This window comes from Choloepus didactylus, chromosome 12 (assembly GCF_015220235.1).
Source record: "Choloepus didactylus isolate mChoDid1 chromosome 12, mChoDid1.pri, whole genome shotgun sequence".
Lineage (NCBI taxonomy): Eukaryota > Metazoa > Chordata > Mammalia > Pilosa > Megalonychidae > Choloepus > Choloepus didactylus.
In genome coordinates this window covers 3,682,167-3,753,635 of record NC_051318.1, presented here as the reverse complement: position 1 = coordinate 3,753,635, position 71,469 = coordinate 3,682,167, and the positions used below count along the sequence as shown (strand labels likewise).

At 46.9% G+C, this 71,469-nt stretch overlaps 1 protein-coding gene across 4 annotated transcripts; it reads left to right on the top strand.

Moving 5' to 3' along the window:
• The first annotated feature begins 29,693 nt into the window (after window positions 1-29,693).
• Window positions 29,694-41,248, top strand: CCNA1 (cyclin A1). 4 transcript variants are annotated; one of them, XM_037800164.1, is made up of 9 exons: window positions 29,694-30,002; window positions 30,945-31,127; window positions 36,421-36,667; window positions 36,826-36,950; window positions 37,378-37,601; window positions 38,569-38,773; window positions 39,655-39,768; window positions 40,602-40,735; window positions 41,006-41,248. In XM_037800164.1, exons 2-9 carry the CDS (start codon window positions 30,954-30,956, stop codon window positions 41,055-41,057), a joined length of 1,275 nt encoding a protein of 424 aa, XP_037656092.1. In that variant the 5' UTR covers window positions 29,694-30,002; window positions 30,945-30,953; the 3' UTR covers window positions 41,058-41,248. The 4 variants fall into 4 exon arrangements, with proteins under 4 accessions (XP_037656092.1, XP_037656093.1, XP_037656094.1 ...); XM_037800165.1 differs by lacking the exon at window positions 29,694-30,002 and adding an exon at window positions 30,431-30,559; XM_037800166.1 differs by lacking the exon at window positions 29,694-30,002 and adding an exon at window positions 30,461-30,559 and having other exon boundaries at window positions 30,942-31,127.
• Window positions 41,249-71,469: the final 30,221 nt, after the last annotated feature.

Sequence of the window (71,469 nt, the reverse complement as noted above, 5' to 3'; positions counted from 1 at the left end):
AATCAACACTGATAGGTCTGCCCACACAAGATTACATCAAAGATAATGGTGTTTTGGGGGACATAATATATTCAAATTGGCACAGCAGGTGAGAGGACTGGGCTCCTGATTATTACTAAGGTGCATCCTTACCTGCAGCAAAACAGAAATGCAAATATGGGTCAACAATTCTATTTCCCTGTAATAGCATTTCCTTTGAAGACATAAAAAGGAAATAAAGTGACACGTTCTATGCAGTCCCCACAGATATCTGTCACATGGTGCCACCCAGAGGAAGCCACCCTCGATCGCTCTCATCGCTAAAACACTGCAACCCCATTTTGTGCACCACTCACTCAGGCTGCTTTTGCTGTCTGAGTCATTTTCCAGATCACACTGCTGCGTTGGGCACAGAAACACCTCACTACCTTAAAATTGCGTTGCATTCTTGTGTGAAATAATTTTTCCCAAAGTTTGATAAAATCCTTCAGACATGAGTAGAACGTAGCAAATGTGTTCGACTGTTACAGCCCTGAAGTTAGTGCAAATGTTCAAATTCAAGATGCTGTTTCTAAAATGCTCCCAGGTTCTGATGGTCAAGGTCAAGTATTTAGTTTTCAATCTGGCCAAGTTATTCTCCTCTTTCTTATGCCCAATGGTGGGGACCTGCTCTTCAAAGAAAACCACATTCGAGAGCATCCGATGCAATCTTTAAGAAAAAAATGACTCTTTTTTTCACCTTTAGGTATACTTAGAGCAAAAGCTTTCCCTTCAGTGTCTGCATGTCAAATCCTATAGTAGCATTGGGATATATGAGTAAGGAAGACAAAAAATAAGGCAGGACTATATTAAATGTACAAACAGTATCTTTAAGAACATAAAGGTGCTTTTTCTTCCTGGAATTATCTTTACTTTTTTCCACTTAGAAGCAGTCTGGTCCAAAGGGGAATGATTACTTTAAGATTTAGACATCGTTCGCATAGCAGGATTTTCCCTCCTGACTCGAGTTTTCAGCTAGAGATGGGCTTATGCCTCTAGGGTGTCACACCCACGTCCCTTTGTACCCAATGTCCACAATGTTCAGGTGCCTTTGTTGACCCTCAGGTTTCTCCAGAGGTTTTTTGAAGGGTGACACTAGTTAAAACCAAAAAAACGAAGGAAGATTAGCCACATGCAGAAACAATTCACTCCATCATTAGGTGCTTTGGTTGTCAGAGATGGAAACTGACTTTAACTCACAGTAGAATGAGATCAGGGAACATCCACATCAATCAGAAACTAGAACTGGCTTAGGGATGGGAGGGATCAAGACTGTTCCAGAGCCGAGAAGCCAGACAAGGCTGGCCAGGATGGGATGGCATGGAGTGTTTTTCAGTGTTCCTCTGCTCAGGGTTTGGACCTCGTAAAAGAACATCTGCTTGGTGACTCCCTGGCTGGCACCAGGGGCTCCGAGTACCTCTCAAGCGAGAAAGGGGCCATTGACCCTAAAACATTGTAAATTCTGATTATGAAGCCTGGGAAAATGTCCAGGGCCAATAGAGGTGACTTGATCGACTACTGCGATTGAAACACTCAGTAAATAAATGAGTGACAGTTTTGTCTGCATCACCACCAATGGACAGCAGTCTGCAGGGCACCTGGAAATGGACTGGAGGGAGGACGTGGTAAAAGGCAAGAGGGGCCATGCCTCTATAACTCCACATGAGCACATACTCAACGGAAAACCATTATGGTTAGGTCCTGCAACCTCATTATGGGGTATGCCATTGGAAGATCTGAGAGCAGAGACATGAACGGACATTTGCACACTGGTGTTCATGGAGGCAGTATTCATGATTTGCAATGGGTGGAGGTGGCCTAAGGGTACACGAACTGAGGAACAGAATGGTGAACTGTGGTGTGTGCATACAATGGAATATTGAGCAACTATGAGAAGGAGTGAAGCTGTGAGACATGCAACGAGGTGAATGGAACCTGTAGACAGCACTTTGAGTGAAGTACACCAGAAACAAAGGCAAACACTATAATGCCTCACCAATATGGACTAACTACAATGTGTAAACTCAGAATTGAATCTTAGAGCACAGTCTAAGTGGGGAGCAATTATCATAATGGTCCCTAGACTGTAAGCTCTTACAGCAGTCAAACCTATTCCTGAATTGTAATGGCTGTCTCCAAACTCTGAGATGCTGATCCCTTTGTATATAACCTGATTGGTCTCTGGAACACTGGGTATCTCTGTGTGACACCTGAAACTCAGAGCTAGAGCTCAGCAGATATGAATGTCAGTATTAGCGCTTAACAGCAACTGTTAAAAAAAAAAGCTTAAAAAGAGCCCAGACTTCAATTAGTGATACGAATGAAGCAGATCTGGTTAAGACTAGGGCAAACTGGGCCAAAGGGTAAAGTTCGAAACTGACTGTGTTTTAAAACTTCAACTTTCATGTGAGACCAAGGGAAGAGATGTCTATTTGGTGCAGGATCTGTATTTTCTAGACAGTATAACTCTACAGTCGGTTCGTTCAAGCACCACAATTACATGGAACTTTGAATAGGAAGTGAGATATGGTAGGTTAGTATAGGTTAGAGAGAAATAATGACTCATCTCAAAAGTAATTTGGCAGAGAATAAAAATATATTTACAGGGCTCCCCTGAGGAGCTGGGGGAAAGTGCAGAAGTGTTGGACATCCTCACCTGGACTGATGCTGATGTTGTCACAAACATTGGGACTGGTGGTTGATGTGCCGAGCTCTCTATCATGGGACTTGCCCTTATGAAGCTCGTTACTGCAAAGGAGAGGCTAAACTTGCATATAACTGTGCCTAAGAGTCTCCCCCGAGTACCTCTTTGTTGCTCAGATGTGGCCCTCTCTCTCTCTCTCTAACTGAGCCATCTCGACAGGTGAACTCACTGCCCTCCCCCCTACGTGGGACCCGACACCCAGGGGAGTAAATCTCCCCGGCAATGCAGGATATGACCCGGGGATGAATCTGGACCCAGCATTGTGGGATTGAGAATATCTTCTTGACCAAAAGGGGGATGCAAAATGAGATGAAGTAGTTTCAGTAGCTGAGAAATTTCAAATGGAGTCGAGAGGGCACTCTGGTGGACATTCTTATGCACTATATAGATAACACCTCTGAGGTTTTAATGTATTGGAATAGCTAGAAGTAAATACCTGAAACTACCAAACTCCAACCCAGTAGTCTGGACTCCTGAAGATGACTGTATAACAATGTAGATTACAAGGGGTGACAGTGTGATTGTGAAAACCTTGTGGATAGCACTCCTTTATCTAGTGTATGGATGGATGAGTAGAAAAATGGGGCCAAAGACTATACGAAAAATAGGGTGGGATGGGGGGGGATGATTTGGGTGTTCTTTTGTACTTTTCTTTTTTACTCTCATTCTGATTCTTTCTGATACAAGGAAAATGTTCAGAAATAGGTTGTGGTGATGATGCATAACTATATGATGGTACTGTGAACAGTTGATTGTATACCATGGATGACTGTATGGTATGTGAATGTATTTCAATCAAACTGAATTTAATAATAAAAAAAAAGAAACCCCTATGGTTGGTGTCACTGAGCTATGAAGTGCCCCGTGGGGTTGCACCTGGCATAGCTGTGGGTACAGCACACACTGCCAGCCTAGTCGATGCTTCCAATTCATTCAACATTTTCAACAACTTTTACATTTTACATTTGTTAGTGATGTGAACATTTTTTTAATAATTTATAATATTCCCTGAAAATACTCAAAGTAGAAATGCTTAGATTTAGTCTTAAATGAGTTCGCTAATTGTGAAGCATGTCCTGATGTCCCCGCAAACTCCAGGGGGACTGAACAACCGAGTTTTTGAGCCTGTGAAGCCAAGGGGCAAATAAAGAGTTGCCGTGACCCCAAGTCCTTCCTGAGAACCTCATACCTCCCTCTGTGTTATCTCTTCTTTAAAAATTCAACATATCTCAGGAAATACATACCAAGCACATAAAAATCAGAATCATGAAGAGCTTCAAAAAAAGTTTCCGAGTATATGCAGACATGGGGCAGACAGGTTAGCACGAAGACGTGAGGTGTTAGCTTCTTTGTCCCCACAATAACTGAAAAACTGCGTTATAGAAGCCAAAGCACATGCTGGTCTTTGAAGTAGATGACAGTTAAGGGTAATTAAGAGTAGATTGCCTGTTGGAGAGGGAAACGCTGTAAATGGAAGTAAATTTACAGCTCTAATTAAAAGGTGGCTGGTTAAACAGTGGTATTCATGGCCGGAGAGAATTCTTTGGGATATCTCTATAATGTAGGAACTCAGGAAGATTTGAGTCCCTTTTTATTAGTAGTTTTGCCTTTGATTTACAGACTACACTTCCAGCACTTGGATGCTTTCATCCATCTGTCTTCTGTGCTGTGTATTATGACATAAAGACTTCAGGAGTCTTTTTTTTTTTTTAAACTTTCTTGCAGAGTAAGTTATTGTCAGGATGCAGGAGTGAATTTCCATTTTGTCCATAAATGAAAGATAGTTTGTTTTTTCTGTAATTGGCACTTAGAACTGATATCATAGATTTTCATGCCCATATAAAATTGACTAAGAGTCGGCAGTGCATTAAATCTTATGAAAATATACGAAGCCCTCCTGAAAGCAGGGGATGGGCTGCTGTCTAGTGACCTCTCAGAAGGTCGGCTTATATCTTACAGGGTGTAACTCATGCTAACTAGTCTAACTGACAATTACCAAATGTGACACAGAGACACAAAGTGGGCACCTGCTGTTGGAAAAATGTTGCCGATAGACTTGCTCGATGCAGGGTTGCCACAAACCTTCAATTTGTAGAACATGCAATATCTGCAAAGTGCAATAAAGTGAAGCACAGTAAAACGAGGTCTGCCTGTCTCTGGACCTAGAGCTACTATTATAAAAATAATAAGAATTACAACAACAACAATAACAATTGTTACCGAGTGCCCCAGACCTTGGCGTGTGCTGTCTTACTGGGTTCTTGAAGCAATCTGAAGAGGTGGTTCTTACTACCCCCTGTGGAGGGTAAGGAAGCAGAGGCTCAGCGATTAGTTACCTTCCCACATTTGGGAAGTGGCAGCACTGGGATTGAACCCTGCGTCTGTCTCTGGAGAACGCAGTCCACCCCTGCAGCACCCAAGGCCAGTGCCGTGATTGGATTAACTTTCGTTGTTTTTCACCAGACTGTAAGCTCCCTGAGAGTAAGAACTGGATTTTATTTGTCCTTTGTGCTTGGAAAATAAATAGGAAATGCTCAATAAATATTGAAACGGTCAATGTTTAAGCTGCAGTTTCTATTTTGTGGTCCTTGACATGTCTTTTATTTAAAAAATGATTTACCAAATATCAAGTGTTAGCATCTGCAAGGTAGATCAAAGTAATAATATTCATTTCACATATGAAAACAGTTAAGCTTTCATTTGTAATACGGTGCAAGGTATACCTAAAAGAATAAACTTTGAATTTACATATTTGTTTATGTGATGATGTATGTATATATATGTATAGATTTCTATTTTTGTGGGGAACTTTTAAAACAGTGGTTTTCGGAGCATGCCCTTAAGCTTTGGTTCTATGTTTTAGCTCACATGGAAAAATTTGCCCACTGACACGTGGGCATCTTACCTTTGAATGTTCACGTGGAAACTGCTCAATGCAAAGAACGTCTGAAGCTCTTCACCACCAATAGAAACAGAAATGCTTAATAAAAAAGGCACTAGCATATCATGGGTTTTTTGGCTTGTGAAGAGCAGAACACACCAACTAATGAACTGCTAATAAGGTACATTCTTAATTTTGAGTAGGTGAAGTTAAGAAAAAAAACCGTGTAATATCAACTCTGTATGTGTAGGGCTGGTTTTGCTGATTGTTTGTAGACTTACAAGCATGGGTTGGAAATATTCTTTCAGTCACAGGTAGAATGAATCTCCGTCCTTCGGAAACCGAGGGAGCACAGCCCCAGGCCCGCCCTCTGCCTGCCCTCCACAGCGACGTGCATGAACTTGTCACTGTTGTCTCCTCCTCTTCTCTTCCTGTGATCGGGAATGTTAACTTCCAAGACAGAGGACTGGAGTAAAAGTTAGTAATCTGTCATAATAAAAATATATTTTATTTTAATAATCCTTTATGCTTTTTCAAAGTGCTTTTAACAATGTTATTTTCATAAAAATGGATAAAATAGGTAGTGCATGGAATTATTCACTCTCTGAAAAAAGACATGGGAAAATTGTGAATTTTTGGTAGGTTTGGGGCTCTCTGTGGAGAGTGTGGGAATCTTCCCAAATCTCAGATCTGAGACTTCTCTTAAGTTGAAGCTAGAAGTGAAGGAGAGAACTTCAGTATTTACTTGGAGACTGAAAGTTGGTAGATGATGGCTGCTTATTTTTGCTATTAAAGATTTACTTTCTAGATGGATAGAGTCACACTCATTTCTGGAAGATACCTGCACTAGATTGTATCCAGGAAACTCCTAAATTAAATCTCTTCTAGTCCTGGAGGAAATTAAAATTTCCATTCATGTGATGAAAATTTAACTGAGGTACCTAAAGAATCAGGACTCAAGCCAAGATTGGATAGCACAATAAAAAAAGCTGTTCTTAAATCTGTCCACACAAATCATTCCTATAAATGACTATGCCAGAAACTTCATTTAAACTTCAAAGCACCATTAAGAAACATTCACAATTTTGATGGGGTAGGTATGAAAAATTCTATTTAATGTGTTATATTAAGCACATTATTTCCTTATAAAAAGAATTAAGGACAGATATGTCCCATTTAAATGCACAAATAATTATTTGTAGAAAGGAGATCACATTCAAAAGGGAAAAATGATTTTTTGAAGTCGGAAAACCAAGATGACAAAATAAGATGGATTTATAAATTTTAATGTTTTGTATAGATGTCTATGGTTGGTACACCATATGATTTCTGAATTTGTTCTTACTGGTAGGGATTGTGATTTTATAATCTGGTTGTCTTTTTGAATTTTAAAAATAACAGGCAAGGAAATTGTATGAGTCAGGGTTCTCTAGGGAAACAGAACCAACAGAGATATCTGTAAATATTATGAGATTTTATAAAAAGTGTCTCACGCAACAGTAGGAATGCATGAGTCCTAATTCCACAGGGCAGGCTGCAAGCTGGCAACTCGGATGAAGGTTTTCGATGAATTCCCCAGGAGAAGCTAGCTGAAGTAGGGATGAAAGTTCTCTCTTCTGACTGATGAAGTCATCACTTCTCCTTTTAAAGCCTTCGGCTGATTGGATTAAACGTCTCTCATAGCTGAAGACACTCTCCTTAGGAGTGTAGGTGTCATCAGCCGAAGATGCACTCAACTTACTGATGATTTAATTCCCGAAATGTCCTCACAGTCACAGGCCAGGGCTTGCTTGACCAGACACCTGGGCACCGTCACCTGGCCAAGTTGTCACATGAACCCAGCCATCACAGAAATATACACAAGTCAGATGCATGGCTTGAAGAAATATTATTGGGGGGCACCACCGAGGTCAAGAAATGGAACTTTGTCAGCCATCCCAGAAGCCCTTCCATGTTCCCCATGTCAACCAGAGCTCTCCCCTGTCCCCGCGATGTAACCGCTGCCCTGAACTTTGGAATGGCCACTTCTTTGCATCTTTAACAGTGTTATCGCCCAGAGGTGGTGATAGCACATAGACGCTATACTTTTCTCTTGCTCATGTTTATTGCTTGATGTATCTTTTAAGTATCTTATTTTTAAAATCAATTTTATGGAGTTATAATAATTTATATCTAATTATCTGCACCTATTTAAAGTATACAGTTGGATGAGTTTGACAAACGTTTACACCCTTGTAACAAGCACTCAAGAAGCAGAATGTTTCCACTGTCCCCCAAATTTCCTCATGCCTGGTTACAGCCATCTCATTCTCAACCCAGGCCCAGCAACCACAGATCCATGCTTTCTAATGCTTCATTTAAATGGAATGATACAACATGCTCTCTTCTTTCACTCAGTATAATGTTTTTGAGATTTTTCCATGCCATTTGTGTGTATCAATAGGTTATTCCTTTTTATTGCTGGGTAGAATTTCATTGTATTGATATCCTTTCACTTCAGGGACCTCTGGATTTTTTCTTGTTTTAGGCTATTATGACTAAAGATACTACGAACATTTGTGAATAGATAATTCATTTCTCTTGAGTAAATACCTAGGAGTGGAATAGTTTTGTTGTATAGTAGATATATGTTTAACTTTAAAAGCAGCTGCTAAGCTTTTCAGCAAAGTGGCTGCATCCTTTTACACTCCCATCTGCAATGTTTGAGAGCCCTAGTAGTTCCATATCCTCACCAACACCTGATGTGGTGAGTCTTTCAAATTTTAGCCATACTAAAGGGTGCACAGTACTATTTCATTGTGAATTCCTTTTTCATTTTCCTGAGGACTACGGACGTTAAGCATTTACATGTGCCTGTTGCCCATATGTCTCTCTTCTTTGGTGAAGTGTCTGCTCAAACATTTTACCCAATTTTGTTTGAGATTTTTATTTGTGCTCTTACTACTGAGTTGTAAGAGTTCTTTACTCTTGATACACGTCTTTACAAGATACGTGGTTTGCAAATATTTTTCCTTATTCTGTTATTTGCTCTTTCATTTTCTTAATGGTGTCTTTCCAAAAGCAAAAGTTTTTAATTTTGATAAAGTCCAATTTATAATATTTTTCTTTTATGTCTTGCTTTTTCTATCCTGTCAAAGATATCTTTGACTACCTCAAGTTTGTAAAGATGGTCTCCTATATAATCTTCTAAAATGTTTACAGATTTAACTTTTTCTTTTAGGTCCATGATCCATCTTGGCATAAAGTAAGGACTGATGTTCATATTTTTCCATGTTTTTTTCCAGCACCGTTTGTTTAAAAAGCTTTCCTTTCCAAATTGAGTCGTCTTAGCACCCCCTCCCTTTTTTTTGGAAAATCAATTGACCATGTATGTGTGGGTCAATTTCTGGACTGTCAGTTCTGCTCCATTGATCTATTTATTGATTGGTCAGAATTATTGTAGCTTTATAGTAAAACTTGAAAACAGGTATGTTCTCCAATTTTGTTCATTTCTTAAAAAAATTACTTTGTCTATCCTAGATTGCTTTCATTTCCATGCTAATTTTAGAATCAGTTTGTCAATCCTTAAAACAAAAACTTGCAGGGGTTAACATGGGTACTACACTGAATCTATAGACCCATTAGAGAGAACTGACATGTTAACAAAATTGAATCTTCCAATCTGTGAATTCTCCACTATTCATGTCTTCATCAATTTCCTTTAGCAATGTTTTGTAGTTTTTAGTGAACAGGGCTTGAACATGTATTATTAAATTTATCCCTAAATAGTTCATGCTTTTGTTTGCTATAGTAAACAGAATTGTATTTTTTATTTGATTTACCAATCATTTGTTGGTTAGTGTATAGAAATACAACTGAGTTTTGCATATTGATCTTGTATCCTGTGATCTTGCAAAACTCACGTATCAGTTGTAGTAGATTTTTAAGAGTAGTCGTGAATTTTTATACACATGGTCATGATGTTTGCAAAGACAGCTTTGTTTTTTCCTTTCCCTTCTACATTCCTTTTATGTCTTTTTCCTTTGTCTTGTTTTTTTTTTTCTGCACTCTACAGGATCACCAAGACAATGCTAAATAAAAGGGATGAGAAAGCACTCAGTCTTTCACAGTAAGTGTGATGCTGGCTTTGAGTTTTCCATAGATGCCCCTTATCCATTTGACAATGTTCTCTTCTATTTCTATTCTGCTGAGAGTTTTTTTTTTTAATCACCAATTGGTATAGAATAACAACAAATCCTTCTTCTGCAGCTATTGAGATAATTATATAATTTTTTTCTTTCCTTGTCTGTTAATATGGTAAATTACACTGATTGGCATTTGAATATTAAACCAAAATTACAATCCTGAGATAATAGTCACTTGGTCATAATGTATTAACCTTTTCATATATTGTTAAATTTGATTTGCTGATATTTTGTTAAGAATTTTTGCATCTCTGTTCAAGAGGAACATTGGTCTGTAGATTTCCTTTTTGGTAATGTCTTTGGTTTTGTTATCCGTATAGTACTGGCCTCTTAAAATGGCTGAGAGATATTCTCTCCTCTTCTTTTTTCTGAAAGAGTTCATGTAGGATCAATTCTGTTATGTCAAAATTCTTTTATACATTAGATTTTTTCTAATGCTGCATTTAAATGGGATGATACATATGTACTCTATTGTCCCTTAAGAAACAAATTATCTAATTATCTAATTATCTCAATAGATGCAGAAGAAGGATTTGTTGATGGTGTGTTTAGCTGCCCAGGATCCGTATTTCCCCATAATGGCTATGTAAAAGGCTCACGTCAATTCCTCATTTTCAGGAACCCCTGAGCTCTGTGTATTGGAATTTCTAGGGGAAAAAACCAGGGTTTTGTGGCGTCAGCTTACACTTTTACTTTAATACCCATTTCCCTACATTTGCAAAGCAGAACTAGCATTAGTCCCCTGGCCCTAGGAACGTGGTTATTCTGAGGTCCTGCCGGTCGTGTGCGTTTCCTTTGGTGCTGGAACCAGTTAGCACCAACTGGGTGGCTTGAGCTCTGCGCAGTCCTCTCCTCTCACAGTCCTGGAGGCCGGAGCGCCGAGACCCCTTTCCCTGGCGGCCGAGACCATTTTCCTTTCTCTAGACCACACTGCCGGCCCTGCCCCGTGCTCCCCCTGCCCGCTCCCTCCTCAGCCCCGGGGGCCTTGTGGGACTGAGGGAAAAAGAGCCCAGACTGCAGGAGTTAGAAGAGGAGAAATGACAAGTCCAGACACCGGCGGTTCCGAGTCACCACCTCGGCCCTCTCACGGCCCCCACAGGCTCTGGCAGCCCACGGACCCCAAAGGGAAACTTGCCACGCTCGGTGGCCCTGAAGCGATGGCTGTCCTTGGTCTCCGCTGGCTGATGCTGCTTTCTCTCCCCAACCATAGAGTCACCCTTGCCCGCTCACACTGTCTGGTGCACAGTTCTCCTGACACCGGGCTGACCTCATGGTGCCAGCGGGCAGTGCTCCCTCCGAGGCTCCGGGGAGGACCTCCTCCTGCCCCCTCCAGTGTCTGGTGCTTGCACCCCCACTGCGTCCACATCACTCCAGCCTCTGCCCCGTGGGTGCATCCCCTCTCCTCGGTCTCAAATCCCTGCCTTCCACCTCCCGTAAGCAAACAAGTGGGTGCGTTTAGGGCTCTCCATGGTAATCCAGGAAAATCTCCCCAACTCAAGATCCTAAACGTAATCACAGCCACGAAGTCTTTTTATTTTCCATATGAGTTAACACTCACAGGTCCCAGGGATGGAAGGATCTTTTGGGGCCGCTGTTCAGTGTGCCACGGGGATGACCCTGCATCTCCCTCCTGGTGAGCACCTCTACAACAGGGATGAAATCTGGTAGACCAGATGCCGTGTCCCCTCCACCCCAGACTCCCAGACTAAGGCATCAACAAGAGGATCCCTTCACTGAAGAAAGGCCGATGGCATCCAGAACACCTCTGTCAGCTGGGAAGGCACATGGCTGGTGTCTGCTGGTCCCGGGTAATGTTTCAGCTCCTCTCTTAGCTCCTGTGCATTGTTCCTTCTTTCTCCTGGGGCATTTCTCTCTAAGCATCCGGAGTCCTCTCTTGGCGTCTCCGGGGCAAGCTCTGGGCTTCATCTCCTAGCTTAGCATCTCCGAATGTCCTTCTGTTTGCATCTCCAAGCATCTCCAAGCATCTGGGTCTGCATCGGCTCCTGAGATCTAAGGACTCCACTGAACCAATCAAGACCCACCCTGTGTGGATGGGATCCACTCCTCCATGGACACAACTTAATCAGAAGGTCTCACCCACAGTTGGGTAAGGCACATCTCCATGGACACACTCAATCAAAAGGTTCTACCCAACAAGATTGGGTTAAAAGATTCTGGCTCTTCTGGGGTCCATGACAGTTTCAAACTGGCACAGGTACCATGTCTCAAGTACCTGCTAGGTTACAGCACTAAACAAATAAGGGAATCTTTGGTTTCCTTTTTCCTTTTCTATTCCTGGAGCACATGTTTGGTTTTCTGCTGAAGTTTTCTTGACCCTAAAGCTCTAAGTTTATGGAAGTTGTTCAAGGCTGGACAAGATCAAATACAAGGTACCCTCCTCTTGCCCTCAACCCAAAGTGTCTTATTTTTCTTCCTTAGGCAGTTCTCTGACTTCTGATGTGATTTCCCACATCTGCACCAAAGTCCATGTGTGGGTTCTGGTGGAAAAAATCACCTTATTTACACTGTAATACAACCTGTTTAGAAATACTATGGAGCCAGCTTCTTTTCTCTTTCTGAAACTCAATTAGAAAGCCTAAGTAATTGCCATAGTTCTGAAATTTGAATACATATAATCTGTTACATTTGGCTTATATGACTCATAGGGCATTAGGAAAATTAGCTAAAGAATACAGACTGCCGGTGACCCCTGGCTTGCACCACCCGAGCCCTTGCTTCCATTGCCACGCTCCTGACCACTCCATCTCACACTCCTTACGCCACTTGTGATGACACTGGGCCCACCCAGGTAATCCGGAAATCTCCCCTTCTCGAGGTCCCGCCATCATCACATCTGCTCAGCCCCTCTCACAGTCTGAGGTGACATATCCATCGCTTCCAAAGATTAGGACCTGAACGTGTTTGGGTGCCTTTACTCAGCCGACTGCACTGGGCAACCTCAGGCCAGTCTGCTAACTCTGAGTGGAGAGAAATGAAATGAGGCAGGATGACACAGTCAGCATCTCATCATTAGTGCCAGGGCGAGCCCTGTGGATCCGCGACGATCTCACCCCTTCAGTAGGGTCCATGTCACTCTCTCTCTATCCAATTCCTCCTTTGTGTCAACTTGGGAAGGCAAGCGCTGTGCGCACACCATGCATGTTTAGTAAATGTTTGTTGAATAAATGAATGAATGAATTCCATCAGAAAAAGCAACAGTTTTATGATAAACTTTTAAATTACATTTTATAGTTAAATTTAGTATTTTTAATCATTATATAGTGCTGCTTTCTAGCCTCTCATTCAGCTAGTTTGAGAATATCTCTCTGCTCTATACTTTGGCACAACATTCCATTAGCATGCAATTATAGTTTTTTTCATAGCAATCATTTAGGGCCACACATTTGACCTTCCAAATCAAACACTGTTACATAATTCTTCTTAAATACCCTGGCATCCCTCCATAGTCAATAAACCATGAAGCATGGTTGTAGTTTTTTAAGTGTTTTACTGGCTTGCTTTTTGCTTTGACCTCTGCTTATTTGGATCTTCCGTGAACCCACACCAGGCTTGAGAAGAGTTGAGAGACAAGATTCGTGGGCCGTCTAGCTCCCCACCCTGTTCCTGCCCCTAAGTTTTCACCTGTTTTCTTCTAGAAGTTTTACAATTTTAGCTCTTACATTTAGGTCTACAATCCATTTTGAGATGACTTTTGTTTATGGCGTGAGGTAAGGGTCTAAATTTATTCTTTTCCATGTAAGTATCCAATTGTTCTCAGAACCAACTGTTGAAAAGACCGTCTTTCCCTATTGAACTGTGTTGGCGCTTTTGTTGAAATTAATTGTCCATAGACGTTAGGGTTTATTTCTGAACTCTCACTTCTGGTCCATTGATCTATATGTCTGTCTTTATTTCAAAACACTATCTTGATTATTTTAGCACTTTAGTAGGTTTTGTTATTCCTTCTGTTTGCTTTAGGTTTAGTTTGCTTTTCCTTTTCTAGTTTCTTAAAGTGGAAGTGGAGATTATTGATTTGAGACCTTTCTTCTTTTGTGATATAGGTATAATTAAGCTATACATTTTCTTTTAAACACAGCTTTAGCTGCATCCCACTCATTTTGACATTTTGTGGGTTTTTAAAAATTCTGTTCAAAATATTTTTTCTATTCTCCTTTTTGATTTCTTCTTTGACCCATGGTTTATTCAGAAGCGTGTTGTTTAATTTCCAAACATTCAGGGATTTCTTGATTTTCTTTCTGTTGTTGATTTCTTACTTTAAGTCTCTTCTGGTTGGAGAACATATTCAGTGTGATTTCATTCCTTTAAATTTATCGAGACTTGTTTTATATCCTGGAGCAAGGTCTGCCTTGTGACTCTTTTGTGTGCCTTGGAAAGAATCCCTATTCTGCTCCTCTGTGGGGAGACGGCTCCATCCAGATGCCACGTGGACCACGCAGGCTGGGGCTCGGGCAGCTGCTGAGCGGAGTCTTGGCCGAACGCTTGTGATCCTTCCAGAACAGGAGAGGATGGGCCGGAGGCAGCTGCCCAGAGGCCACCCCCACTCACCTTCCCTTCTGCTCTGGGGGCCGTCACGGCCGGGGCCTTGGTCTGCCAGGTGCCGGCACAAAGGCCGCAGCTGGTCGGCTTCAAGAATGGGAAATTACTGTCTCGTGTCAGCAGGAGATGCTTTCTCCCAAGTCCGTAGAGTTCTGGGGTGGCTTGCTGGCAGCCCCTAGCTCAATCTCTGCCTTGTCACATGCTGCCCCCTCCTCCTGCCTCCTGCCTCCCCCGTGCCCAGTTTCCTGTTACAAGTTCTCCCATCAGATGGGACCATGGCCCACCCACCCACTGGGCCTCATCTTAATGGATCTTCGAAGAGCCTGTTTACGGGTGGGCTTACACACACGGGCTCACACACCTGGGACCGGGGTTAGGATGGGCACAAGTCTTTGTGGGGGACTTGGTTCAACCCCCAGCACAGTTTTCAATTGCCCCTGAGCTCTGACAAGGTGGGACCCTCTGCCCTCTCCCCTGAAGGGGGCTGTAGACCACAGTCCAGAATCAGCGTCTCTCAGCAGGCCCTCCTGCAGCGGCTCCTCGGTCCCTGTTGTTTCTTGCTGTTCTGGGTGGGTGGGCGAGAACCCGGGTCCCTGGCTGTGTGGGCTGCTCTTCCCTTCGCCCCATCAGTGATGAACCGGGTGGATCGCAGGCAGCCTGCGGCGTCTTCACAGGCACAGCAGCCGGGCACTCGGGGGCTGCTCTGAGCGGGCCCGCATCCTTGCCCCCGTGTCCAGCCCTCCAGGCCACCAGGGATGGGGGGAGCTCGCCAAGGCCCCGGTGCCTCCCTCTCCAGTCCCTGCTCACCTTCTGGCTGGTCTGTCTGTCTGTCTGCTCCTGGCAGCTGTGACGTGAGCCTCCCCGCTCCGGGCTGCAGGGTCGCCAGCCTCTAGCAGCGCTCGGGGTGGGGGTGTCCTGTGCTCTGAGTCAGTTCCCTGAAAGGGAAGCCCCCGTTTCCACAGCTTGCTCCCCGCTGGTAGAAAGGCCGATGGGGCTGCGGTGGGGGGACAGACAGCCCCAGGCTAAGACACCACTGGCTCCCACTGCCCTTATTTGAGGCTCTGGAGTTTTCTAAATAAATGCCTCTCAATTTCTGCATGCCCTCAGCCAATTTCCAGACTCCTGAAATGGCTCTTTTGAAAATTTCATCCAGTTTATTGTTGCTTTTTGGGGAGAGGATCTTCTCCCTCTTCCATTCTGAAAGCCTCACCTCTTTAAAACCATTTATTTTATCCAATAATTATTTATACACTGTCTGGTTGGCATATGTATAACATGTAAAACATTTTCAAAGGCAGAACTCTGTTTTCTGTATCTCTCAAAGCCTAACATATCATTCATTATGGTTTCCAAAGACTACTTCTGAAAAAGTTAGCAATTTTAATAAGCATTACTAAATAATGCTAAAAAATAAAATCCATGGTTGAACATGTTTGGGAAAGCAAGTTTCTTTGCTGCAAGAATTATTAGAGCTTTTGGCAGGCTTGTGTGTAATCTGAGAGCTCAGGAAAGGAGCTACAGCGGTGATTTCCTGTGGGTCCCTCTTTTCCAGTGACCATCTCTGGAAACACCTCTGGGAAGCAGGGAGGGCAATAGCTCTCTGTTGTCCTCTCGGGATGTGCGGCTTCACTCCGGGCTCCCTTTACTGCTCTGCAGGGCTGTGTTAATAGTTTCCTCGCAGCCATCCCGACCTCAGGCTCTGCCCGATCCACCCTGCCTGGTGACCTTATTTGCCTTCCTCAAACAGATCTGATTACGTTTTTCTCCAATCAGAGGATTTTTATAGTCCCATCATAATGAACAATGCAGTTGCCTCAAGAAGACAAACATCAGCAATTCCTTCTACCCGGAGAGTCTGGCAAAACCATGTCAGTTATAACCTGGGACGAGGTTGGCATCTGCACCCAATCCCAGAGAGCCTGTGCTCTCCATGTCACAGAGCAGCAGGGAGACAGGGCGGGCGACTAGCTGGCGGTGATCCGAGACGCCTGCCCTCACCCGTGCCATCTCCTGTGCCATCCCCCGTGGGGGAGACAAGGCCTCAGGGCACAGGGAGGAATAACTGGGAAAACAAGATGTGCTCGGGGCAGCAAAATTATCCTTCAGCTTCCACTTACGCCAACATGTGCGGATGTCCCAGAGCACACGATTGTTCTCAGCATCGCAATAGGCCGACATTCCCAGATGGGTGGTGGTGGCCCGGGTGTGGGAGTCTGGGTGGGTGCGATGCAGTGGAGCGAAGGGTTAAGGTGGGTGCTGAGAAGTGTGGGTGGGTGTGGGGAGGGGGAAGGCAGGGAGGGACGCACCAACCATGCAGCGGATAATCGCCAGTTAACATCGGGGCTGTGGAGGAAGGAAAGGGAATGAGACGGTAGGCCGGCCAGTGAGGATTTTAGGAAGAAAAGTGGTTACTAGTAAGATTAATTATTTGCTTTACGCTTTTATAGAACATCATGTTCATTAACAGCTTTGAAAAGTGACAAGATTCACAGACAGTCTGAAGCTGGCAATTAATTGGCACTGTATAGTAATATAACTGGAAAAAAGTGAGGATTTAACTATCGAAATTCAATTACAAAGGGCTTAACTTCTTTCGGAAGATTCGCTGATAGGATTTGAAATGCTTCCCACTATTTTAAAAAATCTGCTTTCTGGTACAACATGACAAATTGCATAAAATTTGCAAGAATGGGTCCTTGGAAATGTAAAAACTACTTCATGAACATTTTATTAAAATCTGTGGAATGCTAAGGTATTCTAGACAATGGCTACTGAATAGAAATTATCAAGACAAACCTGGTTCTAATTCATTTTAAAAACCATCAGATCCCAAATAGGCATCTATAAGATCCTCCCGGTGAGTTATAGGATGTGGGCACTGGTTGGTGGGGTCAAGGGCAGTTAGCTGTTCAACGTCAGAATCAGAGCGCAGTTCAGAGATGTACCACTTACCACGCTTTCTTTATGCTGCGTAGTTGGACAGAGCCGGGAGGTCTCACGTTGGAAGACTGTTTCTTGGGACACCAGGTGCTCCTGCCTGCCGTCAGAAGCCAGGCCAAGGAGAAAAGTGCCGGCAGGGATGCCTGACCCCGGATGAGGCCACGGTGTGGGGTGTGGGGTGTGGGTCCTCAGCCTCGGGAGCTCAGGGGGAGATATTTTATATCTAACCAGCTGGTCTGAAGTGGATGAAATTCTGGGTGGTTTATTTATTCAAATCAAATGGGAGGTTAATTAACCTGCAAACCGAGTCATTAGTTTGTGATGGGAGCAATAACTGGCAGGATAATTTGGATCTGCCGTTGGCTCGGTGCGCTCCGTCCTAGAATCCACCGGAAGACGGACTTGGCGAGGATAAAGGCGGGGAGGGGGGCTGCCCAGCGCTGGCTGCTCCCCACCACCTCGAGCTGCACGCGTCCAAGTGTTGGGGGGCCACTTCCTTAACTACTGTCACCTCCAAAAGTTCAAGGGACCCCCCGGTCTCCTTGCTGTATGCACACTCAATCTCTTTATTAAGTTTGTTTAGCTGATGAAATGTTAATGTCAAATTATTTTGAGGTCGGCTAAACTCATCAGCATTTTGTCAATCCTGTAAGGTTTCCATTTTAGACAGTCGTGTTTCTGACCCTGGCCCTAAATTCTGAGATGTTTTCTTGTACTACTCTACACACTGGCTCCATCTCTCAGTTTTCAATAGGAAATCCAGCCTGTGGTCCACCTGCCACACCGAGGGCACGGTGACACATCTAAAAGGCAAATCTGATCCTATAACTCCCCAGCCGAAAAACCCTGTCTGTGTCCTAAAGCCTGAACTTAGCGTGGGAGATCAAGTGCCCATGTGCCGAGCGGACCTCTGCCTTCCTCTCCAGCCCAGCCCCCTTTCTCACGCTGAAGCCAAGGGAAACCTTTCTGAGGTTCCTCTAATGTGCCACATGAGTTTATACCCTTCATCTCTGCACACGTGCATGCACACACACACACATATACACACATGTACACACACACGTACACACATGCACACACACACGCACACATGTATACACACATGCACACACGGACACACACGCACACACGTATACACACATGCACACACGCACACATGTATACACACATGCACACACACACACCCTTCTGCCTGGAGTGCCCTCGCTTTCCCCAGATGCCTAGAAAATGCCTTTTCTAGGAAGACTTTCTAGCCCCTCAGTTTTCAGAATTAGTCACTCCTCCTTTTCTCCAGGTGTCTGGGATATGATATTCTCTCACAGCATCTCCAGCACTGTATTTATCTGTATATCCCTCTAGGTGCAAACTGCTTTCCACTCAGGGCCTGGCACAATACCTGGCACCCAACAAGCCCTCAAAACATGTTTGTTGAGAGCATAAAGGTCCTAAATTTGTGAATTTTCAGTCCACAGCCCTGAAGGATGGGGCGAAGGCTGCCCAGGGATTGGAAAACTCCCACGCCTGGAAAAGGGAACAGGAGAGAGGAGAAATTTTGCAGGAAAGCAAATGCTTTGGTAACCTGGCAATTCTCCCCCATATTATATAATTATATTGTAATATTTGTGTAGATTTACCCATATTTTCAATTTCCTTTGTTTACTTTTCCTTCTTTTACCACAATTTGTCCTTCTGGAATACTTTTACTTCTTTCTGAAGTTTTTCCTTGTGAAAATGTCTTCCTTTGGCCCATTTTCTTGAGTGACGGTTTAGCTGGGCAAACTGCTCTGCGTAGATGTCCTGTCTCAGCACTCTAAGGATACGTCTCCTTTCATGTCCTTCTGACTTCCGTTGTCACTGCACGAGTATGTGGATCATTGTTTTCCTCTGATCCTTCTTGGGATCTGCTCTGCTCCCTGCATCGGAGGAGCCTGTCTTTAACCAGTCCTGGAAACTCCTTAAAACATACATTCTTGAATGTTTTCTCTGCCTTTTTCTATTTGTTCTCTGTTTCAGGAGCTCCAATTACAGTAGATCTTATTCTATCCTCTGTGGCTCTGACTCCCTCTTGTATTTTCCATCTCCCTTCCTCCTTGTGCTATACTATTTGTAATTTCTTCAGTTCTGTCTTTGACTGTAATATATCTTCTTCATTCTGTTTATTCTGTTGTTTAATACACCCCACTGAATTGATTTCATTGATAATATTTTTAATTTTTAGAAGTTATATTTCATTATTTTCCAAAACCCTCTGGTCATTTATGATACTCTCTTGCTCCTTACTCATGTTTTTGAAACCTTTGGAGGAACACAATGAAACGACAGCTGCTCCTATAAACATTTATTCTATATGTTCTCTTTGATACTTTCAATATCTGATATCCTTTGGTGTATTATTTAGCCATTTTTAGTTTCTGATGACTTTTTTCACAGTGGCTTACTTCCTAATATGTTTTGCCATTTTAAATTAGGAGCCCATCCTGGGCTGGTTTGGGGACTCCTGGGTTCTGGGTTGAGGGCCTATTTCACCACTGAGGACTTGTGTTTGCTTCTGCCAGGAACTCCAGGGCTCCACCCACCTGGTAGCCCTTTACATGTGGGGGGTTTCCTGGATGCTGTGGGCAGAATAATTTGAAACACAAATCCAAGTGACATGGTCTTACGGTTACAGATTCTCAGGTGAGGGTCCCCAACTTTTATTTTACTTTTCTCCCTTTGCCCAGGAGCACAGCTTCTCTTCGGGCTCGCCCTTTTCGTGAGGGTGCTGTCTGTTGCGTATGCCAACATTTACTGGGGCCTGGTTTCTAACTCTCCACTTTGCTGGAGCCTAAAACCTTTGCTTCTTACTCTTGTACAGCCATTAAAACTCGAAACTCTTCTTACTGTATTTGAGGGTTTTTCATATGGGACTAGTTGATTTTGCACTACATTCCTTATCACCAAAAGGAACTAGTGTCTGGACCATTTCATATTAAATTTGCAAAGACATCAGGATGTATGATTTAAAAGCCATATAAAGTATGGTTATAATTTTCTCAGCATGTTTTTGGTTAAAGAATGAAAACATGAACTAGAAGACGTATGATAAAAGTAATAAACTCCTGAGAAGGGTTGTATCATAGCATAATGCAGAGATGCAGTGTCAACTCCAACGTGGTATTCACAAGTCTGATAGTGCGATTTGATCCTACAGATATCCTTACCTAAATTGAAGTGTTCATTGAGCACCCTAAAAAATGTGATTTTAAATATTGTGGGAGGAAATTGGTTTCAGATGCCTGAATACGTACATGTACACCGAAAGCAGAACACAGTGAAAACATTAGTTTAAGACACATGGACAACACATCTCTCCCCTGAAAAAGAATTCAGCCAGAAAGGAGGTGGCAGTTCCTTACAGGCCGTGTAGCATAAGCTCCATTTAACATCTAATTTTTGATGTTTTGTGCAAAATTAGTTCTCACCGATAGACTGGTAAAGGGTATACTGCTTTTTATATGGCAGCAGTTATATTTTGCAGATTGCTATTATATGGAAGAAAATTGGCCATGAAATTAAGAGAAATAACATCAAAACAGCTCCACATTCCCTTTTCATTTTTCTTTCTGAAGCAAATTTAGATGAGATATTGAGTTTGTTAGTCTGTGCCATTTCTAGAATGCTTTGGGTTGCCTTAGAAAACAAACAACAACAAAATCTCTGAAGTCTCCAAACACTCTAAACAATTTCTTCTGTAGTGTTTCCTTAGTATAAGCAGATCTGAAAGCTTTTGCAGATAGGCATTCAAAATTGAATTGTATGTCACTTCTAAATTCTGGCAAGGAAACTTATCCCTAAAGAGATCAATCTCCTTGACTTGGCAGTTTTATTAAGCCTTATTCATCTTTTCAGCATTTTCATCTGTGAGGAGTCTATGTTCCCATAAGTTAAAGATTCAGCCACCTAGAGCTTAAAGTATAAACACATAATTTCACAAAGGTCTTGGAGTCCGTAGGCACTGGTTGAGTAATAACCAGAATTATCCATCCCTGGGACTGAGAAGAGTCATAGCTTGTGGCATATTTCAACAAACCACACCTGCTGAATCTCATAAAAAGACTGAGATGGAAAATATTCATGTCTAATTAATCCTGAAATATTATTTGATTACTAAAAACAACTCTCATAACTCATGTTTCTTGAATCATGGTAAAAGGAGATCAGTCTTTAAGAGTCCTTAATCCGGTCACTCCGGCCTGGATCTAGCAACAGTGCCGGGCACCAAGTACCGGCTCAGCCAGTAATTGCAGAATGAGTGAGCCAGCGCACAAGAGGAGGGCGTGACTGTAGATTGATGAAGAAAAAGGACGTGCTTTCAAAAATAACATTCCCATAACATTAAAGTGAAAAAACACCACACCATATTTTGTGATTGTTACGGGTTAAAGCCCTTGTCCAGGTACCTGTAACCAGGATCTCCCTCGGAAATGGGGCCTTTGCAGATGCAATGAAATTACGATACCAGAGTAGAGAGGGCCCCACAGGACGGGGAGAGGCCACGCTGGGACACCAGGGGAGACCATGGGAAGAGGAGGCCACGGGATGATGAGGCCACATGACGAGGTCTCAGGAAGAGAAGGCCACGTGACAATGAGGCCATGTGATGGGGCCATGGGAAGAGGAGGCCACGTAAAGATGAAGCACACGGAGCCTGGAGTGACTCTTGACTCTCCCACAAGCCTGGGAATGCCTGGCCTACCAGGATCCAGAAGAGGCAAGAAGAGGTTTTTCCCTAGAATCTCCAGAGGGAGCCTACTGACACCTCAGTCCAGGACTTCCAGCCTCCAGAACTGTGAGAATAAATTTATTTGAAGCCTCCCAGTGATGTCGCCCCAGAAGGCCGGTTTTCACCTCAGAAGCACTTAAGCACCGGGGAAGATGAGGGGCCGGGCAGCGGGAGCCAGGGCCTGCAGCTGCGGGGAGGCCAGCTGAGGAGAAGGGCAGTGAGCACTGAGGGGGTGCACTGTGGGGGCCCTGTGTTCCCCGGGGGGACAGCGCTGGCCAGGGCTGCTCTGCCGCCTCTACCTGTCCCTGCTCATTTTAACTGGAGAGACCCCATCTCTGACAGGAGGTGGAGTCCTGGGCAGTGGGCAGGTGTGCAGAGGCCCTGGAGGAGTGGACTCATCCTGGGTCTTTGCCAGCCCCACCCCTGCCAGGCCCCACGGGGTCAGGGGACAGGAAGGGTGGCAGAGAGCTCGGCACTCAAAATTTGGATTTCCAAAGGATTTTCTCGATATGCTTCTATGGTACCCCAAATCTGACCCCTTTAAAATGACAAATCCAGAGTATTGTAGAGAACTTCAAACAATTGGTAGGATTGATTTGCAACCAGTATCGAGAAAGTAGGGATTGGGTAGTAAATTCTGTGAGAACAGGAACTAGGCCTCTCGCTTACTGTTCTATTCCAGTACCAACGTGTCTGCCTCAAAACGGCAGAGGGACGCAAGCAGAAGGGAAACAAAAAGGTACACGTTACGCAGCTCTGATGCCCAGCTAGAGCCTTCCCCTGGGTCCAGACTTAGAGTGTAACAGCAGAAGGGGTCGAGAGCTTGTTAGAAAATAATCACATTCGTTTAAAATATGTTTTAAAAATATTTATACAGATACCCAAACAGGGTCATTTTAAAAAATCAGAAACAAAAAATGTAAATCAAAGGGCTTGGTGACATCAATTGTTTTGGGGAACATCCTAGCAACTACAACAAAATAATCAATTTATAAATTGTATCTCGGCTTTGTCACAATAGGGTATTATACGAAAGAATATGTCCAGGCAAGCCTTTTAAAAAGTTCTACAAATGAGTTAAACAAATCAAAGACAGTATTAGGGGTCAGATTTGGGATAACTTAGAAGCATACCTAGAAAATCATTTGGGAAATCAAAATTTTGAGGGGCTTTATGCATATTTCTGTTTTGAACAACAATGTTTAATCAGAGCAAAAATCCCGTTTAATATATATCTATAATATAATGAGTTTTATACTTGAATTAAAAGTTTTTTTTTCCCCAAAGATAACATGCATTTTTCCCCCCAAAGAAACATAGCAGTGTTAAAACAAAAAACAAAAAACAAAACAAAACAAAAAAGCATCTCCCCCAAAGTGGAGAGTTTTGACGAGGAAAATGAAGAGAGGGCTGATGACTTGTAGGAAAAAACGATTAAGCAGAGTCTTTTTGATTAATGATTTAAATCAAAACTTAAATGGATATGTTTTAAATCAGTGCCACCTTGGAACACCCTTGGAATGCACTGGCGCAGATTATTTTTCATTCGCTCAGATGGGTCAGAGTTTGCGTTTTACTTACAGAGATTGTGGCTATTGTTAAACCGACAGGGCTGAGCCCTGGGCAGGTTGCAGGTTACTGATGTGGGGTGGGGGCAGAGCGCCCCTCCCAGCCTGTGGTGAGGACCCGTTCCAGGGGGCTTTGTCCTGCACCTGGGGGTCTCCAGGCTTCTGGGGGGTCCAGGCTTCTGGGGGCTTCTCCCTCACGGTCCTCCTGCCCCAGGTTGAAACGGATGGAGCAGGATTCACTGGGATTTCAGAAGCTTCTATATTGGCCATTCCTCTTGGCTTTGTAATGAAACAAATTTCTACTGTGCTTTTTTCCACATTTCTTCAGTAAAGGGATCAAAGACTGACTTTCCACAAAACAAAGACAACTCAAACACGGTTCAATGTCTGCTTCTAGTGGATAAAATATTGACTGATTCAAAGCAAGCAAACAGAAACAAAGAAAATATCTATTTTTTTGATAACCTCTGCTATCACTCAGACTACAGTATTCCCTTATTTCCAAATCCCATTTATAAATACATATTGCTTCATCACTGTTCATCTGAACTTGTTTTCATTGACTGGGTAAATGAATATCCTGATTATTTTCCCAAAGGATTGGTGCAGCAACAAGCTGTCACCTGGTCTCTGTCTCCAGCTCCAGATGGAATCACCAACTCCCTACTTCTCTTCCTCTTTTTGGCAGCTGTTTTTGCCAGCTTCAGAAAAAATTTGTAATTTGCGGTAAATGAATTCTCTTGTATTTGAAAGCCAAAAAAAAAAAAGTCGTTATCACCATTATTTCCCTCCTTCCCCCTGCCCACCTCCCCCAAACAGCGCTCTCCCTAAATGGAACACAAATTGCTTCAGGTAGACACGACACTTTTGACTGAGAGTTGATCAGGCAGAAGGTTCAGGAACGATAAGAAACAATTGTGGTCATATGGATGGAACCAGCAAGCTGCCTTCTTCATCAGGAGACAGAGTAAATGCCAAAACGATGACTACGTATCCGTGCCGACAACTTGGTGAGTTACTGCCTGTCTGTGTAACAGATACCACAGGCCGGTCGGCTTCAACAACGGGAACTTACTTTCTCATGTTTTTGGGGGCTGATGTCCAGAATCCAGGGCTCGGCAGGAGCATGTTTTCTCCAAGGTCCGTGGTGTCTTGGTGCCAGCAAGCCGGCTGTCCGTCACTCAGCCACTGCCTCCGTCTCGGGGCTGTCCGTCTCCCGTCCGTCTCCCACCACTGACGGCGTCCAGACGGTCTTGGCTCTGAGGACTCCAGGCTTACTGGACCAAGGCGCACCCTGATCCGTCTGGCCTCACCTTACCTGTAACGTCCTCCGAGGGCCTCTTTACAAACAGGTATGCACCCATGGGGCCAGGGGCAGGGATCGAGCATGTCTTTGTGGGGAACACAGTTCAATCCCCAGCATTGTTCTAGGAACAAGTTGATGCATGTGCTTGGGATTCTTTTCTAGCCAGATAGAATTTCCACAAGAGAGGACTCTATCAATTCTTTAGGTAGATAACCGTGAGAGTAATCAAAAAAGCATAGTAAGTCTGGTCCAGGCTATGGGTTAGGAATGTTTTTTTATCTTTAGGTTTGTATTTTGAAAATCTCAGTTTCGGAATGGGAACTGTCATTTCTTGTGACCGCTGTTGTTTCCGTTCATTTCCAGCTGAGCAATACAAGGATTGAGGCAACTTTTCAAAGTACAAATTTAAAAATAGCCTATGATTTACTGGCAACAGGATTTAATTAATGAAAATTTTAACAGGCAGAAAATATTACTTAATAAATAGTTGCTGGAGGTAAGAGGTTATAAGTCTGTAATTGGATGTGGTATTAATCCAGATAGTCAAAAACATAAGCAGGTGACATGGCAATTTCAAAACATTTTCAATTAGAGACAGATAATTAGAGAAAAATGTAAAACACAGGAAGTTTATTTTATGTAATCAGTTGTGTCATAGAACGGATAGTACAATAATTGCTTTGCACAGAAAAAGCTGGTTTGAACAGGATTATTCATTTAAAGTACATAATTATTAAGTTGAAACTGCTTTAATGATGAGATGATCTCATATCAATATATGATTCATCAGACTGGTTTTAGACCCATGAAAGACAGTGTAAAATTCAAATTGGATTGATTTTCAGCAGTGGTCTGACAACTTAAAACTTTTCATTGGAAACATTTCAGCACTAGTGAACCACGCGGGCGCCAGTGGCTCGCTGCAACTCACCCTTCCCTTGGTGTGGGCTCGGGCACTGGCTCCTGTCACAGCCCCCGACGCTGCAATCACATGTGCTGACAGCATCAGTGCCCCTCTAGCTAAGCACGTTTCTAGGGACTGACTCGTGGGAACCCAGGGCCCCAGGACCTCCTTTCTCTCACGTAATTGCCCGGGAGGTTGGCTTCTCCGTGAGGCAGTTGCTTGTGGGTGCCCTAGAGCAGCAGGTAGAAAGAGACAGTCTTGGGGGGGGATTTCTGGGCATCATGACTTATTGTGCTGCCTCAGCAGGTGCAGGGCAAACCCAGCTGGAAGCTCTTGTTCTTGGAGCTCCTCCTTTTCAGAACACATGTAGACTATACCATCTGCCTCTTTGTTAATTTTAATTTTTAGACTCTAATCTTCATCATCAGATGCGGACACTGCTTCCAAATCTCTACAGCAACATTCTCTAAGCTCCAGTTGCTCCCATTTATATATCTGCACCCCCTGGTGAAATAAGTACTCATTAGGCTGCCCCGTGGCTACCTGGTCACCGCTCGGTGTCTCTTGGCTCCAGCAAAGGGCAGAGCCCACCCATAATTGTTCCACTTCTACTCAGCTGCTTCTCGGCATATGACAGGTGCTCAAAAATATTTGTAAAATGCATAAGTGAATATCAGATTTTGGCTAATCTCATGTAGGTACTCAACCTATTTCTCTCTGAAAAGGTGACTTTTTTGCAAGTTTTGATAAAAATTTACTTCACCGTCAAGCACTTTTCATGAGGCCATGAAAGCTCCTGCAGCGTGTGGACTTGTGGCTGCTTCTCGTCAGTCAGCTGGGCCTGCTCCAGCAGCGTCTCCTTCTGGGGTCCTGGGCTGGTTGCCAGGAGCTTCCCGCCACCCCTGTGTCTGGGCCTTCAGCTTTCCAAGTAGCTGTGCTCTTAGGTGAAATGTACATCTAAGATTGAGAGGCAGGAACAAGCAAAAAATGCCTCTAGATGGATCTCTGCCCTGAAATAAAATGGGCTCTTCTATTTTGTCATCTCTGTTCAGTCCTATGCTGAAAATCAGCCTGATTTCATGCAAATCAATGAAAACTGAAATGCTGGAAAAGGAGGTTAATTACTAGGTACAATGAGCAAATGTAATCAAAGTAATAACTGCTTCCGAAATGTCAGGTAAATTGCTGGCAAACAGAAAAGCTTGTCTTTGAATTGTGATTTGGGGGATGGGTGGGGAGGAGGAGCTGATTTTAATGGGACTATTGGGTTTTAAAAACCCCAGGAAAGATTTCAGCTGTCATCTCTGGTATGGAAATTAACACCAGCATCAAAACCAGCTGAGCAGTATCATGTAGGAAGTGCTGACCAAGTATTAATTTAAGTTAAAAAGGAGTTATAATCTTCTTGACCAAAAGGGGGATGTGAAAGGAAATGAAATAAGCTGCAGTGGCAGAGAGATTCCAAAAGGAGCCGAGAGGTCACTCTGGTGGGCACTCTTATGCACACTTTAGACAACCCTTTTAGGTTCTAGTGAATTGGAACAGCTAGCAGTAAATACCTGAAACTACCAAACTACAACCCAGAACCCATGAATCTTGAAGACCATCGTATAAAAATGTAGCTTATGAGGGGTGACAATGGGATTGGGAAAGCCATAAGGACCACACTCCTCTTTGTCCAGTGTATGGATGGATGAGTAGAAAAATGGGGGCCAAAAAAAAAAAAAAAAAAAAAAGGCATCCAGTGTTCTTTTTTACTTTAATTGTTCTTTTTCACTTTAATTTTTATTCGTATTATTTTTGTGTGTGTGGTAATTAAAATGTTCAGAAATTAATTTTGGGGATGAATGCACAACTATATAATGGTACTGTGAACAACTGAACATACACTTTGTATGACTGCATGGTATGTGCATATATCTCAATAAAAATGAATTAAAAAAAGGAGTTATATATTTAACCTCATTAAGCCAAATATTTTAGATATTAAAGAAAGTTGTATTTACAATTAAATGTTTCATTCACTTCTCAATATAATTTATAACTAATACATAATTTACATAAAACAAATAAAAATCTGTTAATCCTGATTTTTCTGTAATAGCAAAATTATAATTATGCATCAAATTACAACTGCGTAATTCATAAAAAAGTCCTCTCTGCTCTTGTTTTTCTTAATTCCAAGACCAAGTTTTTAGCTTAGACTTTTATAAAACTTGTGCACATATTCATCAAAGTTCATAGCAAAATAAATAAAAATCAAAATACAATGAAATTTTTTAGTAGCTAAAGCCAAGAAAGCCACAGTTTTGCACAAGCTATACAAGTTACAGAAACATCTGAATTTATATGTACATACACATATATATGAATATATACAAATATCAGTTCATCTGCAATCACTCTCCATTTTAAGATCTGACTGTAGAACTCATGATTTAATATGGAATTATGAGGCAGGACAATGAGAAAACAATCATAAGTCATTACTTGTTTCCCTTTGCCCAGTGTGAACGGAGAGAAGAAGAAGGTGGTGTTGACATGTAGTAATAGTAATAATTTTCTTTTATTTCTATCTTATTATTTTAACAATAATAATAGTTATTATTCTTTCAGGTGTATAAAGATGAATTAGTCTGCAGCTAATCTGATGTGAGGATGTACAAGGAAAGGAGAAAGAAATAACCTGCAGTCCCATCTGGTTGACAGTTACTTTACTTTTTTAAGGGCATTTTTCTGACCAAGAGAGAGGACACTTCCTGCCATGATTTGAGTCAGGGACACCCTACTTTAAGGGGGCTGCCCCAGCAGGAACCTTCCTGCAGCTACCCCTTCCCATCAGGAAAAGGATCAAAACCACAGGCTTCAGGCACAGACTGCGCTTCGGAGGAAGGGCAGAGGGTGGGAGGGTTCGGCCCTGTTTGCAGGAGGAAATCAGATCAACAGGCAGGTCAGGAGGGGTCGGGGAGCATGACCCTGTCCGCCGAGGCCACCCGGCTCTTGCCTTGACTTGCTCCTGAGTCCCAGACCAGGTAACGTGGAGGCCTGAGCGCCCCGGAAATCACGAGAGCGTCGCGGGTGGGGGTTGGGGTGGGGTGGGGTGGGGGTAGGGGTGGGGAGGGGGTCCCCAGGAGGCGCGGGGCGAGGGGAGGCCGGAAATGCCCCTTCACCCCCGCCCCAGAGAGGCTGCCTCGCCAAGCGCCACACTGGGGTCTCTCGGCATCAGACGCCAACATGTTCCCGGGCTCCTGGTGGCCTTCCCATCCAAAGGCACGGGAGTGCGGGGTGCGAGGGGATCGCTGTTTCCCAGACGAGCAGAAGTTGTAGACTCATGGAACAGGATCCGTGCGCCCCTCCCGCACCCAGCGCCGCCCCGCCGCCCCAGACGCGCTCCAGCTGCTCTCATCTGACGCTCCCAGCGGCTTCACCCACGCTCTGCGGACCGCCTGTATTCCCCCCCGAGAATGCACACCCAGTTCACCGGGTGAAAACATTCATGGAGAACGCTTAGAGACTTGGGGGGTAAGACGGACCAGAACGTCCATTCAAAACAGGGTAGAGACAGCCAGCTTTGGAGGGTCCTCTGGACTTTGGGCCTGCTTTCGAGATTTGGGGATGGGAGCTTCCGACTGTAAGAACAGACCACTCCTGCACAGACACGGCAGTGACGCTTTATTAGGTGTGTACATGCGGGTGCGCGCGCGCACACTCAGATACAGCATACACCACCTATGCGTGTGCGTGAACGTGTACAATCTTTTGTCCAACTAGGAGAGTCCGCGGTTTTTCCACCTGCCCGGCGCGCCCTCCCCGCCCGCCCCACGAGGCCGCCCGCCGTTCCGGGCCTCGCCACTGCCCCCCTCGCCGTCCCAGGCCTCATCGCTGCCACCGCGTTCCTTCCTCTTCCTGGGCCACCGTCTCGGCGCGCCCGGACCCTGCCCGCCGTGGCGGCCGGCACCCGTCGGGGAAGGCCTCCTCGTGGGGGTCCCCGGGCACTCCGTGCGCCTGGAAACGCCAGATCCCCTCTCCGCGCCCCGCCGCGCCCCATGCCATGCGCAGCCTCGGGGGCGCAACAGGCCGGGGCCGACCGAGGGCCCGCCGCCGCCATGAGCAGGGGGCCGCGGCTCCCCTCGGGGCCCAGCCCTCCGCCCCCGGGCGCCGCCGGCGAGGACGCGTAGGTGCGTGGCGGGCGGAGGGGAGCGAGCGGCGCCCTCGGGCCGGCGCGGTCGGGGGGCCCGTGTCGCTCTCCCGAGCCCGAGTTTCCGCAGGAGCGGTGCCGCGGGGAGACGTTGGCGGCAGGAGTTCGCGGCTGTTTGGGGAAAGGGGTCCCCGGAGCCACCGCGGGGCCGGGCCTCCTGCCTGCCTCCCGGGCCGGACGCGCTGGCGAGACGGGGCGGCGGGTGCCAACAGCCTCGGCCCTGCGCTCGCCCCGTCCCCGGGCAGGAGCTGGCGCGCCCGTTGGCCCTGCCGGACCTGCCTGTGGTCGCGTCGGGTGACGGGTGGCCATGGCGACGCGGGGCCGGCCGCGCGCCCGCTGCGGTTGGCATGGAGCCCCCGGGCCGGCGCGGGTGGGCGCAGAGTAAGTGGCGCTGAGCGCCCCCGCCGCGGCTGGAGCCGGCGCCCCTGGATCCTGCCCACCGCCCCGCCCCCCCCCACGTGTGCGCCCGCAGACCCCCCAGACCCGCATCTCCGTCCCAGGCCGCGGCGAGCGGGGCCCGCCGGGGCTGCCCAGCAGGTTTGGGGGGTGTCAGTCCCGCGGGAGGAGGGCCGTGGAGCAGCACCTGCGTGGCGCCTGAGTGGGGGACGCCCCTTCTCACAGTGATGTTTCCTGGCCTTTGGTTGGGGTCTGGGAGCATGAGCACGGGGCAGGGAGAGGCTGGTGCTTGGAGGTTTCGAGCTCCAGTTACCTGGGGGGTCTGTGCCTCCAGCCCCCCGGCCAGGGCTTGGAGGGTCCCACGGCTCTGACGACTGGGCAGGCGCTCGCGCCCTTTCAGCCCCCGTAGCTGCTGGGGGCCCCTAGACTTGGTGCCTTGGCTCCTGGCCGTCCGCTGCGCCCTGGGAGCCCGGGTGGGGGCGGTTGGCTGACCCGCTCGCCCCCTCCTCCCTCCCCGGGCCAGCAGCCAGCGGAGATGGAGGCCTCGCACCAGAGCAGCTCCAGGAGCGGAGTCATCTTGGCCCCAGCGACCCGAGGCCCCGACGCCTGTCAGATGGTCACCAGAGCCCAGCTCGGCCAGGACCCCCCCCAGAGAACCGTGCTGGGGGTGCTCACCGAGAACGGGCAGTACAGGAGGACCTGGGGCCAGGTGAGAGCGGCCCGGAGCCCCGTGGAGCCCCGCAAACCCCCTGGAATAGGGACTATAGGAAAACCGAGTTTTAAAGACGGACGCTTCCGGCCCCTTTCTCAGCTAGAAATAGCGATTCACTTTCTTTGTTACTTTTCCCATTATTAAGGAACTAAACCTAGGGATCCTTTGGATTATGTGTGACTAATTACAGTGCCGGGCTAAAAGGAAATGTGAGTGACAAAAGAAGCCACAGAACCGGGTTCTTTCAAGCCTGGCTGGTGTTGAGACCCACGCAGGCAGGCCCGGAGCAGCCCCGTGAGCCGGTGTTGGAGCCGGGCCTGGCTTCCTCCCACAGCCCTGCTTTGAGAGCAGCCCCCTCCCCTCTGACCGGAGCCTGGGCACATCCTTAACAGACCGAAGAGCAATCCAGAACTGACATGACACCTGAGAATGTATCTTGGGACGGGAAAATGCATCAGAAGTCTGTTATTAGACTGGCCCATTCATAATGAGGCCTTAAACCCTTGCATCTGTGATGCGTGGAGGCGGGTGTCTTCCCACGTACCTTCCCATTTTATAGTTGGGAAATTTTGAGGTTTAAGAAAGACCAAGCCCCCTGAAACTACCCCCCCCCCAAAAAAAAAATTATGATGGAGGATAATTAGAAGCCCATCTATCGACTCTGTCTTCTACTTCTTTGTGGTATCTGAATAGTAAGGGAAAATAACCAAAATGATCTGTTCAAAGCTTTGGAGAAACTTGAGTGAAGGTGATTTTCTTTCTTTCTTTTTTTTTTTTAATGTGATTTAAACCAATTTAATTTGCTTAGCACTATTTCCTTCTTTAAACAAAGACCTGCTTCTTAGGAACTGGCAGCTAAGCCTGTGTTGACTGGTCTGCTTTGAGTTTGTAACTGCTGGCCTCTAATGTTGCTTGGCAATGCCTCTACATTTTCCTACTCTAGTCCTAAACATCTTTCCTAGAAACCTGTCCAATATCTGAACTTCTCTCTTCAATCCTCCAAAACCTCCTCTTTGATCCTTACTCTCAGCTGATGATTTTCTATCCTGTTTTCTTAAAAATATAGAAGCCTCCAGAAAAAAGTTTCCACATGCTCCCATTGCCGCATGCCCTCAGCAGTTCTTCTCTCATGGCTTTCCCTACTCTCCCGGGCCAGAGCCATAAGTGTGCAAATGCACTGTGTTTTCCCTCTGTGTTAAGATCCTCTCCACATCTCTGCAGCTGCTCTCATCTACACACCATTTCTCGGGGGCTGCTCCTTGCCACCAGCATGGAGGCTCCCTGCAGGGCAGGGTTTTGTTCCGTCCCTTCCACGGCTGTATTCCCGGGGCTCAGACAGTGCCTGACGAGGGTGGGCACCCCAGTATTTGCTGAAGAATATGCCCACATCTTGTTCTTAGTTCTTCTCTTATTTTCCTGGTCTGCGGCATGTGGCATGGCTGACGACTCTTTATTCCTTGACATTTCTTCTCACTCACCTGGAGAACATGGGGCCCTCCAGGCTGCCCACCAGGCCCACCAGCCCCACCCCCTCCATCTCCTGCTTCCTCCTTTGGCTCCAGCCTTGAAAGTCAGGGGGTCCCAGGGCTTGGCCTTAGCTCTGTGGGCCCTGGACTCCCTCCCTGACTGGCCTTCTCAGGTCCCTGAGCACTTGTCTTGTGCATCTGCTGATGTGGTTGGCATCTCGAACTTATGCCAAACCAAACACCTGCCTTTCCCCCACCTGCAACTGCTTTTAAGTCTTCCTCATCTCAGCAAATGCAATATCCATCCTTCCTATTAGTCGGTCCCAAACCTTGTCCGTCTTGACTCTTCTTTTTTTTCCACCCCACGTCTAATCTGCTGATCAAAGCTGCTGACTCTGCCTTTTAGAATATCTGGAATCTCTTCACTTCTCATCATTTACTGATACCACCCCCTATTTTGTCTCAATTGCAGGTAACTGGTCATCTTATTTTCTATCCCTCCAGAGAGCCCGAGCAATCCTTGTAAAGACCCACGTCATCACTCCTCGCCCACACCCTCCAGGCTGCTGAATTAAGGCCTGCATGAGCTGGCCCCATTTTCTTTCTGACCCCAGGCCCTGCCCGACCTGCTCTGTCCCACCCACAGGCCCCCCTGCTGTGCCTCTGGATGCCTGGCACACTCCAGCTCAGGCCCTTTTCCCCTGCCAGTCCGTCTGCCCTGAGGGCTCCCTGCCATGTCCCCCGGCGTCTCTGAGATTGGCTCCCTCGCCTCCTTCACAACGTGGCCCAAAGGTCTCCTCTCCGGCGGGGCCTTCTCTGGCCACCTGGTTTGAAATGATGACGGGCCTTCTTTCTCAGTGTTTTTCTTCAACTCAGCACATAGGAGGCCAGTCCTTTTTGAATGTTTTGTTCACTGCTAAATTCTGGGCTCACTGTAGGTGTCCAGCAAATATTGCTTAACGGATGTTCATATATCCATGGAGCAAGTGTCACACTTGGTACCGATCTGAATACATGGCTCAATGGTTATAGAAACTTGCAGTTTGGGCCCTTGATGGTCCCTACGATTTTTTTTCCAGGACTACCATAATGAATTTTTTTCTTATCAGACATTAGCCACACATTCACCTTGCAGAATGGAAGGGAAAGTTATGGAACCACATGCTAACTTTGATGTAGCCTTCAACAATAAACACCAAGATTAATGATGAACAATAAAGCATCGATGTGGTAGCTAGAGCTAGCTTGTGCGTAAAAATAACTCAGGTTTATAAAGCTTTCCCCTGCCCTGGTTTAGCAGGTCCTGGGGCCATGCATGGGGACCCACCGCAAGCACACACACATTTGATGGGTTATGTCCATCCACTGAGGTGGTACATGCGGTGGTTCCCATCGCAGACGCTGTCAGAACGAAGAGAGGCAGAAGCAATTGAGATGTTGGATCCCCAAAGATAATTGCATTAGATCATAGAAAAAGATTCTGACCGTTGGCTTGTAAGGGAGTTTAGCAGCATGAACTTCTGAAATCATGTTTCCAGAAAACTGAGTATAAGATGGGAACTTCATAGGGACCTAGACAAAAGCTAATAATTCCCAGCGGGGCTGGGAGGAGCCGAGCTGAGGCCCAGGAGAGTGAAAGCCACATTACGATCCCCCGCCCCACATGGGACTTGCTTCACTGGGCAGCAATATAGTTTTTCTCTTTCTGCAGCCTCTGACTTCCCTTTGATAATGCTCTGAGGAAGCCATCAAACTCTAGGTAGTTCTCATATACCAGTGTAAACCAAGATAGGGGGTGTGCCATACTTTCAGAGCTTCATTCTGAAGTTAAATTGAGGCATCGATATTTCAATTTAGGATTCAACTTGTCTCCTCAGCCTGCTGCTTGGAGTGACATGGGTCAGCCTTGCCTGTAGAGTGTCTGGGTTGGCCTCAAGCAAAAATCTTTTTTTATTAGAGAAATTTTTGGTTAATACAGAGCAATCATGCATAAAATAAAGGATGCCCTATACCACCCCACCACCATCACGTTGCACTGGTGTGGAACGTTTGCCACAATTGATGACAGCACATTCCCATGGTTGTACTATTAATTAAAGTCCATGGTTTAACCTAGGTTCACTGTGAATTTTTTAAATTTTTTTATTCTGTTACCATATATACAATCTAACATTCCCTCTTATAAATTCAGGTATATATCTCAGTGCTGTTAATTGCGTTCACAATATTGTGCTACCATCACTTCCAACCACCGTCAAAACCTCTCAGTCACTCCCAAACAGGAACCCTGTACATTTTAAGCCTCAACTCCCCGTTCCCTATCCCCACCCCATCCCCTGGAAACGTGCATTCTCGTTTAAGCCTCTGTGAGTCTGCTTATTCTAGTTGATTCACATCAGAGAGATCATACTATATTAGTCCTTTTGTGTCTGGCTTATTCTCTACATGAAAATATCTTCGAAGCTTATCCATGTTGTCACATGTATCAGGGCTTCATTCTTTTTTTACAGCTAAAAAATATTCCATCGTATGTTTATACCACATTTTTTCCCATTTTATTGATGGAAACACTTGAGTTGCTTTCATCTTTGGCAATTGTGAATGATGCCACTGCGAACATTGGTGTGCAAATATCTGTTCACGTCCTTGCTTTCAGTTCTTCTGGGTATATACTTAGTAATGGGATTGCTGGTCATACGGTAGTTCTATACTTAGCTCCCTGAGGAACTGCCAAACTGTCCTCCACAGTGGCTGCACGATTTTACATTCCCACCAGCAATGAATGAGTGTTGTTTCTCCACATCCTCGCCAACACTTGTGATTTTTCTGTTTTTTTTAATAGTAGCCGTTTTGGTGGGTGTGAAATAGCATCTTGTGGTTTTGGTTTGCATTTCTTTAATAACCAATGATGTTGAATATCTTTTCATGTGTTTTTTAGCCATTTTTATATCCTCTTTGGAGAGATTCTTTTCAAGTATTGTACCCATTTTAAGAATTGGGTTGTTTGTCTTTTTATTCTTAAGTTGAAAGATTTCTTTATATATTCTTGTGATCAAACCTTTATCGGACATATGATTTCCAGATGTTTTCTCCCATTGTGTAGGCTGCTGTTTTACTTTCGTGATACAGTCCTTTGAGGCACAAACTCTTTAATTTCGATGTGGCCCCATTTATATATTTTTTCTTTTGTGGCTCTTGCTGTGGATGTAAAGTTTAAGAAACCACTACCTAACATAAGGTCCTGAAGATGCTTCCCTACGTTTTCTTCTAGGATTTTGATAGTTTTAACTCATATTTAGGCCTTTGATCCATTTTGAGTTGATTTTTGTATTTGGTGCGAGGTAGGGGTCCTCCTTTTTTTGCAAATGGAGATCCAGTTTTCCCAGCACCATTTGTTGAAGGGACTTTTCTTTCCCAATTGAGAGGTCTTTGCCTCCTTGTCAATAATCAGTTGGCCATGAATTGTGAGGGTTGATTTCTTAACTCTCAGTTCTATTCCGCTGGTCTGTGTGTCTTTCTTTGTGCCAGTACCATGCTGTTTGGATTACTGTGGCTTTGTAATACGTTTTAAGATCAGGAAGCGTTAGTCCTCCAACTTCATTTTTTTTCAAGATGGCTTTAGCTATTTGGGGTCCCTTACCCTTCCATATAATTTTGATGATTGAATTCTCCATTTCTGCAAAAAAGATTGTTGGAATTTTAATAGGGATTACAATGAATCAATAAATTGCTTTGGGTAGTACTGACATCTTAATATTTAGTCTTCCAATCCATGAACACAGAATGTCCTTCCACCTCTGACAAAAATTTTGACCATTTTCTAGGGGATCACAGCAATCAAGTGTTTCTCTGGATCAGAAAATGTCTTCCCTCCTGCTGGAAAGAAAGCGCTCGCTCACTGCGGGGTCTCTGTGCCCACCAAGCAAGGGTTTGATGTCTACACGGATGAGTCTGAGCAGGGGGACGCAGGCAGCTGCCCCATGGGGGAGGGGATGGTGTTCAGGGATGCGTATGAAGTGGACACCAGCACACTCAAGTCAGACCTTCACTTCCTGCTGGATTTTAGCACAGGTAACCCGCCTCACCTGTAGCTGATGGTGCCCTGTATTTGTGCTCATCTGCAGTGGTGAATAGCAGGCCCTTTGAGCAACTGCTTTGGAGGGTTAGTGGGTGGAATGATTGTTTTATATTTATCTGATGACTTACCTGGCAATGTTGAACCCCTGCAGTTTCTCCCATGCTGGTAGATTCATCTCTCCATTCCCAGCCTGAAGATGCACCAGACTTAGGTACAGATGTGATAAATGTGACTGAATATGCTGAAGAAATCCATCAGTACCTGAGAGAAGCTGAAGTGAGTTTTCCCCATGTCTGCTTCAATTCCCAGCACCCCCAGCACTCAAGTTTAAGATAGTTTTAAACCCGTGGCCATGGCTACCAGCCAATGACATTCTTTTGACATCTAAAAATAAGAATTATCTATGAACAATAATAATTGTGACAGTGAGTAGCAATTCCTGGCTACCTCCGTATGACTCAGAGGCTTTGTGTGTTGAGCTTCTCATGCTTAGGAATAGCCCATATTGCCATTTCCCCTCCTGATGTTATTTGTACCTAATTGTGTTACAGAGTCCAGACTTTCTTATCATAGTAAAGGTTTACTGGACGGTTAGTCATTATCCTCCTGATCTTTGTTGATGAGATTCCCAAAGACAGCCGTAGGGCAGCGCGGTCTTTAGGCTGTGGCAGCCCCTTACACAGCCACCCTTCTCCGCCCCCAGATCCGGCACAGGCCCAAGGCGCACTACATGAGGAAGCAGCCGGACATCACGGAGGGCATGCGCGCCATCCTGGTGGACTGGCTGGTGGAGGTGGGGGAGGAGTACCGGCTCCGGGCCGAGACGCTCTACCTGGCCGTCAACTTCCTGGACAGGTTCCTCTCCTGCATGTCTGTCCTGAGGGGGAAGCTGCAGCTTGTGGGAACAGCAGCCATGCTTCTGGCTTCGTGAGTGTTCTTTTGGCTTGAATAGCGTGACACGGCAGCCTGTCGAAACAAATGACTTTTTTTTTTCCCCCTTCATTTATTGAAGAAACGCAGTGCTGGGTCTTTTAAAGCTCATTCCTGTGTCCTTTGGTAAACGATCAGCATCTTCACGGCGCTGGCCGGAAAGCCACGTCTTCCCACATGTTCATGCGGATGTTTAAGATTTGTGGCAGTAAATTCAGCCTTGTGGCTAATGCAGCCACCAGCTTCAAATCCAGGATGTGATCTGCAGGGCAGCCTTCTGGCTGTAATCTAGCACATGTAGAAGTTCTTATCTGGCAACATAGGAGCTGTCCTCGTGATGTCGAGAATGACCCATCACGTTTGGTGACAGTGACGGCAGTGTCTGCACTGGCTCCTGAGGGTGGGGGGTCATTTGGAGCAATTCTGAGTCGTGGGGGAATGGGGCTGCGGCTGGCTGCTGAGTGGGGGTTCCTTCCTAGTGTCCCAGCCTCAGACACGCTCCTGAAGTTCCCTTTTAAAAAGTCAAAACCAAAGCAGAGGAAAAGAGTTGAGAAGTGTGGGTTTATATCATTATCTTCTCTTGGTTATACAGCATCATTTGCTAATTCAATAGAGAAAGTTGAGGTTTTTTAAAAAATCTAAGGCCTGAGGACTTTGTTTCTGTCATCACCCTCCTCAGAGCATTTCTTTTCCACAAAGCGACTTGGGGTCTGCCGGGTAGATGTTCACCCGCAGGGTCTGTCATTCGGAGCCTTTCAGTGTGTCCGAGGCCAGCGCCCCGTGTTTGCAGTTGGGATTGTTCGGCAGCTACTCCTGGGACCGAGGGCACCGTCTCCCAGTCATCCTCGAGCCCTGGGCCGTTCAGTGAGACCCGATGCATGTGGGGTGCAGAGTGAAGGCTGTGCTGGGAGGCGTGGATTCCGAGAGCTTCCAAGTTCCTTCTGAAACCCTCTTCCTTTCACAGGAAATACGAAGAAATCTATCCGCCCGAGGTAGACGAGTTTGTCTATATAACGGACGACACTTACACAAAACGACAGCTGCTGAGAATGGAGCACCTGCTCCTGAAAGTCTTGGCTTTTGATCTGACGGTGCCGACCACCAACCAGTTCCTCCTTCAGTACCTAAGGAGGCAAGGGGTGTGCGTCCGGACAGAGAACCTGGCCAAGGTAGGGTGCGTGGCTTCCGAGAGCTTGTATGCAAGGAGGGTCCACAGCAGCCCGTCCCAGTCACCCTTGAGTTCTTCCTCACTTTTCAGTTGTCTCGGGCCTCAAAAAGTGTTTTAGCCATGGAGAGCACTAAATTTAAGAACACCACTTCTGGATGTGAGGCCTTACATAGCCGGCCTTTGGCTGGCACAGGTTATCCGATCACCTGCTATTAAATTTAAACTCTCCCCAGTCGGATGCAGTCCACCTGCGAGCAGCACCTCCTAAGCTCACTGCATGGGAGCAAAATAAATGCAGTTTAATTTGGCTCTAATTGCATTCTAACATATCAAGTAAATACGCATGATTTGTCATTTGGTGTTATAAAAATTTAGTTGCAGGCACGAAAGCATTGGTGTATTCAGCTTGCCTCCAAGCACTGTGGCCTGGGATGTCTGGAATTCATGCACTATGCAAAAAGCAATAAGGGTATCTACAAAAATTTCCCAACCTGTTCCTGCTAATCTTCTGATTTATTCCCACTAGTCTTGTTCTGGCCTCTGAACTGCATGTATTTACCTGATAAATTAATAGCTTTAATGTGGTCATGGCTTTTGCTTTTCGGTTGAAGGCTCTGTTCCTGCTGCAGCTGCCGGAGTTGTGCCACTCCGTCCGACCAGTGTACAGCTGTATTTGCACGTAAAATGAGAAGCCCGACGTATATAGTACGCAGTATTGCAATCTCAGTGCAGCATAAACGTCACTCCGGTTATCTATTTGTGCTTATCCCTCGATGCTGGCGGAACAAATAGAAGACTCAGTTTATTCCCTTAACATTTGTCATTTTACTTGTAACCCAAGTCAAATGTCTAATTCCAATGAGATTTTCTCTCTCGTGCTAGTACGTAGCAGAGCTGAGTCTGCTCGAAGCTGATCCGTTCCTGAAATACCTCCCTTCGCTGATAGCTGCAGCAGCCTACTGCCTGGCTAACTACACAGTCAACAGGAACTTCTGGGTGAGATTCCAGCCTTTTCTTTCTAGATGGGATTCGAGGTCTGTGTGAAGTCTGTTCAGTGAGTCTCAGGCCTTCGGAGAGGCTCGGCTCTCTTGAGGGAGGGTGGGTTGAACGGGGGCTGGTTGTCCGGACAGCAGACTTCTGCTGCTGGGCCTTCTGGGGGTGCCCGTGTGGCTGTGAGTCCACAGCTTTCCTCGAAGGAGAGCAGTGATGGTGGGGGGGGGGTGGTGGAGGAGGTGGCGGCCGTGTGTGTGGCCTGGGCACCTCGGTCCCACCTCTCTCAGGGCAGGCCCTGGGAGCAGAGTGCTTGTTGACTTTCTCTCTCTTTGTGTCACAGAAAACAAAATCTGGCCCCCATTAGGATGGCTGGAAGGTTGCACCGGGCTTTGCAGGGAAAGGGCTCTTGCCTGGGGAGATGGCAAGACCCGAGGTTTGGTTTGAAGGCTCGCTGAGGTACTAAAAAAGTTCTGCCTTTCTTTTCTGGAAATACTTATCTCCCATGATGCTTTCCAGAAAGACTTATCTCCCAGGATACGCTGCATTTTGACTAAGAATCTTTCATATTCTATGAGGCTCTGTAAGGATTGGTGAAGGAACCAGTAAAGTGATGTGCCCCTGGCTGGGCGTTATAGAAACACATCGTGAGCCAGGCGGGAACTCGGGCTTTCTCCATGGTTCATTCTAAATCTCGGAAGGAGGGTTCCGGTCTCCTCCTAGGTCAATGTGGATGCCTACGAAGTGGTCAATGTCCCTCTTCCACCTGGGTTTTGTCTTCGTATTGCCAACCTCTGGTAGAGTTATGTGAAGCAGTTTTCCTCTTTTGTCTCGATCAGCCAGAAACCCTCGCGGCCTTCACGGGCTACTCCCTGAGCGAGATCGGGCCGTGCCTGAGCGCCCTGCACAGGGCCAGCCTCGGCGTCCTGCACCGGCCGCAGCAGGCCATCCGCGAGAAGTACAAGGCCTCCAAGTGAGTGCCCTTCCAACCCGGGCTCCCTGGTCACGGCTCGAACGGCTCCGGTTTCTAGATCTGAAAGTCAGTGTCACAATTGGACGGAGAACAGATTGTGTCCCCGCTGCTAGGCTGGAACCCTAAGCTTACGCGTTAAATGGAGGCGCCTGGCTGGCTTCCTTCCGTCCCTCACCGTGACACACGCTGGGCGGTTTTCCGGGGCCCGCTGCAGATTCTCCAGAAGCAGAGCCGCTGGCCCCACTGGACCTGCTCTGGGTCTCGTTCCAGGTACCTGCACGTGTCGCTCCTGGAGCCGCCGGCCGTGCTTCCTCTGCAGTAGACTTCCCGGAGGAGGCGGCGCGGAGCTCGATGGGCCACCGCGGGCTGGGGCAACAGGTTGCTGCAGTGCAGATGACAGTTTTCTTTTCTTTTCTTTTTTTTTCTTTTGATTTAAATGTATTCAAGGTCTCCTAGGCTTAAGTAGCTTGTAATAGAGTCTAACGTTTTTTAAAGAATAAACAGCTTGCCTTATGACCATGTGCTAGGCTTTTTCACCGATCAGCACGGCCGACCCTTGTCTGGGGTGTTTGTTGACACGACGGCGGGACTCATCCCCATTTCAGGGGCTTCTCTGACCTGGTTTCCCAATCTGGCTTGCATTAGGATTCTGTGTTCTGGGGAACCCAGGCATTTATTTCCGTGTTGGATGAAGGCTACACTGAGACTTTTCCCCCTTCCTGTCTCTTCACTCCCCACGTAGCTCTCCATGAACGCCCCTGCCAGGACGGGCGGCTTCCCGTAGGGCCCGGTGAGTGGCCGAGAGAAAGCATCTCTACCTTAGCATCCCTCTGCCCCTGGTCGGGGGGCCGGGGGGTTGAGGACAAAACACGGTCAGGTACCTCTAGGGGTGATTTAAATTTAATTCCAATCCAGGGGTGCCGTGCTGATTGGCAAAGGGGTGCCACTCCGCCTGTGCTCGGTTTTGACTTTGTCATCCATCCGGCCGGTACTTCAGCCCTGGGAGGTAGAGAAAGCGTCACCCGGGATAGGAATATAATAATTGAGCCCACCCCTCTTATGTGCCCCTTAGGGAATATCCCCCCGAGCTTTGCTACGGCTTGAATCCTTCGTGGTCCTGCAGTTGTGTCACCACACGTGCAATGTGGGCAGTGTGCAAGATGGGGAAACTGAACAAGGATGGTTAACTCCCTGTAAAGACTGGAAAGAAAAGACAAGCGTCACCTTGGCCCTGAGGGAGTGAGGTCCTTGCTGGGGATTGAAGGATCCTGGGCCCGGGAGTCCTGTGGCTGTGGGGTGTGGGGTGGGCTCTGGGGGTCCTCGTGGGGGGCCTCGGGAGGGGTTGGGTGTCTCTTGGTCCACCCAGGCATTGCCCAGACAGCTGTGTGGAGACAAGAATGACAGAACACATTTTTTAGATTCCATTAGATAGAAAAGATAAGACCCAAGTGTATTTTGGTAAAATGAGAGCAGACGTTTTCTGACAATGTAAATGAACAACTGTAATTTCTATGGTATACAGTATGATAAAAATTTTTATTGTTACTATGGGCAAGATGAAGCTGACTCCAGATTTTACTTTTGTTTCAAGCACTAAGGAAATTCTAAATATGAAATGCATCCATATTTTACATGTTTTTTGGACACTTTTAATTTTAAAATACCCACAAGCTTTTAGCATTGCCTTTTGTTTCTGTTTTTATCCTGCAGATAAACATCCACAAGGTGTCTCCATTTCTGGTTCCACTGAAGAAACCAACATTTCCCTCAATATTTTGTCAGCTCCACAGTGGGAATGCAGGGGCCCAGTCCGGAATTCTCTGGTTTTGTGTTACCTGATCAGTACCTTGTACTCTCATGTTCTGATTGGTGCACGTGCGTGCCTCACCTGCCAGCCTTCCTCGCACACCTGGCCGTGGGTGGGCTGGCTGCACCTGCCTGTAAGGTCGCCCCCCCGGGTGCAGTGAGAAGGGGCCCCTCCGGCCGAGACCTGGTGGTAGCAGACTGAGGGCACTGCCAGGGAAGCTGCGCCCCCTCCACCGGCTCACCTGGCCGGCGCCTTCCGTTCTGTCTCCAACTGTGGCAGTTTGGACCCAGATGCAACCACGTTTTCTTTCCTTGGTGATAGTCTTGTTTTAGAATCTTTTGCTTCAGCCAGAAGAGACCTTGTAGGAGTAGGTCCTCGGTTGTGAATTATTTTGTAAGGGAGGCTTTTGTTTCTAAAACCTGATCTAAAATGTAGCCTTGATTTCAGGCCACAAAGCCTCCCTCAGTGTGTGAGCAGAGAAATCCCCGACTGCAAAGACGGGCCTCTGCTCTGGCTTGCGTTTCCTTTTATCATACATAAGGAGAACACCTTCCACGCAGCGTGTGAGACACACAGAAGCCTCTGTCATCCCTCCTCCATCCCATTATTTTTCTTCCCCACATTTGATGTCGATCACATAACACATGGTTTTTGTATTTCCTAAGAACATGTCCATAAGCAGTGATGCTTGTGTTTAAAATGTCGTGGTGGTCCCCTGCCCCCCACTCCGCTGGCCAGCAGGGAACTGGTCTGGCCGGGGCTGGGCTGTGCGAGTTGCATGTCCGTCTGGCTCTGTGGCCTCAGACACACTCGGGTCTCCGAGAAACCCACAGATGACCATGCATCGTGGGGCCCTTGCCGATGTGGGCCGGGAGAAAGCCCTTGGGGAACAGCGTCTGCTGACACCTGGTCAGGCTGACACCCAAGACAGGAGACGCCTGCCCAGACTGTGCCAGTGCCCCTGTGTCCTCTCAGCTGCCGCCACCGCGGAACGGAAACCCCTAAACCTGCTGCACCCCCGATCCTTGAAACTGAAGCCCGCACAGCTGGGCTGAGCTGTTCCCGGGCTTTGTGTCCCATCCGACCGACTGATGGGGATGGGGGTGGGCCCCTGGGCGGGGAGGGGTCCTCCGAGGTGACGGCCGGTCCCCGTCGGCCTCCAGCCCCAGCGCCCAGGCCAGCGTGCAAGACCCGAGGTCTCCCGTTGTGATTTTTCATTTTGGGGAGGGCACCCCTTCCTTTCAGTCTCACCGGATGTAGATGCACTTATTTAGGCAACAGGTTGTTTATTTCTAATGGTTTTTAGTGATTGTTGGACTTGATGGTAGTTTTTTTTTAAAAAAAAACAGACTAGTCAAGGCTCAATTACCAGAGTCATGGGCGGAGGTGGGGGCCACGTGGGGAGAAGCCTGGGGGTGGGAGGGGGTCATGGGAGACTCATGTCGTGGTTCGAAGGAGGCAGAACGGGCGCTGAGAGGGCCCGACCTCGGCGAGTCCCCCCTGAAGGCACCAGCACAGGCCCCTGCCTCTGGGTGCGTTGACCCCACCAGGCAACACAGTCACCCACCCCTTGTGTGCCCCCCACAGCTGGGTCGACCAGCCGCCCGGCAAAGGGAGGCTCGTCCCACAGTGGGTGTGGGCTGGGGACTGACTCGGCTCAATCACCGCTGCAGACACGGACGTGTCCTCAGCGGACCCACGTTCACATGGACCTTTCCTTCCTGAACCTCCCTCCCCGCCACAGTTCATCGTCACACGGGCAGCTCCTTCCCCACACGGTCAAGAGTTCACTGTAGGGTCAGTGACTTCGCTCCACTGCTGATGTCCCATCCTAGGCTCGGTGCCTGGGCCGTCACGTACAAAGACAAAACCAACTTCATTTTTCCATGGTTGGAAGCAAAGGGAGAAAAAAGATACAGGGAACCCCAGTCCCAGCCGGGCGTCTGCACTGGGCGGCAGCCGTGAAGCGGGAGCCCCTGCCCCCGTGCCAGGGAGTTCCCTTAGCTGCAGGGCAGTTCGACGGCCACGGGGCAGGCGGGGGAGGCCGCAGGTGACCCATCGTCAGCCTGGACGCGGCTCCGGGAGGCGCTTGCCATCCTCGCCCAGGGCCCTGCACTTGTGTGCCCCTGCCCCTGAGAGCAGCCAGGGCTGGAGTTACGGACTCCAGGGGGAAGTGTCCCATTGAGGGGCCTCCAACCAAATAGGAGATGAAGAGGCCGAGGAAACGGCCAGGTGGGGGCTGGGGGAGGGCAAGGGCCTGGCCGGGGCCCACCCACCACTCTCACCCCTCCTGGACAGGACAGCCTCTCCCACTTGGTCTACAGCTCGTGGCATCATTGGATACCGATTTCACATTCTACAGTGCACTTTCTGCAGTCGTGGTGAATCTCAGCGGCTCGTTCTTTCAGGGAAATGGACACTGAGTGGCTCCAACACGGTGGAGGCCTGTACTCCCGGCAATGGGGCCCGACACCGGGACCCTCGGACAGGACACTGGGTCTCGCTTCCCTCTTGGCTTTGCGGGAGCTCATTGCTTTAGCACCTCCCGGGTGTCCCTGGTGCCTCACGTACAAGGTGAGGACTGGGAAAGGGGAGCATTTGTGCCCACAGGACCTTACAGGACCCTTCGGGACTGAGACCCTCACTGCGAGGGGAGAGGATGGGCGTGGGGCGGCAAGCCCCTTCTTCCTGCACGGGGCCGGAGGTGCATCCAGCTGTGTGCCCGGGCAGAGCATTTGGTGTCGGGAAACAGCAGGCCGGCCCCAGCAGGTACCCGACACAGTGTCCCTCGGCTCCAACCGCCGGTTCTCAGTCATCGATGTTGCCTTTAAAATGAGCTACTTTTTAACTTAACCTCTTTTGAGCAGTAATGTTCCTGAAATCACGGAACTGATAGGCTAGCTAGGGATTTCCTAATAGACACTAAAATATTCAACGCCCAAACGCAGGATTTAACTCCTTAAAATCCTGTGCTCCTTCAGGTGTAAGACTCACCCTTGGGAAATACCAGATTTGGCGATCTGAGAGTCTGCCCAATTCTGCAAAAAACAATAAATGGCAACAAGAATGCATTTCATTGTCTGCTTGGGCAGGAGTGTGAATGTCGGTCACGAGGAAGGCACCACCTCAGGGTGGTTGAGGGCTGTGGGAGGGGGTGGCACAGGGTGGGCCTTTAAGCGGATGGGAGACCCTCTTACTTCAGACTCCCTTCTCCTGGACATCCCTCCCCGTCAGGCACTGAGAGCAAGCTCGGACAGGCAATGTGGTCCGGCAGCTCTGACGTTTAGGGCGAGAGAAGGGCAGGGAGAGGAGCTTAACGCTGAGATGATATGTCACCCTAGAATTTCTCCCAGTGTCAGCCCTAGCAGGACTTCTTTCCTGATGCTGCATCCGTGTCCCTGTTCTGCTGCCGCAGCCCTGGCCTGACCTTCTGCCGTTTGTCATGGGAATCGATCGTTGGGGCCACCTCCGACGGCCCCTCAGCGTCCTTTACCCCATCTCCAGAGTTCTCTGAAATGCGACTGATGCCATCTCTTCCCCACATCTGGCTCTTCCATGTCTTATCTCCACTGGGATAAAATAAGGGGCGTGCAGCCCCCTCCACAAGAGCCTGTCCAGTTAACGGTGTTTGCTGCAGCCTTGCCGGGTACTTCTCCCGGATGGGCCCCGTCCTCCTGCCCGTGTCCCCCTCACGTGCCGCTCTCTCTCTGAAGCACCTTTCCCCACTTGCACGTACCTGGTAGAACCTGCAGCTGCCTGGGAGGTGACACCTCAGCAGTGCTCTCGGGCTCCTCGTCCCCCGTCCCCCCCGCTGCCGGCCACGTCTCCCCCTCAAGCACTGCGCTCCCCGCTTCTGGCTTCATGGGGGAGATTCGACAATATTTTGTCCAATGAATGAATGGATTACCCTGTTTGTATACAAACACTAGCCCTTGATTTGATCAACTATAAAGGGATAGAACTGGGACATATAAAGTTGTCCAAAGTATGTTTAGATAAAATGAGGTCAAAAGGAAAAATCACAAGTGAAGGTAGGAGTATCTGGTATCAGTGTATGTACAGCGTTCTTCGTCTTCAGAGTCCCTGCATTTGCTATAGTAGAAGAAGCTAGAAGATAAAGGAAGACTTTTACTGGGGTCTTGAAACAAAAGGAGTTCCTTAGATGACAATTGGGAGCACATTGGTTTTTTGAGAGACGGACCCAGATATATTTGCTTTGCTCTCTCTTCTGCCTCGGCGTATTTCCCCATCTTCTCAGAGGGAAGACTTTTGCCTTCGAAATAGACGTGTTCCTGCTTCTTTATTGAGCTGCGATTAGGTAAGCAACAGCTTCTTGTTACAGGTACTCTGATGTGTCATAAATGACACTTGCTTTGGAAATGCCTACATAAAACAGACGATTTCTTCTTTGATCTCTGAAGAATGGTTTCGTGATGCTATAAAGACTCGGGCTTTGTGGTGACGTGGTGGGGGGACGCAGCTCCAAAGCCCACCAGGAGCCCAGCGTGCGCCGCGAGGCCGTTTGTGCGCGTGGAGCAGCTGAGCAGCAGCAGGTCAGTCCGCGGAGCCAAGGGGGACATTGCCCGGGCGGCAGGAAACTGCCCCAGGAGGGGACTGCTAAGTTGCAGGGAAGAGTCTTCTAGGGCACACGGAGCTTGGAAGTTGCCCCTTTCTGGACTAAACTCGGGGGGATCGAGGAAGGGCCTCTGCTGACAGTGAGAGAAGCTGTGCGGGACTCGCCCCCCGGCTCTGTGTGTGGTGGATGGCTCTGTGGTCACGTCACTCTAGGCTGCGCTGCAATAAAAAAACCCCAAGTCCCCGCGGCTCTGCCACCCTGAGACCTCTGTCTGCAGAGGCGCGAAAGGGCAGGAGAAGGTGCCCGGACCCCCGACCTCAGATGGGAGCTGCAGGTATTTCCGCTTTCCCGGGGGCCACGCTCGGGGAAAGCATGTGGCCGGGTGAGCGCGTGTCCTGGCTGTGGCGGTCACAGCTCGCTGCCACCTCTCTGTCCACTCCATTGGCCAGCCAGGGGCTAGCAACAGGAAGGGTGACCGGCCGCCAAGGGAGAGGGCTGTTCCCCCAGCACCGGCCTCGGAACAAGCACAGGCCGGGCTGCGGGCAGGAGTGAGGGGCGGCCTGGGGTCGGGGATGGAGGCCCTCCCGGGCAGCGCTGCCAGGCTGTGGTCTCAGGGGCCCTGGTGGCCTTGAGATGCCAGCGAATAAGTGCTCCGTCGGCAGGGGCTGTGCGCGGGCGGAGGCGAGGCCTCTGCTGGGCACCTGAGTCTGGGTCAGAAGAGTTTAAATGATGGCTCCACTGCTGGAATTCTCACAGCCTTCACTTGGCCGAAGAGTGGTGGCCTTGCAGGGACCCCTCAGGATGCACGACCCAGCCCCAGCTGCCCCAACCCAGCCCCCACTGCCCCTGACCCACCCCGGCTGCCCCTGATCCAGGTCCAGCTGTCCGCTCTAAAACCCACCACTGGCTTGTGCCAAGGCCCTGCTCCCTAGGGCTGCCTCTGACCCGTGGGCACAGCCGGGACCGCAGGGAAGGACCGCTGCAGCGAGCCAGGTTCTGATGGCAGCTTCCGCTTGGACCCCTGGACAGTCTTGGGAGAAGGTTCTTAGAACCGCACCAGGGCCCAGGGGCCTTGTCCCACCTGCCCCCTCCCTCCTGCTCCCTCCCACAGGCTCAGTGCCTTGGGGTCCCGCTGCCCCCACGCCGCCCCGTTCCCCTCAGTGTCCTGCACGTGGGCCCCAGGTGGCCGCTTCCCACAGGAGCGCCCGGCCTCGCCCGCCTCGGAGGGTGGGGGGGAAGCAGCGCCTCCCAGAGGCACCCAGAGCGCGTTCCTTAAGTGAGCCTGGGAACGTTTAAAGGACACTGAGGTCTTTGGGACACAGGTTGAAAACTGCTGCCCAAGGGAAGGCGTAATCACCTGCGCTGATGTACATGTAAATTTATATGCTATTCATAATTTTTCCACACAGATGTGTTTAAATGATCTGTTAGTGCACTTCATACAACCCTTTGATGGCTCTTATCCAATTCTTTCCGTGTCCTGAGTTGAGAGACCCCTTCAGGCATCGTGAGGAGGCTGCCGCCGGCCTCGGCTGCTGCCCAGTGCCCAGTGGGGCCTCCGGGCCAGCAGAAGCAACCCCCACTTTCCCAGGGAGCAGCGTGAAATGCTGTCAGTGCAAACCACCAAGCGAGTGACCGACCGTATGCTCAACACTGACGCAAGGGGGGTTTCTGAAATAAATGTCTGGTATGTTATTAGACATTTTGGTTCTCGTATATAATCACATTCCAGGGGAACTAAAGCTCTGTGCTAATGTCTGAGAGCCAGGAATTGGACTGCAAAGCATAACTCCAAAGTTTGCTTTTTGAAAACAATTGAGCTCCAAAGGTGTAGGCAAATCGTTTACACAGGAGAATCCTCCAGGTTTTATGCTTTGAAAATTAGTCAAAGATGCTTAAAATCATCTGAAAAGCTTCAGGCTGGTACTTTCAGGCAAGTAACTTAAGACTGGCTGATCTTGTGACAACATATAAACTCCTTCCCAGCAGAAATGTTATTTTGTTTACTTTTGCATCTCTTGCAGCCTCGCTGCTCAAAGTGCTCCTGGGTCGGCGTCTGCGTGTCTGGGAGCTCGGTAGAGATGTGCCCTCTCCAGCCCCACCCGAGAGCTACTGAATCAGAATCTGCATTCTGATAAGACCCCCAGGTGATGTGTGGGCAGCACTGCCCCGCAGCACCCATCTCTTGTTAGAAATGTAAGAGCTTAAAGGGGCATCGTTTGCAGAATAGGACCCTCCAGAATGAACAACTGTTTTCAGCGTGTTCACTCCAGGGGCTGCTGGGGACCCTATACCCCACCGTTACACGTCTCCTAGACTAAACACCGAGGCAAGCTTTAAATACATTAAAAGTGGGACATTTATATATATGAAACATTCCATTTGACTCTCCAGCCTGCGCTCGGGGCCAATGCTGGGTTTGGAGAAGGAGCCGCCTCTGCTGCCCTCGGACTTCCTTGTGTCCACCTCGTGACCTGCAGGAGGCAGTGGAGCCCTGAGGGAGGAGCAGAGGGGAAGAGCCTGTGGGTGAGGCCTCTGCTCACAGCTGGGAGCCCTCAAGCCGTCCTCTCCTCCCTCCCGTCCTCTATCCTGCTCACCTTTGGGCTTGGTGCCCCTGACAGCCACCTCACAGCGGACGGTCCCAGAGGCCCTCCCCACCTCAGGACAAGATGCTTAATTAGAAAGGAGCTCCAGGAACTGCAGGAAGTCCACGCACAGGGTCCCAGGGAGGTGAGCCCTGAAGCCAAGAGGGGACACTCACGGCTCCTTCTGGAGCAGGACCTGGGGGCTAGGTCGTCGGTGGACAAGCAAGCCCTGGACGGAATCCTCCAGATCTCCTGGAGCACCCCTCCCCACCCCCCTGTGCTTCCTGTCAACGTATGAGCTCCAGGAGTCCAGGGCTGCAGCGTTGAGCTGAGAGTGGCAGGAGGGAGGCAAGAGTCGCTTGTAGCCCTGGACACGTGTCCCAGGGTTGGTGAAGTCACCAATCCGTGCAGCCTCTGGGCACTAAACTAACGCCATTGTCTCTAAGGGTGTTTGTGGCTCCGGGCTGGGGAGAACAGGTGCATGTGTTGACGGAGTAGCAGTGCCCGGTGAGCGAGTGTGCAGCGGCCGGGAGAAGAATGGGTGCCTGGCATTTTCACTGGATGTACACTTTCCAAGCACTTTCAACTACACTATTTTATATGAACCTCATAGGATTTTCCAAGGTGAATAGGATGGGTGTTATTAGCTCCAATTTAGAGAGTTTGTAGTGGAAGCTGACAGCAGTGGCTCAAATGCACTTACTCCGCTCATCCCTTGACCTCGAGCAGGTGTCCTAGATGTGTATGAAATGCGGTTTCCACGTCTGTAAATGGGAGTTAAAGTAGCCTGGTCTCCCAGCAGGGCGGCTGATGGATGTGAAGTCTCTGGCATGGCCCCTGCCTTCGCACAGCAAGGGGCGACAACCCTCGGCGATTATGATTTCCTCTCAGCCCAGGAGAGGAGCAGGCCTGGGGCTTGAACAAAGCCCTCTGGGTCTCAGTCCAATGGCCTCTCCATTATGCATCAGCGTGAGCCATCCCACACACCCCAGGCAGCCTGTCCTCCAGGAGGTGTTTTCGGATCCCACACTTTACCTGGCTGGGTGCACCCTGTGAGTCCACAGCCTCTGTGTTCCCCCAGGGCCCGGGCCAGGCTGCGTCCCTCCCTCCTGGGGCCGGACCCCAGCCCGTTCCTTGTAAGCACAGTGGATGTTAACCGAGCTCCAGCAGAATCACGATGGGAAATTTGATGGGAAGCAGTCTCCGTTCAGCCTCTGCCGCCGAGACCACAGCGCTCTCCTCTACCTGGGCTGCTTTAGTCTGTTCAACCCCCTTTTGTCTTTTCTCTCTTCTCCTGGAGATATCTTCATTATCCATGCATATAATTTTCCAGTCCTCATGCAGAGCCTGAATAAAATCACAGTTTAGCTCCCACCGGGCAGATTTCTACAGCCCGACATGAAGCTCCGGCTGCTGGGAGAGCTCCCAGATGTGAGGTATAGTCCGGTTTCCAGGGAATGTTGCACGTTGTCACGGGTCCACTGCTGGCCAGACAGGCGGGAGGAACTGAAACCGGGGCTGCCGGAGCAAGGCAGTAACATCAGGTGCTTGAAAGGAAGCACAAAACTCAGCTTCTAAGTCATTGGATGATACCACAATGGCCTTTTCTTTTTCTCTCTCTATCTGCTAATTCAGAAAAAGTGAATTATGCTTGCATAAAACAAATTCACTGCAGATGAGTAGATGTATAGTGTTTTGTTTTTTGTTTTCTGTAATTAGAAATTTCCATCTTACGTAGCAAAGCCTCAGCATATGCGAACACTTCTCATTAATGGGGGTCATTCCAATTTCTTACTATAATATTGTGATGGTCATAATCGTAACTCTGTCAAGTGTTAGCTACTGCTATTGTATACAACACATAGAACAATGTGACGCTGGCTGTGGAGGGTTTGTGACTTTACTAAAATGGACAATATTGAAATAATGGTTTTTTCTGGTCAACCATGAGGAAAAGACAGTGATTGCTTAGTTTGAGGCTTCCAAAAGGATGGAATATAATATTCAGAAATCCTTTAATACAGGAAATATGAACAAGGGCTTTCCAGGTTGGTGCAAAACTATTTTTAAAAGTTCCCTTATCTTCTTGAGAATAAAAATCTTGCTTTTGGGAACATAAAATGGTGTAGCCACTGTAGAAAGCAGTTTGGAGGTTCCTTAAAAAGTTAAATATAGACTTTCCATATGACCTGGCAATTCCACTCCTAGACCCACAAAGAAATTGAAAACAGGATGCAAGTGACACTTGTTTTTTCCAGCCTTGTTCATGATAGCCAAAAGGTGGAAACAACGCAAGGGTCCCTAAAGAGATGAACGGATAAACGAAATGTGCTCATGCACAGTGGAGCATTCTTTGGCTGTAAGAGGGAATGAAGTTCTGAGACAGGCTCTGCAACACGGAAACATTATGCCGAATGAAACAGGGAAGGTGCATGAGGACAAGTACTGTGTGTGATTTTACTGCTATGAAATATCTAGAAATGGCAAATTCATAGAGACTGAAAGTAGATTAGAGGCTATCAGGTGATGAGGAGAGGGTTGCTTGGGGCATACAGTATTTGTAAATGTTGGATACTTTAAATAAATTAAAAAAAACACATTCAATTTAAAACATTGCCCCGCCCCCCGCCTCGTATTTCCTCAGTTTGAGAACATATAAGCAGATTTGAGCTCGCACTGTTTGGCAGGAGCTGACAGAGGGAGGAGGTGATGTGTTGGGTCAATGACAGCAGCAAAGCAAACTGGGAAATGGTCCGAGCAGCTTTAAAATCAGTTGGTAACACAGTCCCATGGTGAAGCTGAGGGACAATTTTCTCAGATACCTAATGTTTGAAAAAAAGTCATGCTATTAATTTTGATTATGGTGGCACTTTAAACTGGGTCGCTAATTAAAAAATGAGTCTATAAAAGCATTGACTTGGTGTCCAACATGCATTTGCTCAGGAAGCACACGCTGGTAAAACGGGCCGTTTTTAGATGAACAGCACACATTTCCTTCACTTTAGAAAATAACTGGAGAGTATATTCTTCTCGTTTGAATTCCACCAATCCAGAGCAGGGACGCATCTGTCTTTCCATTAATACATTATCACCTGATTTCCAACGCTGGGTTAGCTGTCATGAGGGAAAAACAAGGTGGGCATTTTCAGTGACTAACCTCCACAAAGCTCAGCCTCGGACGGTGGGGAGGAGGAAGAATGCCGAATGCACCATCCTTGAGCTCTGCAGCGATGTCCTGGACGTGTCCTGGCCGCCTCCCGCGTTGCTGGAGAAGCCGTCCGAGGGCCCGGGTGCCTGTGCCCCCTCGGCTGCCCGCAGCACCGTGTTCAACCGGAGGCTGCTGAGGCCTGGTGGGCGCCGTGTCCCGGGGTCTCAGCGTGTGAGGGTTTGAGGCAAGGAGAGGAGGGAAGGAGCACCCCGGGCGGCCGAGGAAGAGCTCTGATGTCACATGGTGACCCCCCCAGTGCTTCTACTCTCCGTGGACTATTCACCTTTAGGGGAAGGCAGGATCCCAGGCCAATTTACAGAGGAAAACAAGAATTCTGGGATGGACACACGGTCTACGTCAAAACTCTGGTGGGAAAGTCAAGGGTACATTCAGGAATTCACCTAAAGCATGAGGGTTGTTTTTAAACCTGGTGTTTAGAAAAAGACTCTCGGAGCCGCCCTGACCCCACCCTCATTTTAAACTCATCCAGCCCCCGGATTCCTGAGTTTTCAGGGTAGAAAACCAGAAAGCGATGGCTCCAGAGTTGAAACGGACGCCAACTCACTGAATCAAACGGGCTTTTCCCACTTCTCTGGACAGGTTAGAATGAGAAAGAGGTGACGCAAGGAATTTAGCCAGTCACTTGCTGATAACTTTAACAACTGGTTCTCTGGGGTGGAAAAAAGTATGCCTGGATACACATATGTAAGTTTATTATAAAATTGCTGCGATATAAGAATATGTAAATTCCATAGAATCCATTGATTCTCACAGAACACTTTCATTGAGTTTTGCTGAAGTCTTGAATCAGTAGCCAATCTATATTTGCAGTTGAGAAACAAATGCAGTTCCTTGATGAATGTTACTTGATATTTTCATTACATGAGTAAGTCTAAAGAAAACAACAAAGAGGTATGTTGGAACTCACTTGTTTGTCAATGGCGCGACTCCTTTGAATACTAGAAGAATGTTTCCTCAGGCTTTTTTTATGCTGTTCACAATGTACGGGCCACAGCCATGGCACATTTTTATTATGCATAATTTACATTTTCCCTGTTACTTTCTGAAGTCCAATCCAACTATCTGATTCTGCCATTGGAGCATGGAAGTAGACACAGATGATTCATAAACCAATGAATGTGGCTGTAAGCCAATACAATTTTATTTATGGACACTGACATTTGAATCTCATATAATTTCTACGTCATGAAATATTTTCCTTCTTATTTTTTTCAATCATTTACAAAAGTAAAAACCATTCTTAGCTGAGAAACCATACAAAAACAGGCAGTGGATGAGATTTGGGTCCATGGGTTAGTTTGCCATTCTCTAGTCTACACCATAAACAAATAGTGAAGCAAGCTCTGAACCACAGCTGTGGCCAATCTCCATGGTATAAATACTCCCACCAGGTCCAAGCTCACACTACCAGTGTGACCTCACCGAGTGCTGGGAGCAGGGGCCTGGAAGCAAGCCATTTTACAGTGTTTCCACCTACAGAGTCAACGGATAAGAGTGAAGTGTGATAAAATGATTAGAAAATTATGGGTATCAAGTATTATGTTATTTTAAAGATACCATTTATCAGTGTGTTTAATTTCACTTTTAATAATGTCTATGTTTAACAACTAACAAAATTCCACCAAATTTAACAATTGGCTTTTGTGGGTCGCTACAAACTGGCTCTGCCACAGCTCTGAGTTTAGCCCCTAGTCTAGAACACACCGTGTCTCTTGATTCTGCGATTCCCACGCCGGCGCTGGCTCTGCAGCCGTGGCGGAGAACTGTCCACAGGCGGGAGCACCGGGGTCCCCGGCCCCGGGCGGCCGAGAAGCTTCTACTGACTTTGCCTTCCCCGTGGGAGGAGATGGGGAAGGAGCCTTCATCACAGAAACGAGCGGGTCTGGACTCATCACCTAAGTGAAAATATTGTAATAATTATAACAGTAATGCCACTAGCGTTTTCTGAGTGTTTGCCCTGGGTCATCGCTGTCCTAAGCTCTTTGCTGTCCCAATCCAATGGAGTAGCACCCAGCCTCAAGGGGCCGTCCCCTCATCGTCATTTCACAGATGACGATGCTGAGACACAGGTGACCGCTTGTCTCAGGTCACACGGGGAGCTGTTGCTGAGTGCTGGCTCGCTTTCTCTTCAAGTGTGGACTTGAGGCGGTCGAGTACCAATACTTGATTTATTTGTTTAATCAATAAAAGGTTATCAGTTAAATTCAACAGGACCCAAAAGGGGCCGTCATCTTCCCTCCCAAGTTTCCCCTTGCCTTGTTTTCTCTTTTTCTGTCTCCGCCATCTCTCTCTTTGCTGGTGTAGCTGGCACTGCTGGGATACCAGCCACGGCGCCTCGGACTCTCTCCTCGTCTTCATTCCAGCCAGCCGCCAACCCAGTTAACTGAAGCGCAGCCTTTACTCTCGTCTTCCTCTCCTTTGTATTTTCATTCTCCCTAGAGTTCTTGCTTTTGGTGCCTCTCACCCAAATGATGACAGAAGTCCCTTCAACAGCTCTCCCAAGTTGCCTTAGGCTCCGTGAAGCTGGAGCGAACTTCTCAGACGAGCGCAGTCCCCTGTCCGTGAGCTGTACCGGCTGCCTGCTGCCCTCGACTCAACGCCAACCTCGTGTATATTCATTTTAAATGCTCTCCACTTCCCCTCGGTCTCCCAGCTGGACGGCCTCCCCTGCTCTGTGGGCTTCTTCTATGGCGATTACAGCCTTCTCCGTTCTGTCATTTTTATTTGTTGGTTCTCTTCTTTCTCTACTAGACTCTGAGCTCTTTGAAGGCATGGACTACGGATTAGTTTTCCTTCTATCCCCTTGCTTGCTCACTCGGTGCTCAGCCAGAATTGGATGGATGAATGAATGAAGGAAGGAAGGAAATATGGTGAAGGGTCTCAAAACTTATTGTTTAATGTCCCTTTAGCGTACCAGAGTGGCACGTTACGGAGCTGCGAGGTCCAGTGCAGGAGCCACCAGCCACGTGTGGCGGTCTGAATTTGGGTGTGTTGCAAGCATAAAGCACACACAGAAACTTCAAGATTAGTAGGAAAATAAATCTCATTAATAATTTTTTACACATTGAAATATTTTTGAAGATATTGGGTTAAATAAAATTTTAAAATTAATGTGATCTGGTTTTGTTTGTTTAAATGTGACTGCCAGAAAGTTTAAAACAACATATGCGGCTCGTGTGCTCCCTCTCGGGCAGCTGTTGCAGAGCACACCCACGGGAACCGGCAGTGTCTGCTTTCCAGTGTGGCGGTTCAATGCCATGCAAAGAGCTTTGAGAGCACACGTGAGTTCCTCGACCCCTCTGAGCCTCAGTTTCTTCGGCTTTAAAGTCGGGATGATTGTGCCTTCTCACAGGGTGGTGGTGAACGCCTATAAGACAGTGCACGTGAAGCTGCTTGTCGCCCAGTGGGTCCTCGGTCAGTCCTGGCTGCTGCGACTTCCTGACCCGGCACCAACGAATTTCCCAGAATAGGAAATCCCACCACACTGGCAAATACTGAGAATTTGTTGTGGCCAGCACTACATTTCTTCCTATTACCTGTTACTGTTGTTTTTCATCTCATAAACCTAGCCAGAATTCAGAGTCCTGATGCAAATCACAGGCCAAGCAGCTGGAGGCCGCCCACGCTGGAGGAGGGAGGCATCCATATCTGCCATACTGCACAACTTCAGGGGGTGCAATTCTCAGTGTGCAGGACCTAGGTTTGTACCCCAGGCGGGGCTGCAGTGCCTTGGTGCTGGGCAACACTGCAGCGCCAGATGCCTTGGTCCCGTTCCCGTGTGTGTTACATGCTCCGCTGGGGAGTGGGGTGGGGATGAGTCAAGTCATACTTTGTTTTCCATTTTAAGTAAGACTGGAAGCCTCAGTTTTGAGGTCCTTAAAGATCACAGGGCAATTATACAAGAAGTAAAAGTACTACTGGTGCTATAGATAAATACCAACATTATTTTCAGAACAGATATTGTCATTAGAATATACTGATAATGATGCTAAATGAGGATTTCTGGACAAACTCCCTACTTGGTAGTAACAGAAGGGTAGGGTAGTCACCGCTGGCAAGTTCCAATGGGTAAGCACATCTCGCACCTGCTTCTGTCTGCCGCAGAAGGGTTTCTGTAGCTAAAGTAGGCAAAGGCTTTCTTATGGGAAGAGGAAGGTTGTTAATCTCCATTATTCAATGCAGGAAAAAGGAGTATAGATCTCAAGACAACCTCGCAGTAAAGCCACGGTGGGTCTTATTACCTTGGGCTTTGGCATATGGATATTATCAATCATAGACCTAATTCTGGTGTTTTGGGCCTACAGAAGAGCTCCAGGATTTCATTCCTTTATATCTTCTTTACAGCTGTAAATCTTAAAATAAATACAATAATTACAAGGAAGCATCAGCAGCTGGGGTGATTAAGAACTACTTGCCTTCTCCTAGACAGAGACTTGAATTAAGGAGAGATGTGTGTTCGTCATTGCAAAAGAGTCTTTGTATGTTCTTCCTGTGGAAAAGTTGCTGGTTGTGCCAGAACTCACACTTCAGCAGGGAGCTAACCATCCCGGGGCTTCTGGGTATTCAGAGGGAGATGCTCGAGCTCAAGTGAAAAAGATAAATGGGACCATGAAATTTCGAGGCTCCTGGGGCCCCACTAATTATATGATTGAGCACAACAATGTGTTTTCCCAGATTGGAAATGTATCTGCTTTGGAAAATCAATCAAATAATCAATAAACATTCGCTGAACCCAATCCAGCATCATCATTGTCACCAACTACAATGAATGTTTACTTTTTGTGTGTAACATACATTACCCACATCAGGGGCAAGATAATCATGACATGGCTTAGACCATAGAGGAATTAAAATCTGGGCTGTAGTATAAGAAATTAGATATGATATAAAGATAATAAGACATACATTTAAGCTGAAAGCATTATATGGTAAGAGTTACAGGGATAGGCACTTTGATGGGCATTATTCTAGATTCGATGAGACATTTCAAAAGCCTAAAACTTGATCTCTGTACTTAGGGAATTCCAGTTTGGTTGGGAGATGCTAAATATGAAACAATAAAAGAAAAACAGGGTATTATTAAAGGCTAAATTATAAGGTGCAGAATGAAGGTCTGTGATGATTGTAAGGAAAGAAAAAGAGCAAACCATATGGGGTCAGTAGTCAGGGCTCCAAAGATGGTAGGAGGTGTTTTATGAATTATGGACAATCTGGAAGGGTTCAGATAAGTGGACTGGAGAAGGCTGGGCCACATGGACAAAGATCTATCAGGCCATATGGGATTGAGCCCATCAGGCTTCAGGGGTTGAGAGATAGTTGACCCACACAGGGAATCTTTCTAAGACTTTCAGGTGAGGCACTCCTCAGTTTTGGTAAACTTGGGAAAGTTGTCTCTGAAATATTTATTCAACATGTCTAGCATTCTGATGGGGGGAGGAGCATTTGGGCAGTTTTGAGTGGGAAATGAAGAAACAGGGCATTGTGTCTGCAACTGTAGGTTCTACTGGAAGACACAGTCCTGTGTTTGGGTATCATTCTTTTGTTCATTCAGTAAACGTTGACAAAGGGCCTCATGAGCTAATACCATGCTAGGTGTGAAGACACACCAGACACAAATCCAGTAGGTGGAAGGTGAGCAGGTATAACTGTGACGCCATGGGATCTGTGCTATAATGGGGGTAAAGGCAGGACCTCAAGAGGAATGCAGAGGACAACCCAGTGTTGGGTTTGAAGGAAGCAGTGTCTCAGTTGAATACGGAGAGTAATAGGAGGTACTCAGATGAAGGCAGCTGGGTTAGAGAAAGCATAGCCAGGTGGCGTGGACAATTTGGGTAGCAAACGTACTTGGCTGGGTTTAGGAACCCAAAGTTTTTCTGTTTGGCTGGAGTGGAAGCAAGAGCTGAGGCTGGTAGTATGGGCAGATGCCACATGCTGAAGTAGTTTTCAGCTGTGTTAAGGAATTTGGATTTTATCCTGAGGACAATAGTCAGTAGACAACTGTACACTGGAGATTGCATTTGTTTAGAGCCCTCGCCCACGCCGCAGTGTGGAGAAGGGATGGGATGGTCTGTGGTCAAAGCTGACATCACATGTCACGGCATTTCCATGCCCACTGCCCGTGCCCACTGTCTGCCTCCTGACTTGAGATCACAAACTCTGCCCTTAGGGGCCTGAGATGCTGAGCCTCAGTATCCACAGAAAGGTCTTCGCCGATTGTACCAGGGTCCATCACTCCTATTTCTGTCTGCTTAGATCCTAACCTGGAGCCAGAAAGAGGCCACACGCCAGCACACGTGACCATCACATGATGCAGCACAATTACCCTGTAGAAGGAAAAACACAAGGGACTTATAGCAATTTAGTTTAAAATCTGCTGAAGCCTTGGTAAAAGCTTATGTGGCTGTTCAGAGAAATTGTATGAGGCAAGAAAGCCATCGTCATGACCACAGAACAGTGGGTATTTTGACAAAATTAAAATACCCTCTCTGGAGAGGCTCTATCACCCTCTGGAATAACTTGAGGGAAAGGCAAGGGATTTGCGTGATAAGGAATAGTGTCCAGGTTATGCACTGCATCCAGCTTGTATTCTGGGAGCCCCAAATTTCTTTTTTCTTTTCTTTTTTTCATCTTAGGCAGTAATAAGAACAAATTGCTCTAATTTCACTCAATGCACTCTAATAAAAGTTCTTAAAATGTTATCCTTAAAAATGAAATAATAAAATGGGACATCTGTGCATTCTTTTTATTCTAGGATGCTGAAATAGTAAGCATCCCAGCAGCATTCTGCATCCCAGCAGCATTCTGGGTAAGAGAATCTACATGTGATTGCAGCTGTTTAATATGAATAATAAATTAAATGCTGGTTTCAATCATCATGTTGCAAGATATAAATACTATCAAAGAGCGTTGTCCTATTAGATGGCAGGACTAACAATGCAAACATTGCGACACCATTGAAATGAGGAGGAAGTGGTTCTGGAGTTTTGCTAATAATAGGATACAGAGAAAGGAAAAATAGAGAAAGGAAATCAAAGGGGCAAAGTCTATCCACTGAGTTGCCCATCCATTCCATTCCAAAGAGAACACTCACTGATCTGTTTTGACCTTGAAAAGAGAAAATGTGGAAGAATAAAAGTCTGCTATTCAGACATGAGGAAAAGCGTTTTGTAGGAAAGTATATTCCATTGAAAAGTAATTTACTTCTGGCATGGCAGGGGCACAAAACATCCTTCATGCTGGCACATTTAATCTTTTTTGCAAAACCTTGTAATATCAAATTTCTAATACTTGAATCCAAACAAAAAACTACCTCCAGGTATACAAGAGTTAAAGCTGGTAAAACTGTATGGAGAGTTTTGTAGTCATCCAGGTGAGAGATGGCGGTGGGAGGAGAGGAAATGGAGAGAAGTAGACAGACTCAAAATACCTTTAGGATGAGAATCAACAGGACTTGCTCCTGGTGCGAGAAAAAGAGGGGACTCGAGGTTGACAGCCAATATTTGTTTGAGCAGCGGGATGGTGGTGGTGCTATTTAGAGAGATGGGGATGATTTGTGGATGAGGGAAACATTGGAGGAGAGTGCAATTAAGAGATCTGCCTTACCCTCCTTCCCTTCATCCCTTCCTTTCTTCCTTTCCTCCTTCCTTCCTGCCCTCTTCCCTCCCTCCCCTTTTTTCCTTCCAAGAAGGGTGGGAAGGCAAGTGGGGCAGAGGATGGAGTCCATATGAGTGGGTGTTGTGGGGGATCGGAGACCTCGTAGGGCTGGGACCTGCACAAGGAAGTTGTCTTAGTGGAGAGGCAGCCCGGTGGGATCAGGAGAGTGGCAGAAAATAGGGTAGTTAAGCAAATAACTAGATATATTCAGGATACCCAGAACCAGGCTTCTCACTGTTAGAGAAAATACAAATAGGGAAAGAAGGGAAGCTAGAATGAACCCTGTGGTGTTGGATTGGAATGGGAGGTATGGCTCACATATGTATGTATGTATGTAAATAAATGTATATTTATTTCTTAGTCCTGTTCACTGAAAGAACCCAGTAGCAGTGACCCCAGTAGTAATGAATACACCAAAAACTCAGATCTTGGTTTTTAAACAGCACTCTCCACTAAAACACTTAAAGGAACCAGGACTCCTTAAAGGATTGGCTGATTCCAGGGCTGGGCAGGGATTAAACAAGATGATCCTACAAAACCTTTTTGTGCCAGAAAGTAAGGAAATGTGCAAAGAGGGAAAGGGATATGTCAAAAAGACACAGAGACCATCTTGAAGGGACATTCTCTGGTAGAATACAGGAGAACTTGAGCATCAAAATAAATAATGACAGTAATGCATTATGATCCACTGAATAAAAAGGAATCCACGAGTCCAAAGTGATACAAATAAATAAATAACTGGAAGAAGAGAAAGTTTTTCTTTACAGTAGAATGTCAACTACATGTGCAATGCCAACTAAATGTAGAATGTATGATAGAATTAGAAAAATATCATTTGTCAAATATAAAAGTAATAATGAATTCAGGCAGGAAACACTGATGATGCTAAAATTCGTGGGTAAAGGTGAGATGAGAAATTGGGTTTTGCATAGGTTTGAAATATCTCTTTAAGAAATGCTCATTAATTACAAAGAGAGGGTGTAACTTCAAAATGGAAGAACCTGATAGAAACCTTCTTAATCAATAGATCAGTGTTAAAGGAAACATCAAACAAACCCAAGTTGAAGGACAGTCTACAAAATGACTGGCATGTAAGCTAAAGGTCATGAAAGTGAAGAAAAACTGAGAACTGCTCCTGAAACAACACCAGAGAAATGCAACAACCGGGGGCACTATGTGATCCTTGATTGTGTATCCTTTTGTGATGAAAGTCATTGTTGAACGATTTGGGGAGACATGAATGGAGTCTTTGGGTAAAGGATATTCAAGAGTCCTTGAAACTCTTTGTTCAGCTATTCTTTAATTTAAAAATGGTTTAAAAATTACAAGTAAAAAAAATGTATTTTGACAGAGTGTGTTTGATATGGGTATATAATGAGTAAGAAATGTTTCCTATTCAATGATATGGTGGGATCAGAAAAGTTGATTTAAGTTGCCACAACTCACACATGCTTCCTGAAAACATTGACTGGTGGCAAGATTTAACCTGAGCTGGTTTATCTTTTTGAGAGTGTGGATAGATTGTGATGAATTGGTTTATTTTGGAGGCAGGTCAATGAGAATAGAATTGATCTAAAATTCTAGTACTAGAATTACTGCATATAGAAAACTAACAGAAACTCAATGTTTCAGCAAAATAAAAAAGACGGTAATATGATCAACTAAACTTAACAAAATGTGTTAGAAGGATACTTTGCAAATGTAGGAAAGGCTTGGTTTTTGTAATCTATTTAATGAATCTGTATAAAATGGTAGTTAAAACTTTGGTGTTTGAAATACAACATACCTAGAAAAATGAACTTTTAAACACGTTGTAACTATAACCATTAGTAACAGGAAATGAGGTGAAAGGATACTCTCCGTCTCCCTTGTTAAAACACGCCAGCTGACGGCCTGGGAACACTAACCACTGGCTGAACACCTATGGGTAGAAATCAAGCCTCTAAAACGGGCCATTGAATTTGACAGCAGGTCCATGAGATGGTTCTTGAAGCTTCTGTTCAAACGTGGCACATGCCTCTTCCTCTCACATCTCATTGGCCAAAGCAAGTCACGTGGTCAGTGACATTGTCAATGGAGGGGATGTAGTGTAAAGCGTAGAAAGGGTAGAGCAGGAGTGTCACATAGTATGGCATTCCGGTGTCTGGTAGAATCCCAGGAAAATGCTGAAGGCTGCTGAAGAAGTTACAAACCTTTCTTCCTTAATCAGATGTGCCCATGGGTTCCAGGCCTGACATCCACTCTCTGAAAATGGAGCAGGTGGAGGGAGAGCTGGACCTGCCCAAGGCCCAGAGGGATGGGCTCAGTAGGAGAGCGCGGACAAAACATAAACCAATAACATCATCTGCTATAAACTGAGAACGGTTTAGCTTGCTCTGGCTCTAGTGCACCGTGTTTCCTCCCCTCCTTCAGGTGAGCTACAGATACTGAAGGTCTCCACTGAAAGGCAATTCTCGAGAGACATCCCCAAGATGGCAGAGTGAGGTACTCCAGCATTCCACTCTTCCACAGAATCTTTAACCAATTAGCAAAAACTGGCAGAAACATCTTTCTCAAAGTGCAGGAAAACAGTTACAGGGTTGCAGGAACTGGACAAATGCTGAGTCAAGAAAAAGGCACTTTAGAATGGTGGAACTTCACGATGCCATTGCCGGCCACTCCTGCACCCCCTCCCTGGCTTGGTCCGTGTTCTCAGTGTGGGTCCCTGGTCCCGGTTCTGGAGGGAGCAGAGTAACCCCTGCGTGCGTACTGGAATGTGTGTATGCCTGTACCAATCTAGCGGTGGCAACCTGAAGGACCAAACCAGGCCACTCCTCTGCTTGCTTCCCCAGAACTTGCCCTGGATGCAGAAACAGCTTGCAAGCAGCTAAATCAGCATAAAAAACAATCAAATCTTAGTGGCCTGGGGCAATGGATTATTGGCTTTCCACGAGATACAGTAGAACACCCAGAACCAGGAAGTAAGACAATTTCCCAGGGGGAAGGGGTGGCATTCAAATCCTTGTAAACAGGGAATTCCTAAGGCCACATCTGAGGCAACTGATTGTTGACAAGGGTGCCAAGTCCACTCAATGGGAGAAAGAATAGTCTCTTCAACAAATGACACTGAATATTGACATGCAAAAGAAGGAAAATGGATCGCTTCTTCTGCCGGACACTGATTACGTGCTTCAACTTGGCGGGCCTGGGCTGGGGGACCTGATCAGCCCCTGGGGAGGGTGGTGGGCACGGGCGACAGCGCCCTCCGCAGCCCCCCGGGCCTGGGAAAGTGAGGCCGGAGGCAGGCCCCATTTCCTCACCCAAAATACCACTGTTAGGGGAGGCTTGCCGGAGGGAACCGCCTTTTCCCCACCCCCTTATCTTGCCCGGACACTCCCCGTTGCCAGTGCAACTCCCATTACCACCAGTGCGCATACATTGTTGCCAGACACCGTTACCGGAGCAACTCTCGCCCCTTTTCAATCAACCTCCGCGCCCTCTCAGAACCAATCCAAGCCTTTAACCTCTACAGCTACCCCGCCCTCTAAACGCCCAATATAAGCTTGTACTCTCCCCTAATAAACTCTCTCTCTCTTGGCTTCTTCACCCTAAAAGAACCGTGTCCCGCCTGTTCCTTTCTCGCCGCCCTCCATACTTTGCACGCCACCCCGCCGGGGACCTGGCCAAGTCCCCCGCCTCGCCCTCGCCTCCGGGAAAGAGCCCCCGCCGCCGGTACCCTCTGAGCAATCCTGGGAGCCTAGGATTTAGCAACCGGCCGCCACCCCCCCCCCCCCCAGACGAATCAACTGCGACCGCATTCTTCACACCATACACAGAAATTAACCCAAATGGATCAAGGACCTAAATATAATAGATAAAATTCTTAAACAAAAACAGGGAATATCTTCAGGACTTTTATTAGGCTATAGAATCTTAGACTTACAACAAAAGCACAAGGAATAGAATAAAAAATAGATAAATTAGACCTCATGAAACACAAAGTCTTTTGTGCACCAAAGGACATTATCAAGAAAGTGAAAAGACAACCTGCAGAATTAGAGGAAATATTTGAAAACTGTACAGCTGATAAGAGTTTAATATGCAGTATATAGAAAGAACTCTTACAACTCAACAACAAAAAGACAAACCACCCAATCAAAACATGGGCCAAGGAGTTGAATAGACATTTCTCCAAAGAAAATATACAAATGACCAATAAGCAAATGAAAATATGCTCAACATAATTACCCATTAGGGAAATGTAAATGAAATCCACAATGAGATACCACTTCACACTCACTAGAATAGCCATTATTTAAGAAATGGAAAAAGAGTGTTGGTGAGGGTGCAGAGAGATAGGAACCCTCATGCATTGTTGGTGGGAATGTAAAATGATGCATTCATGTTGGAAAAGTCTGGCAGTTCCTCAGAAAGTTAAGTATAGAACCTCCGTATGACCCAGCATTTCCACTTCTAAGGATAGACCCAAAAGAGTTGAAAGCAGGGGCTTGGACAGATATCTGCACGCCAATGTTCACAGCAGCATTATTCACAACTGCCAACAGGTGGAAGAAACCCAAGTGTCCATCAATCAAGTAATGGAAAAACAAAATGTGGCATATCCGTATGTGTTAGAAATTGTAGGAAGGTGTGATGTTGATCAAACCAACGTGAACCATAAGCAGATAGCTGCCCTGCACGTTAGCAGGTGCCAACCTGTCTGCAAGGGAGTGAGAACCGAAGATACCATATGCATAACAAAGTAAGTCACAGAAGCATAACAGAGTGCCAGGGTGGGGTGGGGTGGTGGGGGCGGAGGGTGGGGTTAGCTAATAACAGACCACCTGAACCTCTGCGGGGGGAGGGGGTAGGCTCCCTTCCTGCAGATGTGCTGGTGAAACTAAGATAAGGGAGTCTTGTGATCATCTTGAGGAATTAGCCCTTCCTTGAGACATGCAGTACAGCACTTCTACTCCTGGACAATTTGCCATAAATACTGGCCCAGGTCTCAGGAAGGGTTGGAGGTCTCACCCAGGAGGGGACGCTCTGCCTGGGGCCGTGTGCCAACTGGGACTCTGATCGGCTGAACACCCGGGACCTCTCCAGCCAGTAGTATCAGATGTGGGGGCTTTCCCTAGTTTGATGAGTTTTTCTTTTCCTTTCCTTGGTCTGCAGGACAGACCACTTTACTTTCAACTATTGTATCATTAATGACAAATGTTTGTAGGCTTGTATTTCAATACATTCTCTTCTGTAAAGTTATACTATGTCTGTTTGTGTCTCTTTCCCCCTCCCATGATTCACCTTGCACACCACCATACAATGGAATATTTTTTTAGCCATAAAAAAAGAATGAAATTCTGATACCTGCCAGAAGCTTGGAACAATCATGTTGAGTGAAACAAGCCAGATACACGATGACAAACGTTGTATAGTCTCACTTATATGACATAACCTGTATATGCAAATTGACAGAGACAGAAAGATTACAGGGTACTGGGCACAGTGGTGGGTTGAAGTATGGGGTGTTAATGCTTAATGGGTTCAGAGTTTCTGTCTGTCCTGGTGGAATATTTTGGTAATGGGCAGTGGTGATAGTAGCACAATACTGTGAATGCAGTTAACACCACTGAACTGTACACATGAGAGTGGTTAAAATGATAAATGCTATATTATATATATGTTACCAAAATAAAAACTTTAAAAAATTCAATTCTTATCCAGAAGAGAAGGCTCATTAAGCCAATATCAGCCAATTGTTTTTTGATTTATGTTTTCCAGGGTATGGTAAGTAAACCACCATTGGTATAGAAGGTCGTTCTAGTGGTACACAGGTGAATATTTTTTATTTGAATAGTTTTCTGTATTTTTCCTAATATATGTTAAAATAGATAAGAAAAACATCAAATGTGCAATTTCACAGATGTTATCTGGAATGAAGTGTAAGCAGTTATTTGCATTTAAAAAGTGAGTCAATGTAAATAAACATATTTGGTAAATTGCAGTTCAAGTGGCTCATGAATATGACAAATTCAAGCAGATGGCTGACAAAGGACCACAGTCTGGGAGGCAGCGATGGGCGTATCAGTCTACCTAGGTATTTGCCCACTGAAAGCGAAGGTGCAAAGGACAGATATTTTCATGGCATGTGGGCAGTGTCGGGGGGCTCTGGGGTCATGGGGATAACCTCTGGGCTCTGAGGGTTGGAAAACACAGCAGCACAAGTCACAGTAGGTAGGGCGAGGGTGGGGGGCTGCAGAGAAGGCGAGGAGGGCCACGGAAATCGGAAATCAGGGTGGAGGAAAGGCTTTGTTTCTTCATGGAGGTGTGCAGAGCTGGCCCGGCCCTGGGGAGACTCATCTTCTGCTGGTGAGTGCCAGGCTCGTTTTCTTTGTAGACGGCAGATGCTGGTTGGAATGGGATGATTAGCTTCTGCTAATTGCAGAAGCTCCCCAAGCTCCCCCAAGGTTATTATTCTGACACATTGATGGAGAATTCAGTGACCACCAGAAAAGGCCATCAGAAAAGGGTCTTGCTTTTCTGTGATAATACCTCCAGCATTTAGCAGACAAGAGCATGACAAGTGTCCACAGCATCTTTGAAGGGAAACTGCCCACGTCTGCAGAGGGAGTTGGCTCTCACTGTAAGAGGCAACCGAGAGTGCCTTTGGAGCCCTGCCTCTCCCAGTGGCCTCTGATTCAGGGTTTCAAGCTAACAAAAGCTTTCCGAAAGTTCTCCCAAGCTCCCTGGAGCCGTCCTTGTTGCTTGGTGTGCTGAACAGTAATCTCAGTCTGAGAAGCAATCTTCAGTCTCTCACCCCAAAGCTCAGCAGGCCGAGGCAGGGATCCCCGCAGCTCCAAGAGCTTCTGCGCTCTCGGCAGAGAGGGGGCTCTGACCCCGCGGTGCCGGGTTCTGCAGTGAGGGCTCATATAGGGAAGAGGGTGTGCGTGACTTGGCTGCTTTAGGCCTGGTGGTATAAGCCCCAGGCATTTCCCCCAGATAACAAGCTCTGAAAACCAAAGTTGCTTGCGTGCAAATTACCTGCTCAAATTTTGCTCGTGTGTCCAATGTCTTTTAGAGGCATAACATTTTTATACCCCCAGGTCAGCAAAGCTATATTTAGTTTCAGTTTTGTGAATATCCCGAGCGGCCAGGCTGGGTCAGGCCCAGCCACCAGCCAGCTGTGGCCTCAGGCAGACACTGCCTTCTGTTTCTTGGTTTCCCCCTCTTAAGTTGGAAATTTGACTAGATGATTGATGCCTGCCCCCCCCCCCCGCCCCCGACTCTAATAGCCTCTATGCTAGCGCCTTCCAAAAGGTGATCATCAGTTCTCCCTGGTGTGTCAGGTGTGGGAAGCAGTACCTTGGGAGAGGAAATGGAGAAGATATTTATTTCTTTCTTGCATTGGCAGAGGAAGGCTTTGGGCACACCTGGCAGTAACAGCTGTCCGAGGTCAATCCTGCACTGGGTCACTTGACACAGCAGGCATTTCATTATGGTGATGAATGAATGTTACCAAAATGGAAGAGCAAATTGGAAGAGAGATGGCATAGGTGGGTGATTGCATCTTATAACCTGAAGTGTCACTCGAAACAGTAACCTTAAACTTTTTGGTTTTTGTTTTGATCTGTTCTTATTATCTGAGAAGGCTGGGTCTTTACCTGCCTGCTTACTTTGTGTAAATTTGTACTGTAAGGAAATGTGAGTTTTGCACTCATTTTGCTTGAACACGTCGGCACGGCACGTTAGCTGACTGCACGCTCTCACGAGGGGTCAAAACGGATGGCAGCTTTTTAGGAGTCAGATGCAAGCCCTCTTTCCTTGAAAGAATTTAGAACCTGAAGAAGAAACACAGATATCTGCTTAAATGAGCTTTTCCTACATTTTAAAGAACTAAATTCCCTACTGTTTATTATTCTGGATTTTTAATTCTCTGTTTTAAGTCTTCAAAGGATATATATTTATCAATCTGTCCATTGATTTGTAGATAATTAAACTGCAGTTTCCATCAGCCACTGTGCAGTACCAGGACTACAAAGGTGACTATGACAAAGTCCTTGTCCCTGAGAACTCACGATTTAGTGGGGACAGTCATGTCAGCAGCTAATTACAGAACTTTAGCAGCCAGGAATCTATGCTTGCTCATGACAGAAAACAAATTCAAACATCTTAGGCACTTGGGGGAATTTATTAGGTCAAGAAGAGAGAGAGGTGCAGCCAACATTCAAACGTGGGATTTTTTTTTTTTTTTACACACAAATCTGAATTTTTGGTCTTTTTTTACAAAGGATATTCTAGAAAGACTAGCCTGCATTCCTGGAAGAAGGCTGAGCTGTGGCTGAGGAGTGTGTGCCCTGACATACGGTGTAGCTGCTTCCAGTTTGCCTCACCCACCGTTTGCAGCGTGTGCGATGGGCTCACACACAGGATCCCCCTGCGTTCCTTGAACGGCCTCGCAAGTGTGTGGGCTTCTATTCCTCATGTCCGGAGAAGGCCAGACTGCGGGTGGGAAGATCTCTGAGTAGGTTACTGCAACGGTGTCTTCACGAAAAGGAGAAGACACAGCAGGTGGAGGGTCAATAGTGACCACATATTTTGGTCATCCTGATGGAACAGAGTCACTGGGAGAGGACATATTTTTACTTCTTCAAAGTTATTTTTGGAAACCTCTGGATTTACTTCCTTTATTCATTTATCTCCAACTGTTTATAGAAACTTTTCTGGCATGATGTACTTTTCTTCTCAAAGAATAAACCAGAATCCTGGAGAAAGAAGGTCAGTGGTGATCAGGAGCAGGCCTGGCTAAGCATCTTTATCCAGGAAGGGGGTGCAGGTAGCCGTCTTAGGGAAACGCAGCAAGATCCAGAAACGCCAGGCACAGGGTCAGCTCCAGTAAACATGAATCAGCAGTCCTGGCATCTGGTCAGTAACAGGTCAGGATCCACCATGGAAGTGTGCGTGTGCACGTGTGCACATGTGCATGTGTGCCTGTGTGTGCATGCATGTGTGCATGTGTGCATATGTGTGTGCCTGCACGTGCATGTGTGTACATGCCTGTGTGCATGTGTGTGCATATGCGTTTGTGTGCACGTGCATGTGTGCCTGTTCGTGCGTACATGTGGGTGCATACATGTATGCATGTGTGGCCGTGTGTGCATGCATGTGTGCACACGCACGTGTGTGCATGTGTGGCTGTGTGTGCATGCATGTTACGTGTGTTCATGTGTGCGTGCATGTGCATGCTCATGCATGTGTGCATGTATGTGCATGTGTTCCTATGCATGCATACATGTGTGTGCATTTGCACTGTGTGCATGTGTGTGTGTATGCGTGTGTATGCATGCATCTGTGTGCATGTGCGTACATGTGTGTGAAGAGAAGGAGGAGGGAGGGAGGAGTGAGTAGCGGGGCGGGAAGGAGGGCAGCTGGCAGCTGCCCAGCGGGGCCCTCCTCTCTGCGTCCTCTGCCCCTGGCTCCCAAGACACTACTCAGCCAGCTGCCCTCGGGTCAGATTGCTGGAGACCTGCAGACGAAGCTCCCTGGGGACTGATTCTCTCCCACTGAGAGCAGGAGGGGAAAACTTGCTCTCCTCGAGGCCCTTCTTTATGCCTGGCATTTTATCAATCAGCTTCACAACAAGCCTGGGAGGATGCACTGTACTCAGAGAGGCTGGTAACGTGACAGAGGTCACAAGCCAAATCCCTTACAGGGCTGGGACTGGAACAGAGAGTTGCCTGTTTCCAAAGCCCATGCCTTACTGTCTTACCTCTGTAACCCCCATGGCGCTAGCATGCTGCCTTCTTTCTCTGTGTGTGTGCATGGGCGTCTGTGTGTTTGCATTGATTTGACCTTCTCTGTTCACTTTACCTTCTCCTACAAGTTCTGCACTTCCCCTAGGGCCATCTAATGTGCCTGCTTTGACACCCCCCCCCCCCAATTGGCTTCCAGGAACTATTCTCCCATCATTTCTCTGCACTTGCAGGATTTGGGACCCACGGATTCCTTCTGTCTTGCACATATTCTTTTCCCCTTGGCATATCATCTCCTAGAACCTGGCAGACCTGGGATCTGGAAGGTTCCTATGTGTACGTGACTCTGCTTTGAGCGCTCAGAAAAGACTTCACACAGGTTGAAGTGACATGTGACGTGGCCTTGGGAGACAAGAAGGAATTTTCCAGGTGGAGATGAAAGTAGAGAAAAGGTATTTTAAGGAGGGGAAAAACTATTTGCAGAGGACATGGTTTATTTGGCAAAAGATGAGTTTAATGTCTCTGGACCTGGGATACTCGTGGTGAGTGACAGATGACGAGACGCAAATGCTCTTTGCAGTGGGGAAGTGCTCCTCCCGGCCACGGCCCGCGTCAAAGGAGGGTGGAGATGGCTCTTCCTGGTGGAGGTCACGGCCGCTGGCAGGGAGTGCAGCGGGGAGAGAACACCTGTCCACACGATCAGACAGGAGAGTTTGGGTTTCCCCCGATGCGCTCTAGGGGTAGAACGAGCTTCCTAAGATTCTTTACAATTCTCCCCAATTGTTTTCTGACTGTACTTGGTCAGAAGTGTCTCCTTTCTAACTAATATTTGATTAATAAAAAAAAACCCTTTAGGTAGAGTAAATAAAGTTCCCAAAAAACTTGCGTTTCTTAAGGATTTAGGCTTAATTTAAAGGCACACTGTCTGTTAATAGCATAGGAAAACAAACTGTCAATAGTCCCGACACCTAAGTATACTTAATAATATTATAAATTATTTCTGTTCTTGTTGCTATTGTTGTTTGGATGCACAATGAATTTTTTTGAATTAAATGGAAATCACTTCCTATATTCAATTTTTAAATGTTATCACTTGTGTTCTTAAATTTTTAATCACAAATAATGTAAATATCTGAGAAGAAAATTTATTTCTATG

Excerpts from the sequence above, each read along its gene's own strand:
- CCNA1 (XM_037800164.1), top strand. The coding sequence starts at position 30,954 with ATGGAGGCCTCGCACCAGAGCAGCTCCAGGAGCGGAGTCATCTTGGCC. Across the intron at positions 31,128-36,420 it reads ACAGGAGGACCTGGGGCCAG|GGGATCACAGCAATCAAGTG; the intron begins GTGAGAGCGGCC and ends ACCATTTTCTAG. Across the intron at positions 36,951-37,377 it reads AGTACCTGAGAGAAGCTGAA|ATCCGGCACAGGCCCAAGGC; the intron begins GTGAGTTTTCCC and ends CTCCGCCCCCAG.